The sequence below is a fragment of the Urocitellus parryii genome, chromosome 2 (genome assembly GCF_045843805.1).
Source record: "Urocitellus parryii isolate mUroPar1 chromosome 2, mUroPar1.hap1, whole genome shotgun sequence".
Lineage (NCBI taxonomy): Eukaryota > Metazoa > Chordata > Mammalia > Rodentia > Sciuridae > Urocitellus > Urocitellus parryii.
This window is the reverse complement of record NC_135532.1, coordinates 76,753,511-76,825,599: the sequence shown is the minus strand read 5'-3', so window position 1 is coordinate 76,825,599 and position 72,089 is coordinate 76,753,511. Positions and strand designations below refer to the sequence as shown.

General features: G+C 34.5%; 2 protein-coding genes and 1 pseudogene across 8 annotated transcripts; 2 read left to right on the top strand and 1 right to left on the bottom strand.

Moving 5' to 3' along the window:
- Window positions 1–22,024: 22,024 nt before the first annotated feature.
- LOC144250338 (chaperonin-containing T-complex member BBS12-like) lies at window positions 22,025–31,739 on the bottom strand. 7 transcript variants are annotated; one of them, XM_077792951.1, is made up of 5 exons: window positions 26,782–26,814; window positions 26,194–26,308; window positions 25,826–25,991; window positions 24,480–24,565; window positions 22,025–24,164 (listed from the first exon to the last, which is right to left on the bottom strand). In XM_077792951.1, the coding sequence occupies exon 5, from the start codon at window positions 24,149–24,151 to the stop codon at window positions 22,025–22,027; it is 2,127 nt and encodes a 708-aa protein (XP_077649077.1). In that variant the 5' UTR covers window positions 24,152–24,164; window positions 24,480–24,565; window positions 25,826–25,991; window positions 26,194–26,308; window positions 26,782–26,814. The 7 variants fall into 7 exon arrangements, 6 of the variants coding, with proteins under 6 accessions (XP_077649077.1, XP_077649075.1, XP_077649069.1 ...); XM_077792949.1 differs by lacking the exons at window positions 25,826–25,991; window positions 26,194–26,308; window positions 26,782–26,814 and adding exons at window positions 29,576–29,620; window positions 29,753–29,931; XM_077792943.1 differs by lacking the exon at window positions 24,480–24,565.
- An 8,909-nt stretch (window positions 31,740–40,648) lies between these two features.
- On the top strand, window positions 40,649–41,460 carry LOC113199682 (tubulin beta-2A chain pseudogene; annotated as a pseudogene).
- Window positions 41,461–68,262: 26,802 nt separating this feature from the next.
- Window positions 68,263–70,782, top strand: Slitrk6 (SLIT and NTRK like family member 6). Its single transcript, XM_026412725.2, has one exon. It carries the CDS (start codon window positions 68,263–68,265, stop codon window positions 70,780–70,782), a length of 2,520 nt encoding a protein of 839 aa, XP_026268510.1.
- The last annotated feature ends 1,307 nt before the right edge of the window (window positions 70,783–72,089 follow it).

The following is a 72,089-nucleotide window of genomic DNA, read 5'->3' as shown; positions in this document are numbered from 1 at the left end:
TTCTACCACCTCCTATTAGAACCACAATCTGGAGACCAATCCTTCAACACATGAACCTTTGGAAGACATTCTAGGTCCATACTATAATAGTAGATGTTCATATTTTATTGTTTTATAAAAATTGGGAAGAAAATAAGAATGTTCCAAAGTGGAGACAGTAACTAGAGTGAGCCATATCACTGACTCCATATAGGTATAAAAATACAAAGCACAAAGTTATGAAGATTAATTCCAGGATGGGTGTGGTGGTACAGGCCTATAATCCCAGTGACTTGAGACACTGAGGCAGGAGGATCAAAAAGTCAAAGTCAGCCTCAGCAACTTAGTAAGACCCTGTCTCAAAAAAAAATTAGAAATAAAAAGGACTGTAGATGTGGCTCAGTGTTTAAGCACCCCTAGGTTGAGTTGTTGAATCACATGTGCATCATACACACACACACACACACACACACACTTCAGCCAAGGTAACCTAACTTTATTTAGGGAAAATAGTTTCCTCCATTAGTCAGAGGCTGGCAATGCAGGTCACCCACCTCTCCTTGACTATCAGCTCACAATAGCCTCATGTGTGAGGGTTTCATTGTTCAACACTATTTCTCTTAATAATAATAAAATCATGGCTAAAATTCTCACTGAGACAGCTAAGACATTATTTGCTGTATTTTTGAAAACATCAGATAGGGAAAGAGCTGTCTATGAGGCTCCAAAAATTAGCCCTACCAGGTAAGTGCCTCCTTGCACTCCAATGCAGCTTGTTAGGTGGAGATCAGTCCAGTCACAAACAGTATATTTGTAACAATCACACTGCACCCCCAGGAACTGTTTTGAATGCTTGTTTGTTGCAGAATAGCAAGAGGTCACTGCCTCAGAATAGCCTGCCCTTTGGAGAAACACACTACAGAGGCACTGAGTTAAGCATTCTGCAAACTTGTATTTCATGAAATCCTGCTTTTGCCTTTTAACAGCTAGTTCTGAAAATGTATGACTCCACTACCATGAGGGGGAATGTACAGGAGCTCCATGCTGTCACAACACTCTCTGAGGCAAATAGGGTATTTGCTGCAAAGTAACCTAAAGTTAGGCTGAAGTCCTTGTCTTCAGGAATACATGCCTTACGAAAATGCATGACAGGTTGGATTTGCCTCATTCTAGGCGATTTCCCTCCTTCTATAAACTCTGAGTTTAGATAGGTTCCCCCTTCCCAGACTTCCAAGTCAGGGCATGGTAGATGCTGCCAATGTTTTAAACTAAACTGAAGGTTACCCTTCATACAGGTAGAGAACTTCCTTGTACAATAGAGCAGACATTATGCATATATAGGTACTTAAATTTAAATTAAAGTTAAATTAAGTTTTTCATCAGCATTAGCATATTTCAAAGATTCAGTAGAATATGTTTCTAGAGGCTATGTTGTAATAGCACAGATATAGAACATTTTTATGACTAAAGAAACTTCTACAGGCCAGTGTTGATAGACAAAGGTGATAATGGTAAAGCTATTAACAATTGTTAAGACTCCAGATGTATTCTGAAGATAAAACATGGGATGTGTTGGTTGTGGCATGAGACCAAAAGTGTGTTGAGCAACACTCAATATTTTGGTTTAAGGTGAAAGGAAAATGGAGCTTCAATAAACTGAAATTGTAAAGACTACAGAATGAACATATATGAGGATAGGGCATTACATCATAATGTTGGCTTTAGGCATATAAATATGCATTTCTAATGCATGAAATATGCATTAGATATCCAAAAAATACAGGTCAAATAGCTAGACAGATACAGCTCTGAATTTAGGAGTCATATCAAAACTCAACCTAAAGGCATATGGTATTAAATGGTCTGAGATATTAGAAGTAATTAGTATCCTGATGAAAAATCAAAGAGATAGGAGGACAATTAGAAAGTATAGGGTTCTGAAAAGTAACAAAAGAGGAGGAATTGGTGGACTGTAACAAATGCTGCAGAGAAGTTCACAGAAGTAACCACTGAGAAATGAACTTTTGAAATTCACTAACATTGGTGATGCTGCAGGAAGAGTTTTTGAATATTAATTTGATGCCATCTCACATACTGATTTTTGGTTATACCTTTTGAGGGGGAGGATAATTTTCAAGGACATAGGGGAATGAAATTTTACATATAAGACATTATAGAGCAAGACACAAAAAATGATACTAATGAGGTGACATCAAGTTGTGGAAGGATAGTATTTTAGGTGTAAAAGGTTGATATAAGGTGAAGAACTAGATTATTAATGAGAACAGGTCAATGAATTTAAAGACCTATCTGGAGACATGGTCAACTAGTGGCTACTGAAATAACCAGGAGACAATGGCCAAGTATTATGGGCCAGGCTATATGGGCAATGACCAAACAGACTAATTTTACCCTGAGACTTGACAACATGTAAGAAATGTTTCTTCCATGGTAAACCCCCACCTCCGTACCCATTAATAGTTACCTAGCAAAACATATTTGGGAAAGCAAAGTAGAAATTCTTATACAATATAAAATTGTTTCCTTTGGTTTCCATTTTTCTTGGGCAATGTACCTTGTCAGAGATTGATTACCTAGACATTAGTAACCATTCTCTAACTTGTACTGAACTAGGATCATTTTGACCCACTTACTTTCTGCTTGCTCGATGCTATGCCAACCTGGAAAATCCTATGGGAAATACAATGTACTCATTGCATTTTTTCGCAAACTGCCCAGTTCAGTTTCTGTACCTGCTTGCTTGCAGCTATGTCAACCCAGATGTGGTTTTTGCCTTTAAATATCCTAAAATGCTTAGGCTCAGGGATATTCCTTGCAGAGACAGTTATGGATCCTGTGGGGGGCAGTTGCCAGCTGACTGACTAAATAAAGACTCTTCAATTTGTACAGAACTGGGACTTGATGTGTTTTCTGAGCAAGCTGCCCCACAGCACAAGAACAGAAAATTATGTTTTCAAAATGAGTTGTGATATGTTTGCCAGCAGATGATTTTTACAAATGCACTCTTGGAAGGTAGAGTCTGAAGGTGTGAGATTCAAACATAGGGATTTTTATGAATGAGAAATTGAAGTTCATTTCACAGCAGCAGTCAGCAACGCGGAGGTTGCTTTTCCAGGCATGGGTGAGGGAAGCCTAGAAATTGGTGCGGAATTCTCCCTGGAGTATTTTCCTATTCTCTTAGTAGCCAATGCATGGGGGTAAAGTTCTTTAATCCATTCCAGAGAACAACTACTGAGATATAAGGACCAAAACAAGATCAGTGACCCTAGAACATCTTCAATCAGTGATTATGTGATTCTATCACTTTCAAAAATTATTTTAACATTTTTTTTCCAAATATATTTCCCATTCTCTTTTTATAATTCTAGTTACAAACATTTTAACACTTTTTTCCATTTGTGTGAGTAGTATGCTATCTTCTATACTTGAATATTGATTGATCTCTATTAAAAACCTAGCCATCTTATTGTCTCAGAGACTAATATTATAATAAGGCTTACACAAACATTCATTTGACAACACCAATATCTGGATTATCTTTCTTTGTATTTCAATGGCTACGGTCACTTTTAGCTATGTTGCTTATGATCTATTCCGAATTCCCCCTCCATTGATCATATAATCCTTTCTCCTGGCATGCAGATATATATTTGTTTTAATGCCAAAATTTAAATATGAGGAATTTGAGAACTAAGTTGAGCTTCTAGAAAATATGTGCTTTCTATTGGGCTATATAAATAAATAAAGCAGATCAATTAGTCCAGTCAGTAGTGATCTGATTTGAGACTGTTTTAGTATTTTGTGAGTGTATTGTATTTCTGAGTTACTATAACTATAGCATTTATTATAGCAGTTACTATAACTCCTAGCATTTATCTTGTCTGTAGTACTTACAGGAAACTGGTATCTTTACCAAGCCTTCTCCTTCTTACTGGCCCTGAGCTATAAATTTCTCCAAACTTTCAGACTAGTTTCTGGCATAGAATGTTTACATATATCCTCAAAGGTACAAAGCACATATATCCTTCCCAGAAGAGCAGGGTATAGCAATATTAACCTGCAAGAGGGTGTAAAGTGTTGAAGGCAATAGTCTACTGCCTGCACTACTAGCATTCTTGTGCACACAGAAATTATTTATGTTTAAATTCAATACCATTAAAAATTTACCACAGATACAAGCACACACAGTTGGACAAATCTGCACACTTCTATACCTTCATACACATATACAAACTGATAAGCTCTTCTGATTATCTTAGATATGAAATAATTCATCAACATATATTTTTAGAAATTAATAAGTAGATTCCATATTTGGAAAAAATGAAAACATTTATGGTTCTTCCTTTTTAGTTCTGTATAAAAATACACAGGCTCTGATCTCATGATTATCATTCACTTGTGTCACTGTTCAGAGATTTAACCATGCCAAGGCCCAATTTCCTCATTTCTATGAAGTGAATACCATACATCTAGAGTTTTACAGTTTAAGTCTATTCATACATATCTTATCATATTTTTTATTAACACTATTCTCATCTCATTCCCATATGCTTTCTACGTTTACAGGTTCAACAAAATTGCTTAGTATTAAATTTAGTGATTCTATATTCAAAAATCTAATAAAAAATTTATTTCAAGCCTCATTTTACCTGAAATTTCACTGGACAACTTCTCTTTTCTTAAATGTTTTTACAATCATAGCTTCCCTGAAATCTCAATCTTTAGACTTCTTAAAATGTGAAATTTCTCATTTTTTTCAGAGAATCACCTTTATCTATTTGAATAAAATATTGAAGTACTTAATGATTTTATCATTATCTTGTTTCTCATGATTTTTATAATTCTTTCTAGACAGTATTGTCTTTAACCTCTGTTTAAAAAAGAATTTTGTTCGGTATGTAATAATTACAAGTTTATGCAGTAAAATGCAATGTTTTGATTTGCATATACCATAAGTAATGATTGAATGAAGGTAATTATTACATTCGCCACCTTAAACTTCATCTTGTATCTTTATGGTGAGAACATTGAAAATCCTTTCACTGAGCTATTTTGAGATATGCAAGACATTACTGTTAATTATAATGACCCTTGTGCACCATAACACCAGAACTTCTTGCCTTACCTAATGGAAACATTCTACCCCTGAACCAATCTTCATTGCCTTCTATGTACCACAGACCACAAATTGTGTATATTCATGCCAGTGCAACATTCTATGCTTCACAGCCTTAAATATAGACTTTTCATATCTGTGTATTTCAAAGACAAATCAAATCGAATACTAATTTCTTGCCAGATGGTTAGGCTGGCTTGATGAGCTGGACACAAAGGAGCTGAATGCAGCAATAACTAAGAAAATGGCAAAGAAACCATGCAACACATGAAAATGGGTTTCTAAAGTTGAGGGTGGGACTACTCGTGACATTTCTCCATTTTTTACTTTATAAATTGCAATGGAGGGGTTATAATTTCCAGTCACTGGATTCTTAATCTGAGAACATCATGATCTACTATTATGACATAAAAAGAATTAGTAGAAAACATATCATTTTAATAACATACCATGTAGAATTTTTCAACATGTTTTGGGGAATTAAAGCCATTTAATTCTTGAAGTATTTGATCAACTAAAGAAATAGAATCCAAAAGATTGATTTTACCTTTTTGGACACCCTGGATATGGTGATGTGACTTCAAAAGATCCAGGTTATTATTATTGCTCTGCCAAATACCCATTAGAAAATTTTTAATATTTTCCCAGTATCATTGGGAAACATTGTATTTGACCATAGTAACACAGACATATTTATAATTAGCATGACATTTAAGCCTTTACTTAAACTTGAGAGCCTAAAGCTCATTTCCAACATTTATTACAGTGGCTTCTAGAGCATTGTACATAGTTTCAATCCTTTCATCAATATTCATGTAATTATGAGGGCTTTGGAAGTATTTGGAGCCAAATTATTAAGAAAATTCACAAGTTGTGAGTTTTAAGATATAGCTACAGAGGCTCTAATCATAGAAATAATGAACAAATGTAAAGTAGCCACTCCAAGGATCATGAGACCAAGAGCTTGCTTAGGTCTGGTTATCTAGGCATGCACCTGTTGCAAAGCATCAACACCAACTTCAGCGTACCATCATTCTGAAATGTGGGCTGATAACAGGATAAAAGAGGGTTGATGAAGGATCAATGCACTTTTCCTCTATTATAACTAGCAATGTAGTAAGTTAAATTGCATTCTTTACAGGTTACAAGATATTTATTATCCTTTCTGTTAATTCTCACATTTCCATAATTAGAGTATAAGCAGATTGAACACAGGCCCGCAGGTATAGCAGGAACCTTCTTTACAATGCCTGACTACAAAATCAGGCATAGGTCTGTCAGTAATGCAAAGATTTTGGGGGTAGTGATTAAGCATCAAACATCCTTCTGGATGCCACTCTTGCTAAGGGTTAGGGTATTACCAGTAAAACCTCCAGCTTTCTTGGCATCCTTGCATAATTGTCTTTGTCAATTCTAGGAGACCAGTCTAAAATATATTCAATATTTCTAGACACTTTATGTTAAAATATTGGCAGGACATATGCAAAATCCATCCATTTAGGAAAGGTATACCAAATTTTATTGCAGAATGATAGTACAATAATATATTGGTGGATATTCTATGTAAATAATTGGTCTGTATGGGAAAATCTTATTTCAGTAATCTTCTATTTTGACAACTGTTTGGATATATAAGTATAGTCTTAATTTCTAAGAACCAGCATGGTTGACTGGTTTATTTTCCTCATATGCTGTCTTTTCCCAAGATACCCTTAGAAGGCACTTTTATCATGGTATCAACATATAGGTAGCTGACCACTATAGCCAGTATAATTAACCTAGTCATGAATGGATTTTCCAGTCCACATTGTAAGATATGTTAAAAGTGGACTTGGGTAATGGGTCCACAGAAGTCTCTTCATAGGTTTTTCTTACCTGAAAGCTTGTGAAGCTTGCATGGCTATAAACTCCATAGTTGGAGATTTACCTTCCTGTGAAAGGTTTTTCAGCCATTTCCACAATGACAGGTTTAGATTCTATCCTTTGAAATTTGATTTAACTTACTGAACCATGTTCAGTAGCAGTAAGACTTTTAGTATCACAATTTAAGAAAACAAATTTTTGAAATATTTTGTAAGATTTAGTATGAGTATGTAGGGTCCTGTTTTCCCCCTTTTTATTTATTAAAATTGAATAAAAAGCTGGAATAAGTCATAGTATTATTAGTCTTAAGTTATAGACAATAATATAGTAAAAGTATTTAAATAATAAAAAGAGGTTTATTATCTTAAGTTGGCAAGTGTCACTTATTAGCTATGTTGAGGCCAACATTATTGAGTTGGAAAGGGACTATGGTAAATAGAAAATTAATTGTTACCAAATATATGATTTGATTTTGACTTTAAGAGAATTACAAAATGAAGAATATAATGAGTTGCATATAAAAATTTGTATTTTGAAATTAGCTCTAGATGAACTTAAATAATTATATTAATTTGGTATGAGGCAAGAGACAAAGTTTTCAACTTAGGAGAGGTGGCCTTTACCAGGGACATGAGAAATATATATAGATATCTTTCCAGAATGGGAAGCATATGTTGAATAATCATAGGAAAAATATTTTGTTTTCCACCATTAACAAAAATTAAAATAGAAAAATGAATAGCCCTTTACTTACAAATCTATGAAAAACTATATCATTAGTAAAAAACTTTATCATTAGTAAACTTAATGTTGATTTAAGTATGGGGAATCAGTACCTTAAACAGTGATGGGTAAAAATAAGTCAATAGTATTGTTTATATGATCTAATTTAGAATTTTATATGGCATTAACTTAATAATGACATCCTAAGGGACTTATGTCAAAACAATCTTTATGTATAAAGAAACAGTTGTATGGACATCTTTAATAACTTTACTTAACATAGTAAGATTAGCCCTAATAATTATGTATAAGTTATGATCTTATTAATTTTAAAAATATTAATATGTATTGAGGGCATTATGTTGTTTTTCATTAAAGTAGAGAACAGGCTTATCATGTTTAAGCTTTTTATTGAGATAAAGTATTGGCTGTTGAGCTGATTTGTTCATGGCTATCTGTTTAGTAAATTAAGGTTGATTATTTTTAGGGTTATTTCTGTCAGTGATAAACTGATGACAGAGGCTAGAGTAAGCCCTGTTTTAATGTTATAGAGGCTTTCAAAGCTTGTTTATAACTTAGAAAGGGAGTGACATTTCCATCCAGGAAGTTTATCTCTTCTGGAGCCAAGATTATTCTTCTAGTCTTTTTCTTTCTCTATGTTTTTTCTTTCTTTATTCAATCTCTATTTAAATTAACATCTAATGATTGATCAGGGCTATGTCAATTTCTGTCTAATGCCTGGGGTGACTGAATCATAAACTCATCATTTGAAAATGAGTGGCCCTCTGAAGATTCAGGATGCTGTGTATTGTCTCCTTGAGTCCTTCCATGAAATTAATAGGACATTCCTGAAGGTTTTCTAAAATTATTTTTTAGACATCCTGTTTATCTTTTGGATCCCAGTTTGTTATGGGGAATTGTCTGTGCTCCAGACAAACAAAGAAGTTTGTCCCTAGTCTGTGTTATTGGGACATGGTTAAGAGAGATTTTTTTCAAATTGTTTTTAGGGTGGTCATTCCTTTTGAAGTTTAGCTAAATATCTTTCTAGGTGAGGTCAGATATCTTTCCTAAGTTCTTAAACATTAAAATATATGCATTTGCTCTTATATGACATTTTGTATAACCCTGAGGATCGCCTTCCATTTCCATGCAATTTCCCTTCTCACTCCCTTTCCCTCCCACCTCTCATCCCTGTTTAATGTAAATATTCTTCTCAAGCTCTTCGTCCCTACCCTGTCCTTGTTTATACAAAATGTCATATAAGAGGAAAGGAGGGGTAAGACAAGATAATACAAATGGAAGAAATGATTTACAGTAGAAGGGGTAGAGAGAGAAAAGGGGAGGGGAGGGGAGGGGAGGGGAGGGGGGATAGTAGAGAATAGGACAGACAGCAGAATACATCAGACACTAGAAAGGCAATATGTCAATCAATGGAAGGGTAACTGATGTGATACAGCAATTTGTATACGGGGTAAAAGCGGGAGTTCATAATCCACTTGAATCAAACCGTGTAATATGATGTATTAAGAACTATGTAATGTTATGAACGACCAATTAAAAAAAAATATATATGCATTTGGACCTTTCAAATACTCCCTGAACTATTTTTGTCTGTATTAAGTTGGAGGGGTCACTTTGATCATTCTTTTATAGTTAGTTATTTTTTAAGGCCTTCTCTCATAATAGTGATTGAGGTTAGACCTAACAATATATTAAAATGAGACACTTTCTTCAATTATTGTAATTTCCCAGTATGTAGACCATCTGATCTATTTTGATGTTATATGCACAATTGGCAAATTAAGAGAAACTTAAATCCCTTCCTGAAAGAAGCTCTCAAAATATTCTTGTATCTCATAACAGTACCCTTTACATAAGTTAGTGTCTCTCAAGTATTTTTTAAAAATATGATCAAGCTTACTTTTCAGTGTAGGAAGCAACAAACAAGTCTTATGATATATCCTGTTGATAATAGGTCCAGTTATAGAACACTTAGTGACACAAATGAATTTCCAACAAAATTTGTAATTTTTATAGTTTAAAATTAACATATATCTTTAGTTTGGAGACCACCAGTTTTGATAAAATGTTCTCTCAAATTTCATATCCCAAAGACCCATATACTTAGTAAATCAATAGAATTAATATTTAAGAATTAGTAAAAATTATCATAATTATTGATGGTTTTGAATTAATCAAATTTAGTACTTAAAGAGAAGTACAAACTGGAACTCAAGGTGGTATTTGTAGATGTTTATTGTCTAATCAAGAATGTATAAATTTTAATTTACTAAAAATTAATCCTTGTTTAAACAGCAAGAATCATTAGGGATAATAATGACCTTATTGGAATAAAGAGAAACTTAATGTTCCAATAAGTTTTTTGTCCTCTCAGAATATTGACAAAATTCTTGGTTCATATCAGCAAATAATATCAGGGAAAATCCTGAAACATCCTAAAACTCATCATTTTATTTATTTATAGCTAATCAAGTTATACATAAATGTGCTTCTCAATTACATTAATTTTTATATCACATGTCTAAATAATCATTTAATTATTTTCTCTATTTACAAAATTTTCTTTCATAATTAAAGTCTTGAGTATAAAGACCTTTTCTTTTTACCCAGAGATGACTTCTTTCTTCCTTTACAATTTTGTATCCTTTCTGTAGAAGCATTTATTTCTCTCCTAGAATTCTTCCTTTTGGTTATAATCTGGAATAAACACTCTAATTCTTGGAATCTAAAAAAATTATTATACCTTGATAAAAAGAGATATCTTAGTAGAAATATAGCCACAACCTTTGGACAACTTTGTTCATAGAATTATATCTGTTTATCATTTTATAAAAATTTGAACAATAATTAGGAATTAAAGATTAATTGATGGTTGTATTTCAAACTTATAATTTAATACATATCTCTTGAAATAATATTTTATGGTAAAAGTACATTTGTCTTAAATATCTTTAACTACAAAAAGCAGAGTATCAAATAAATGCATGTATAAAAATATAAATTATGTGTTTTCCGTGGAGGAAAAAATGATTAGAGGTAAATAGACAAATATGTTAATTATTTTGTGAGTTAATGGTTGTAGAATAATACATAAGTAACTGGAAAATATGCATCAAGAATAAACATACAGCTCATAATTATATAATTACAGAATTTTAAATAAATCTTATTAAACCATGTGATTTTTAAAAGTATTTGGATCCATTTTAATTTGCTTTCAAGTAGGAATGCACTCATATATATCTATGTGACATCACGTAATGTAGTGAGAACATTCATTTTTTTTGTATTTACATAGTTAGAAATCAAAGGAATGAGGATTTTTGGCAGTCACGAGAGCATTATGAGAAAAACATCTCAGGTGGCCGGGGTTTTTGTTTTGTATGTCATCCTTAAAACATACAAAAATAGAAGTAAAATATATAAACAAGGGTATGCATGACATTTCTCATAAATGTAACATTATTGTTTACAATAATAACACAACCATAGGGAAAAGAGGATTCCTAAAGGTACCTGTCAAGGGATTAAAAAGTCAGATTATTTAACCTCAAAAATAAGTCAGGCTCAGGGCTGCAATGTTTGTTGTACCAGATTCTGTCTGAAAGAGAAATATTGTTTATTAATGGGAATGTATTAAAAACCATGAAGGAAAAGGTTTTTGACAGCTGGGCATTCTTAAGGAGACTGTAAAATGTAGATTCCATAGCTATGGCGGGAACCAGCATAAAACAGAAAGTACATGTTAGTGGCTGGGAAGGGGGGCTGGAAGCCCTGACTGAGAAGTGATAGGAAGGACTAAATAGAAGTCCCTGAAAGTGGGGGTCGTGGACTTACCCACTATGTTTTTCAGACTGCATGGCTGGAGGATTCTTCTGTGTTCTTTATGACCCAACGTTCTGCCTGAAATGGTGGGGTTTTCATCTGGTGCATTGCCTGGTCCTGAGTGTTTTATATGTCCAACTATCAGCAGTCTTGGTTCAATCCTGCTGCACCAAGCGCATGTGTCCATAGCTCTGTGTTGCTCCTTCTGTGCCCCCAGAAGGTTGGTTGTTATGGTTATCATGCAGCATGGAGCTAGTGCGGCCCAGTCAGTGCAATAATCAAGGGCCTGCTTAGCTGTTTGCGCCTTGTCTTTTTGCAGGCCACCTTTGTGTGGTGTGTTGGATCCCAGGGAGGAATCCTTGGTGCTGGGCTTGTCTGCTTGCATTTTTACACTTTCTATATCCCTGTGACCACATGATGTGGGCATTCCGCCATTGCCTCAGTTGCAGATGCCATGTTTAATCACTCGCCAGCTTGTCAGTCTCATTAGCAGCAAGCATTCCTAGAGCCCTTCCTAGTTAGCTGTAGCACTGAACTATCCGGGGCCAATTGAGGCTATTTTAGTGCCAGCGCAAGCAAGCAGCGGCAGTTGTGCTCCTGTTTCTGCAAGCCACCAGCAGCGTCAGCATTCCCAGCCCACTTGCCTGTATTCCCTGTTTGCAGTGCAAGTGTTCCTGCAGGCATCTAAAAAATCTTTCAACCCAAAAGTGGGCTCCAGTGGCAGATGCTGGTGTAGGCAGGAGTGCACATGGGCCATAGATTCCACAATAGTCTGGAGGGCTAGATCCTTGCATTTGTCTTAGAGTAGGAGCTGGGTTACAGCCTATTTTGATCTCAGTAGGGACAAGGATGAAGAGGTTCAGTATAAATTGTCTTGAGTATTTTCAAAAAACAGCAGAAAAATAAATTTTGCTTCTCTAGAAGTAGAGAATTCCTCGTATTAATGTCCTACTATGAAAAAACTCTTTCTCTTCTTACTCTCTAAACAATGATCCCCAGTACATAAATCTAAAAAAAAATTCATCTTAATATTTCAAAACACAAAAAATCCACAATAAGAATCCACAAAGATCCACAATAAGTGTGATTTTCCTAAGGGAGAAGGCTGAGCTCAATGTTAGCTGCAGGGCAGGCTGAATAAATGTTAGCTGCAGGGTGGGCTAACACTCAACCCCCACCCTTCTGGTTCCTTACCACTTGTTTGCCTCAAAACTAAACACTCAACCCCACTCAAGGCAGAACACTGAATCCCCACCCTCCTGGTGCAATGGAAGCCCACATGTGGCCCCTGCCCGGTCTGCCTGAAGGCAGAAGATGACACTCTTACTACTCTAAGATTTAATCACTGTATGCCAACAAGGCAGCTTGCAGACCCAGAGGCCCCACTAGATTTTGGCTATAAAAACTCTCCAACCTGAATATTTTCTCTCTCTGGATCTCTCTTTCTTGCTTTGCTCTCTCTCACTTTCTCTCTCTCTCTCTCTCTCTCTCTCTCTCTCTCTCTCTCTCTCTCCTCTCTCTCTCTCTCTCTCTTTACACACACTCTCTCTCTCACCTCACTTATCTCTCTCTCTCCTCTTCCTTCCCTGTCAATCAGACAGGGAAGATCTTTTGATTGCTCCAAATGTCATGGTCACTTTCCTTTCACTCAATATTTATTTCATCAATTACTTTAAAAATTCCAAGGAAGGCTTCCAATTGTTACCAGATCACTGGGCTGGTGAGATGAGGTGGGTTTAAAGGAGCTGGATACAGCAATAACCAAGAAATTGACAAAGAAACCACAAAAATGAGTTTCTAAGGTCGGGGCTGGGACTGCTCAATGACCAAGGGTCAGCTTCACGCTGGATAGTGCTGGAAAGAGCAAGAGAGAGGGCATACCTGGAACTCCCCTATTTATTGGGGAAAAGACATTTGATAGACTATTCCACCCAAATAAAGCAAGAGGTAGGGCTTCAAAGGGTGGAATCTTGCTTGGTGATGTCTTGTGGTCAGTAGATTGATTGACATCTTGGCAAATCATACACATCTCACGTGCTGTGTGAGATCACAGGAAGACTGAGAGGAAAGGCACACTTGTGTCACAAAACCCAATCAGTGTGCAATGCCAGACCAGTCCCCTCATACACTTAAATGTGCAGAGCTCACACACACAACCCATGGATGGCTCCTGACACTAATTCACTCTTTATTTATGATTTTCTCAAGAATTTATCTAAGTGTAAACCAGGAAAATTTATAGTTATTTCCTTACACAGTGACACCTGCATCCTTCCCATTACAAAGGCCAGTTAACTGTTATTACCTAATGTAATGTGCACGAAGAAATGGACTGTCTTATTCATTTACTCATTTACTCTCGTTACCATTTACTGAACTGATAAATAGTAAAATTTAGTGATTGCTTTTAGTTGACTATATTAATAATACAATAATTTTCTTAGTAATCCATATGCAATTAAATATTGTAATTAATTTTCATATTGTATATTTCTGATAACATTTCTACATATTTGTTGCCCTTTTTGATATACAAACAGGCATTATCTCTCACAACAAAAGTGCCCTAGCTTAAGACACCTACTCTGGCCTACTCCCAAATATTTTCCTTAACTATATACAGAATGGTCATTATAACATTCTGTTTCATAAAAATTCATAGATTTACTGACTCTCTCATTTCAACTAAAATGAGGACCAAAACTTCAATATGACTCAAAAATTCAGGAAAGGTCTAAAATCCCTCCAGAAACATCTTATACATTCCCTTGATCTCTGATCTCTGGCCCTATTGGATGAATTTCAGTTCCTTGAAAGAAACAAAGTATCACATTATGTCTCAAGAAAGATTATTTCAATGGCTTCCTCCACCCACTCAACTTAATGTAATAAATGGCCAAATTCCTAGAAAGTCTGACCATTAGTACAATATGATTATGAAAGTTACTGTATACTATCTATTAGCTAATATTTTCTCACAGTATTATACTTTTATCTTTAGGTTATAAAAATAACTAATGTGTCTCATTTAGGTATTATTGTGTTAGACAAATCAAATCCAACACTAATTCACTATTCATTTATAATTTTCTTACTGAATTCATCTAAATGTAAAATCTGGAAGATTCATATTTCTTTTCTTGCAGAGTGACACCTGCATTCTTCCCATTATAAAGGTAAGTTTTCATCACTGTGAACAAAATGCCTGAGAAAAACTACTTAAGAAGGAAAGATTTATTCTGCCTCCTGGTTTCAGAGGTTTCAATCTAAGTTAGTCAGCTCCATTGTTGTGGGCCTGAGGCAGGCGAACATCATGACAGAAGAAATTGGTGGAGCAAGACTGCTCAGTTCATGGTGGCGGGAGAGCTGAGGGAGACAGGATATTGTCCCCAAGGGTACTTTCTCTACTTATAGTTCCACCACCTCTTAAAGGTCCATTCAGATTATGAATTCAACAATGAATGGTTTGGATATTATAGATCCAAACCAAAACAATCGTCTTTCTATTAGACTCTATACTCTGTATGAGCAGAGACTTTATTCATTATTATTATATTTCCAATAATAGAATAGAAATAAATATTTAAAAGAATATCTAAAACATTGTGAATGAATAATTGTTGAATAATAAATATTCACTATGATATATAATATTAACTTAATCTTACATTATATTCTCTCAAATATATATTGATTCCAAATTATGAAAACTAACATTATTATTTTTGTTTCTTTCCTACCTTTTTGAACAGTGTGCCCTCAGTTGAATTGTAAAGTCTAAACTGCTGATTGAAATGCTTGCTCTTTTTTATTAGTAATAGTGCTACTACAAAATAGATGCCCTTTTACCTATGAGATGAATATATCCTTATTTTTGTTGGTGGGATTGAACCCAGGGATGCTTAAACACTGAGCCATATCCACAGCCCTTTTTATTTTTTGAGACAAGGTCTTGCTACATTGCTTAGGACCTTGCTGGCCTTGGACTTGAAATCCTCCTCGTTCAGCCTCCTGAGTCACTGGGATTATAGGTGTGCACCACCACCCCTGGCCTATATCTTAGATTTCAATGGTAGAGTATACTAGATCTAAAGAACAAAAATTCCTGGCAAGATGATAATATATACCCTGAATTTCACTTCTTGTTTTGTTAATCAAAGTTTATGTCATTTTATTCTACCATATAGATATGTTTTTCCTTTGAAATCAAAAAAAAAATGTTATCACTATGTTGCGAGACTCCAAAATGAGTAAAACTTGGAGACCATCTGCCTGGTAACAGATAATGCTAGCTTACCTTGGGGTGTTAGAGGCAAACATGGTAAAAAGTGGTATGATCCTGAATATCATTTGAAAGTAAAGTCAATTTACTGACATTTTGCAGTGGCTGATGTGTTGGATATGGAAATTGAGTGAAACACAGAAGTTTAGAATGACTGCAAAATTTTATATATGAACAATGAAAAGATGGCATTCTAATTAACCAATAGGTCATGATTAATTTCTGGAAAGGGGAGAAAAACAATTCCTCTGGATATTTTATATTTCCTTTCCATTCTATCACTCTTTTTGTTGGTGGTATTGAACCCAAGGATGCTTAACCACTGAGCCACATATCCAGCCCTTTCATTTTTAATTTTTTGTACTTCTAAGTAGAGTGTTGATTTTGCTGATCCACAAAGTGGATAATTTCTTGTACATTAATGGAAGATTTTAAGAAAATAATAATCTGCCTTTCACTGTGGACTCTGAGAAAAGAGGAACTTGGTTTTGTTTTGAAGACCATTTTACCTATAACCTGCTGCCCAATTGAAAACAGTTGCCAAATAAATGAATAAATTAATTGGGCAAAGATTACCTGGAATATCTGTGGTTCAGGCAGCTTTTTCATTGCTGTGACCAAAACATCTGACAGGAAAATCTTAGAAGAGGTAAAGTTTATTTGGGCTAAACAGTTTCAGAGGTTCATTGATGACTGACTCCATTTCTCTGGGCCCAAGGTGAGGTAGCACACCATAGGGGAAGAGCTCAGCTGAGAAAAATTACCTGACTCATGGTATCCTCAGGAAGCAGAGGATAAGTGGGGAATGCACCCAGGAATAATAGCCCTTCCAAGGCATTCCCTCAGTGATCCACCTCCTCTCCCCAAGCCCCACTCAACATGTTAGCAGTCAGTCCATTCCAACTAGGATGAACTGATAGGTTACAGCTCTCATAATCAAATAATTTCTCTTTTGAGTGTTTCTATATTAACAGGAACTTGGAAAAGAGGGCTTATAGCAAATCTATGTATTTTCCAAACTTGAATTATAACATTTTTCCTATTGTTGAATAATTCTATTGCAAATATCAAATATTATAAGATTACTGAAGATAAAATGTCAACCTTGTTTATTATAATCATTCTAAATATATATGCACATATATTTTCACTTATTTGATGGCATATATCTACTCTTACTACAGTTTCCTTCATAGAATAAAAAATCTGTTTGTGTATATATATATATATATATATACACATATATATATATACACACACACATATATATTTATGTCTCTTCTATCTATCTATATCTATCTATATATACGTGTGTGGGGGGGTATAGTAAATACATGCTTTTTCTGGTATATTTAAAATGAAAAAAATTCAACAAGTTCTGTCATTTTATTCTTTATGTTTAATTAAAATATCAGTAAAATTTTAATAGAAATATTTCTGAATTACTTACTCTTAAACTGAACACAGCATGGAAAGGATATAAAATTTTAAAAAGAGTAAGTACCACTTTGAAGCATGGTTTCAGACAGCCCAGGAGTTGTATCTGTAAGCATCCTGTTCCTGTGAAAGTAATGTCATTGTTTTCTAAATTGTAAAAAAGCAGAGATGCTATGGGGTTTAGCTTTTAGCTTTAGATCTATAGAGGCAGAATTCTTGTTACTCTGCAGACAAGAAATCAACCATTTTGTTACTTAGCAATATATATATATATATATATATATATATATATATATATATATACATATATATACATATATATATATAATTTACATATATGCATATATTCATACCCTCTTTATTTACAATTATACTTGCTCAAAGGCTAATTTTTTAGAAGAACTTTTAAGAACCAGACTCAAAGATATTAGACTGGAAAGGGAAATAAAGCTCACAAAAGTTATCCATAACACTTAGTTTTAAAAAATTATTCTGCCCAAACCAAGGAGGTCTACCAATCCTCTGAAATAGCAGTCTTAAGGGAAATATACCCATTAATTTTATCTGCAATATACCATGTAATGTGGATATTCAAAGAGTCTAGAGAGTATATAACATATGTAAAATAAAGTAAAAGTAGATTTCATCCACTTAAATTTTGCTTTCTGCCTTTTTAATGATACTTGTAATTCCCCACCCACAGAGTACATAACTTAGAATGAGTATACATATGACTTAGTTTTAAGAGTATATGTCTTAGAATGGCTTCAAAGCTTTTGTTAAAGAGAACATAAAGTTGAATATGAAAATAAAGATTGCTAAGTAAAGATTATGAACGTTTTTTAACAATGTTTATAAGATTTAGGTTCAGATTTCATAACAAAATACTTTAAATCATCTAGAAATAAGCATAATGGAAAAAGATAGGGTTGCATTCTTAACTAAACACATGACAACAAATTATGTATCTGAAGAACTGCATTTGCAGGTCCTGCTGGTAAAGAAACAGTAAAAAGTCAAATCAAGGTAGAATAATAAAATGACTCTTGGCTCTTGTTTTGACAAGTACAGGAGAAAAACAAAAGTAAATAAATAAAAATTTTAAAAAAGGTCATAGGTTTCTTAATATTTTATTCCAATATAAAAATTACAAAATTAGTATAATTATTCCATGAATGGGCATTTCAACTATTTTCATTAGAGAAACAATAAAACAAAGATTCTGACTTGAAATTTATTTAAAAATATTTTGTAGAAAGGTTTCACATTTCTTTAATGTGGTCACATAAAAGAAATAACTTTAAGCAGGTTATCTCTAATGTTTTTCTGTATTATTTTCCCCAGATTTATTATAGTATCTTTCTTGTAAAAATATGATCAATTAAGATACAACAATCCATCAAGTTTAGGAGTGTATGTGTGTGTGTAGCTGCTTAAATAGGATAGCAAAAAATCATAAGAGAGTAAGGTCCACATAGATTCACTGGGATCTGCTTATACTGGATTAATGACTCAGATGACCTTGGTAAGCAAGCCCATAATCTTCAGAGTATTTGACTGACACCAGATCAATATTTTATGATTTTCCTTACTGCCTTTGCCCTGAGAGCGTTCTTAGATGCCAACAGAAATTGACACTTAAACTCACTGTGATTTAAGATACAACTAGCATCTAACCTAGTCTAGGTGGAAGTCCTGTGGGGAACTCAGTATCTTCTTGAACACTGAAATTATTCTGACCAAAAAAACTCCTTTTTAATGTTTTCTTTTAAATAATAATTTGCTATATATGACAGCAGAATGCATTACAGTTCATATTATACATATAGGGCACAAATTTTCATATTTCTGTTGTACACAAAGTAGAGTTACACATTCATGTCTTCATACATTTACTTAGGGTAATGATGTCCATCTCATTCCTACCCCCATTAACCCTCTCTAGTCCCTCCCCTTTGCTCTATCTAGAGTTCTTCTAATCCTCACATGCTATCCCCCCAACCCCATTATGAATCAGCATCCTTATATCAGAGAAAACATTCAGGAGTTGATTTTTGGGGATTGACTTACTTCAGTTAGTATTATATTCTCCAACACCATCCATTTACCTGAAAATGCCATGATTGTATTCTATTTTAATGCTGAATAGTATTCCATTGTGTGTGTGTGTATATATGTGCATGTGTGTGTGTGTGTGTTGTGTGTGTGTATATATATATATATCACATTTTCTTTATTCATTCATCAACTGATGGGTATCTAGGTTTGTTCCACAGTTTAGCTATTGTGAATTGTGCTACTATAAACACTGATGTGGCTGTGTCCCTATAGTATGCTGTTTTTAAGTCCCTTGGGTATAGAGTAAGAAGTGAGATAGCTGGGTCAAATGGTGGTTCCATTCCCAGTTTTCCAAGGAATCTCCATAATGCTTTCCATATTGGCTGCAACAATTTGCAGTCCCATTAGCAATGTATGAGTATACCTTTTTCCCCACATCCTCACCAACACTTGTCATTGTTTTTATTCTTAATAGCTGCCATTCTGACTGGAGTGAGATGAAATCTTAGGGTAGTTTTGATTTGCATTTCTCTAATTGCTAGAGATGATGCATTTTTTCATATATTTGTTGGTTGATTGTATAGCATCTTCTAAGAGGTGTTTGTTCAGTTCCTTAGCCCATTTTTTGGATTGGGTTATTTGGGGTTTTTTGGTGTTAAGATTTTTGAGTTCTTTATATATCCTAGAGATTAGTGCTCTGATGTGCCTGTGGTAAAAATTTGCTCCCCAAATGTGGGCTCACTATTCACCTCACTGATCGTTTCTTTTGCCGAGAAGAAGCTTTTTAGTTTGAATTCATCCCAGTTATTGATTCTTGATTTTAATTCTTGCACTATAGGAGTCATATTAAGGAAGTCGGGGTCTAATCCAACATGATGGAGATTTGGGCCTACTTTTTTTTCTTATAGGTGGAGTGTCCCTGGTTTCATCCCTAGGTCCTTAATCCACTTTGACTTGAGTTTTGTGAATGGTCCAAGATAGGGGCTTAATTTCATTTTATTGCATATGGATTGCCAGTTTTCCTAGCACCATTTGTCGAAGAGGCTATCTTTTCAATATATATATTTTTGGCACTTTTGTCTAGTATGAGATAACTGTATTCATGTGGGGTTCTCTCTCTATTTTCTATTCTTTATCATTAGTCTACAAGTCTATTTAAGTGCCAGTACCATGCTGTTTTTGTTACTATTGCTCTGTAGTAATAGTTTAAGGTCTGGGAGAGTAATGCCACCTACTCCACTCTTCTTGCTAAAGATTACTTTAGCTATTCTGGGTCTCTTATGTTTCCAGATGAATTTCATGATTTCTTTTTCTATTTCTATGAGGATTGTCATTGGAATTTTGACAGGAATTGCATAGTGCTTTTGGTAGTATGGTCATTTTGACATTACTTCTGCCTATCCAAGAACAAGGTAGATCTTTCCATTTTCTAAGGTCTTCTTTAATTTCTTTCTTTATAGTGTTCTGTAATTTTCGTTGTAGACGTCTTTTACCTCTTTCACTAAGTTGATTCCCAACTAAGAAAATCACCCTTTTTTCATATTGAAATCCTAATTAATTATTTTTCCTGGTCCTGATGAAATACAAAGAGTACCATTCCAATAGAATCAGATAGTCACTTAAGATTACCATTTGCTCTGCCTTACTTGATTCAAAGTAAATGTCTAATCTTGTTGCCAAATAATTTGCAAAATGCATATTTCACTCTTAGCTTTGTGTGCAGAGATGATTGGAAAAAGATTTAGCTATTAATGATCTCCTTTAGAATATTTTTAGGAAAATAATAATAAATCCTCCCTTAATAATATATGCAGAATTCTTGTTGCAAGCATTCTCCATCATTCACTTCATCATATTTTTCCATTCAATTAAACTTTATTTTTACAAGTGAGTATTAACTGCTTCCTAAATGCCAGGAACCTGTATCACACAAGGTTTTAGATGTTATGTCTCACTTAGAAAAACTCTCACTGATTTTAAGATATGTTTCTAATTACTTTTAAATTGATCTTCTTAATAAATATGAATTTACTAAGTATTAAAATGCGGCAGAAATGTTACATCATTCTTATTTTCATTTTAAGGTTTTTGTTTTTACTTTCATTTTCATAAAACTAAACAGTTCTTTGAAACCCTTAAAGTACCCTATTATTTTACTGATGATAAGAAATGTAATTTTTATTCTTTGCTAAAGATGAGAAAGTGCTAAAAAACACAATTTTGGATATCAAAAAGATTCACTATTTTTATTCACTGATTTGCATATATTCATGCTTTTCTTTTAGGATAGTTGATTATTTTTATGTCTATTTAGTATTCATATACTCATATTCAGAATTTAGGATTATAGCAGTATATTTAATTCTTCACCCTCTCCTTCTTTTTATTATTTTCTCCTTTCTTTTTTTGCAATTTAATTTATCATTATAGTATATGTATGAACTCAACTCAGTTAACATTATCAACTTTTTACCAACCAATATTTACACTGAAATAAGGCCTTAATTTTGGATAGATTTGATATTTGTAAAAACTGGTGTCACTATTTCAGAAACACAATATGTTTAAAACCAACTAAAATATTTGTTGCTGTCCTTTAATATTGTTTTACTTATTTTTTTTTTTGATTATTAACAAATTTATTATTTGCACGGTATATTACAAAAGATTATTTTCCAAAGACTTATCCAATAACGCTATAAGAACAAAAGCCCCCCTACTTCCTGTGAGTTCATCTGTGCATGTCCAAGTCCAGTGATCACTTCACTGTCTGTCTTAAGTACCAACAATACCAAATCCAGGGCTCGGCGCCATGCCTCCATCTTTGGTGTGACAATGTCATAAACTCTTGGAACTTGCTCCAGTTTATCTGAAAAACCTGCATTAAAAATTCCACTATTTAGTTTACTATATTCATTTAAAATGTAAGCCAACGGCGAGCCAGAGGCTGTAGCATTTTGTACATGATGCTCGATGAACGTGCGGGCTGCAAGCTCTGATGGGCAAGTGGCTGAGTTACACATGAGTGCCGAGAGGTATCTGTGCCACCCGCCTGCCAGGCATTTAAGCACAGCTGGTCTGTATGCTGGCAGGGAGGAGGCCAGCCAGCAGGAAGTGTTAGGAAGCCACCCCAGACTGGGGTGGTCACCTTTGCTCAGAGACTGCTCAGCAAGAATCTGAAGATGACTCAGACACAAAAATTCAACTGCTCCACCTCCAAGGAAGACCTTTTCCTCTTCTAGAGCAGAATGCAAACGATATGCACAGGTCCAGAACCTGTCTTCTTTGGCTTGCATCTGTGCAGGGACGGAGTGAGTGAGCACCGCTGTGCTCAGATCAATTCCTTCTGCTTTTAACAAGATTGGCATTCCCCTGCTCCTGCCTACAACCTCCAAGGGAGTTCTCCAGAAGGTCACGGAGACGCCACTGCCCACACAGTCTGCATTCACTTGGGAAACGTAGGTCACTGGCACTGCTCCCACAGCCTCAGCGAAAGCCTGCATCACGCTGCTGCCCACAGATCCCACCACCAGCCGCTTACTGTGCCCGCACTTTTCAGTCAAGGATTCAGATACATTTCCCTGCACCAGGATGAGGTTCACCTTGAACTGGGTCAACACCTGTAATACATAATTCGTCCACAGTTCTTCTGAGCTGTCTCCTTGAAGTTCCATGCTATCTAGTACTGTTTTAACATTGGTGGACTCATTAAATCCCAGGTGGTGGTAACTCTCTACAAGGTCACCCTCAATGAGAACTACCCGGAGAGGCTGATTCTCTAATCCCTCGATCAGGGTTATACTAGCTATTGGTACAACAGTGACATACCCCGAACAAACACAAGACAAAGTTTCGGGCAAGCCTGGGAGACAGCAAGCGAAGACTCTAGAAACATCAAACATAAATGGCACTGTACAGTTGCCTTGTTGCACACATGCCTTCTGATACTGCAGTTCTACTGCTGCTTCTACCAACTTCATGGTGCCAAGATCCCCATGGCTCAAACCCTCTGCCAACTCTACCAAATCACAACATCTGTAGGTTTTGGGAGTCGCTGCGCTGTACTGTTCTAGAAACCCATCTTGTTTGCTTATCCAGAGACTATTATCGGTCCTGTTAAAATGCCTACTGTGGGTCAGTACTGACTTTCTAGAGCAGGTGTCTGTGTGCACACTGCTCTTCAGACCTTGTGATGCCTCTTTACCTGCTTCGACCTTTTCTGGAAGGTTGAAGAATTCTGGCAGTTTAACAGGTCTTCCAGAAAGACTGTAAACGGTCAATAGTTGAGAGGCAGCACGTTTGAAATCATGCTCTTTGGGTATCCCACCAGCACCTGAAGGGGCTTGCAGGAAAGGACAGGAACCAACATGAGGTGTTTCAAGTCCAGAAATGGTCCTTGAGTTGTGCACACGGTCAAATACGTTGTGGACTGGGACTTGAAGGAAAGCTACCTCTTCCCTGCAAGAGTCCAAGCCTTCTGACATCACTGCAGCAATTATGGGAACAGGAACACCCAGATGGAGGCACTCTTCAGCAGCCCTGCTCCACGCACCGACGAGAAACAAGAGAGTGCTGGTGCCAGTCCTATAGGTGTTGTTTTGTGCTTGAACTGCCTCATGGAGAAGCTGCCCCACTGTGCTGGTCAAATCCAAGCTTTCAAGGAGTCTTACTGTTGAGCTGATCAACACACTTTCATGACAGTCCCCACCTGTAACAAATTTGGATGATTTCACTGGGCCCAGGAACGTTCTTCCTGTTTCTGCAAATGAGGACAGTTGTTGAAGTCCCACATGTCGTCTATTGTTTATTACCCTGCAGGCCATCACAAGTCAACATCTGCAAATAAAATAAAAACTTGGAAACTTATTCAGTGTGATTCATCATTATGAATGAATACAGAAAAGAAAGATATGGTCCCTGCCTTTGAAGTACACATGGTTTCCATTAAATGTGGTCAGTGCAATGTGCAGTAAAATACTAATGACAAAGGTACAAAGACATGGCGGTGGCCACACCATTCAAGACGCAACACACGCTGTGTGCAGAAGGCAGCAATCCCCAGAGCGAGCCTTGAAGGACAACCTGAGCGAGTCAGCTAGGTGGAGGAGGAAGGAGGTGGGAGGTGGCAGTAGAGTACACACACAGACCAACCTGTGGTGCTGGGGTAAGACTGGTTATCGTGAGCCATGGTGCTGTGGGCGAAAACCGAGTACAGGGGACCACAGGAGACCAGCCTCCTGCAGAGGACAGAACCTGGATCAAGAAGGGCATAACATACTATGCCGAGAAGCCTAGCCTTACTCCTGCAGTGGAGGCCACTGAAGAGAGCTCCCAGCTCAGTGTGGCTCAGCAGTAGAGGTTGATAACAAGCATGAACCCCTGGGTTTAATCCCCAGTATCCCAACAGAAAGAAACAAGTAGACATAGTGTTTGAAAGTTTGTACTACTACTTATTTTACTTTCCTGAGTCAGGGTCTGGCTAAGTTGCCCAGGCTGGCCATAAACTTGTGATCCTGCTTCAGTCTCCGAGTCCTTGGGATTACAAGTGTGTACCACTGGCCTTCTCCTGAAAGCTTGTATATGTGTGTCTAGATCTCTGGGCTTGAACTCAGCTCACTGCTTACTAGCTGTGTGGCCTTCAGCAACTTAAACATTTAACTACTCTGGCCCTCAGTCTGCATATCTGAAAATGGAGCTAATCACAGCATCCACTCTGTGGGGTCATTAAGACAGTACAATGCTCCAGAGGTCTGGAGTCCTGTTCAAGGAGCCCTGACGGGGATGTTCCGGACATGTTAGCACTGTGGTAACAGATTCAGAGGACTGACTGGCTGCGTGTAGAGAGGAGGTGGAGAGGCCAATTAAGAATTTTCTGTAAGTACCTTGGTGAGAAATGTGGAAGAGAGATGGTGGGCGGATATGGATTTGATCAAAGATTACATTATAAAGGAAAATAAATGCTATTTAAATGGAGGCTCAAGAGCAAGCTCAGGAGGCTGAGGCAGGAGGATTGCCAGCCTCAGCAATTTAATTAGGTTCTAAGCAACATAGCAAGACCATCTCTATTTAAAATATTAAAGAGCTGGGGATGTGGCTCAGTGATTAGGTGTCCCTGGGTTTAATCCATAGCATGCATGCAAGCGCGCACACACACACACACACACAAAAGCAAGCAACTAACTCCACATAATACTTTGGAATCTGCACCCAAAATTAATAGGAAGTTACAAGGGAAGGACTTTAGTTCTATAAAATAGAACTCTTGGAGTGCCCCCTAACTGAAAAGCCATCTATAAAACTGCTGCCTTGGGAGGCATGATCCCTGGCGACTCGGCAGGGAAGCCAAGATCAGAGAAAATACGAACTTGCCCTTTGCTCTAAGAATCCATGATTTTTTTTGAATAATACTTCTTAATCACAATCTTTTAAATCTCAAACACTGAAAAGCATATAACTCAGACTTTTGTTTTTCCTCCCATGCTGTCTCTGAACCCCACCTGGCCCCGGCACTGCACCACCCCTGGAGAGTGCCCTGAGAGGGGCTCCAGGGCAGCAGGTGCTGAGCCCAGAAGCAGCTGGCGGCGTCCCAGGACACGGAGGGAAGCTGGAACAGCCTGACAGACTCTCTGAGTTCAGTTTCAAGGCTTCTGTGAATTTTCAGTTCTATATAACAAAAATTTATGATATGGTCAGCAATATTCCTAGATAGCACCATAATACGTGTCAGAGCAGCCCCAGGTTGAGGTTGATGGCTCCAGCCTCAACCCTCCCGAGACTCATGTTCTCCGACCCACAGTGTGGTGAGGTTCTGCTGCACCACATCCGCCTTTTACCTCCTACTCCGTAACATCAACTCTCTACTTGCCTGTTTTGAATTCTACTTGTCAATTATTACTGTTGCTCCCTTGTACAAATATCCTTAAATTCTGCTCATCTGGATGAAGTCCAGCCCCAGCCACTCCGTGCTTGGCCCAGTGCAGCTGAAACACACACACAACCACGCTCACTGGTGTCATTTGAGGTTCATGGCCCCAAACCTCAAGTGGCCTTAAAACCGCCTCACAATATATTTCCCTTGTCCATTTATCTTTTCTTCTTTTAATAATTATTACTTTCTCTTATCTATTTAAGAAAGGTTTTCTTTTCTCTCAGAAGAAAACTTATTTTTTTTTGTATTTCTTCTGAAAGCTTTATGGTTTTAAATTGATCTGAAATTCATTTAACATAAACTGAACCATTTTAAATTGTACCACTGGCATTTAAAGTGGCCTTCAGTACATTTGCAATGCTGTGTAACTATTAGTTTCATCATCCCTAAAGAAGCCCTAGAGCTATGAAGCAGTCTCTGCCCCATTCCCTCCCAGACCTGGCAGTCACCACTCTGCTTTCGGTCTTTCAGCACCATCATTCTTGATACCTTACATAAACAGCATCATAAAACACCGATTCTCACTTGGCCTGTTTCTGAGGCTCATCCACACTGCAGTATGGACCAGGGCTTCATTCCTCTTCCATGGCGGAGTGACCTTCCTGCGGGCAATCGCACTTAGCATATCCTCTTTTCCTTGGATGCACATTTGAGTTCCTTCCATCTGCTGGCCATTGTGAATTGTGCTGCTATGGACTTCCATGTACAGTGTGGACCTGAACAACTGTTTCCAATTCTTTACCCTAGGAGGGAACCTGGAGGTACTTTCTTTAAGGAACCACCACAGTGTTTTCCACAGCAGAACACTCACACCAGCCACGCACAGGGTATTGGTTTCCTAGGCTGCCCTACCAGATATCACAGAGCACCAGAGGCTCAAAACTACACACCCATGCTCTTCCGGTTCTGGAGACTAGAATCCAAAATCCAGGCACTGGCAGGGCAGTGAGTCTCTCACCCCCCAGGGAAGATTCTTTCCTTGCCTCTTCCAGCTTCTAGTTACTCCTGGTAACTTAATCTCTGTTTCAAATGGCCTTTCTACAATCGTGAACCAGTTGGTGGGCCTAGGGCCCACCCTAATCCAGTATAACCTCAGTCTCAGTGATCTCCCTCATTTCAAAAAACACCAGATTCTGAAATTCTGGAAGGACATGAAGTGTGTGTGTGTGTGTACTGTTCAATCAACAGGACACTCAACAATACTTTTTTTTTTTTTTTTTTTTTGTAAAATTAAAGACATCCCAGTGATGTGGAGTGATCTCACTGTGCTTCTGACCTGCACTTTCCTAATGACGATGGGCATCTTTTCATGTGCTTGTTGGCATTTGTACTGAGGATTGAACACAGGGGCACTCTACCATGGAGCATTTCTCCCAGTTCTTTTTAGTCTTTACCTTGAGACAGGATCTCATTAAGTTGCCCATGCTGGCCTTGAACTTGCCATCCTCCAGCCTCAGCCTCCTGAGAGCAGTGGAATTTCCAGGAGCGCAGCACTGCATCCAGCTTCCACTTGTAAATCTTAATGGAGAAATGTTTTTTCAAGTATTTCACCCATTTAAGAAGCGCTGCTGATTTTCTTGTGTTGAGCTGCAAGTGCACACTGGGTACTAGACCCTTATCAAACAACAGCAAGTGCCAATCAGGGTTCTGCACGCAGGGATCCAACTGTGGACACAAAAACGTGGGAAAAAAACCTGCACCTGCAGCTGACAAGTTCTTGTCACTTTCCTTCAAAATGCCTCATAACAACTGTTCATGTGGCATTTACATTTTATTAGGAAATAATAAGTAATCCCAGAGGAGAGTTAAAGTATATGGGAAGATGTAAAAGTAACTGGCACACCTGTGGACTTGGGTATTCACAGGGGAGTCCTGGAACCAGTCAACCAAGGACGTGAAAGACCACTGTATACAATTTGCAAATACACTCCCGTCTGCGGAAAACAAATGTAGTGATTTCTACATTGTTGAGGACATGCACAAGTGTTTAGTTTTGATGCAGTCCACTTTTTTTGTTTCTGTTGCTCATGTTCTTGGTGCCATATCTATCCACTGCCACATCCAAGATCATTCATATTTAACCAAACACCATCTTTAAAGAGTTTTATAAATTCATCCCTTAACAGTGTTGATCAATTTTGGGTTAATTTTTGTATATGGTATAAGCAGAGGTCCAATTTCGTTTTTTGTGTGGTACTGAGGATTGAGCTCAGGGGCACTTGACCACTGAGCCACCTCCCCAGCCCTAGTCTGCATTTTATTTAGAGACAGGGTCTCACTGAGTTGCTTAGTGCCTTGCTTTTGCTGAAGGTGCCTTTGAATTCGTGATCCCCCTGCCTCTGCCTCCCAAGCTGCCAGGATTACAAGCGTGCACCACCAAGCCCAGCCCAACTTCATGTTTTGCATGTAGATATCCAACTGTTCAGCACCATTGGTTGAAGAGAGTCTTCTCTCAACTGAGTGGCCTTTGCATCTTTGTCAAATACCAACTGGCCATAGGTACATGGGTTTATTTTTGGTTTCTCAATCAATTCCACTGCCCCTGTGTTCGCTTGGTGCCAGCACCATACTGTTGTGACAACACAGCTTTGCAGTACATTTTGATGTCAGGAATCCGGGCTGCAAACTTTCTCTTTACATTTATGTTTATAATTCATCTTAAACTGATTTTTGTAAATTACTGGAAACATTGGCTCCTTTTTCCTCATGAATATCCAGGTGCTTCAAAATAATCTGTTGAAAGGAATAGCTTAAAAAGACTGTTTTTGTTTGTTTGTTTTGCTTTTCATTTCTAACACATGTTGAGAGTTCACTGGGTGTGAGGCACTTACCAGGCCTATGTCACGCAGCCCTCACAGCAGCAGTGTGAGGTGGTATTGCCATCAGCCTCCTGGTGATGCGGAAAGGTGGCGTGATAATCAACACACACGACCTCGTGACTAGTAAGTAAAGGGCTATGGACTAGAACCCAGGTTTGTTCAAGCTACCAATTGCCTCACGATGCTGCCCTCGGGCTGCATTCTCTACCCAGGGTCTCCATTCCTCAGGCCTCTGCCTTCTTCCAAGCCTTGTTAACACTCTTATCAGGCATAGGCCCATGTCTTTTTAAGATGTCTGCTTACGGTCTCCTTTCTGTACTGTCTGAACCACAAGGGTATTAATGCACAAATGGAAAAATTCATGAGCTATTCCAAACTTAGTTGGTATGGAATTTATATGAAAAAAACCTTCCCAAAGAAGGCATACAATTAAAAAAAAAACTAGTCGACATGCAAAATATCACATAAAACTGCTATGAAAATAAATATTTACAAAAGACCTGTTTCAGCATCTTGAAGAACCTACTCCAACTTTGAGTAGTAATCTAAAAACAAAAACAAAACCAAATCAGTCTAAGGTTTCTAACTTTGGATGACCTTCTTAATTATTACTTTAAAGAAGCTGCAAGGGCCTACCATAAACACAAAAAAAGAGATTGAAAACAAGAATTCCTCACCTTCTAAGAGGCTGGGCATACAAAGGCAAAGACAGTGAAGGCGATGGGGGACAGGACCTCTGGCACCTTCCTTCCTCCTCCCTGAGTGACAGACCAGCAGAGTCGCCTCTGTTTACCCAGGATTTTGAAATCAGAAGGCATTTTCTTTTCACAAGGTCATGTCTAGTTTGGTTCGAGGTACTCAGCTCAACATTAAGATGCGTTTCTCAGAAGCAGCCTAGGGACAATCAGCCTTTCATCATCAAAATCCACAGTTTCCTCATCTCCAGTCTATTCCCAACACAGAGTCTAATCCTATCAACCCACTGTTTAAAAGCCTCTCAGAAAGTTGTTGACCTTTGTCTGACATAGGACTCCCTTCACTGATGGTGGGAATCTTGCAAAGCCTCCCCAGTTCACTGATGCCAGAGTCCCAGTGCTCACAAGCCCCAGGAACATGCAATTCTTCCCTTTCCCTTCTGACTCCACCTCACTCTGCTCTGGCCTCCATCCTGTTCCTGGAACATGCAAAGCCTGCTCTCTACCTTAGGGTTTCTGTTCTAGTTGTTCTCCCTTTCTGGAATACTCCTTCTCCAAGAACTCTACTGTTTCACCACCTTTAAATATTTTCTCAAATTTCCTTTTCAGTACAGCCCACCCTAAGCATCCTATTAATAACACAAACTCTTCTCCCTCTACACCCTGGATACTCTTAGTAGCATACAGTTTACTTATCATTTATGAACCCTGTTAGAATATAATTTCCAGAAGAGCAATTTAGTCATGGAAGTATCTCAAGTACCTACAGCATTGTTGTATACTTTACTGCAGGCACTCAAAAATTATTTGGTAAATGATTTTCACATTTGTTATCCCAAATTTGAGTACACACCTGAAACAAGAGAAAACAGATACCACTGTTTAGTATTCCTCCAACATGAATATAACTTTCAACTACCTTTGGAGTTGACTGATTCCTATTTGGCACTACCTTAGGTGGAACCCTTTAATTTCTTTTAAAGAGGCTTCATAATCATCCTGAAAAACTAAAAATAGAATTGGGTATTCCACTGCCTAGCACTATTTACCTTGGAAAATAAAGTCTTCTTAACATTGTGGTGTAAAGTCTACACTCAGACTTTTTAAGACCCATCTCCCACCCTTCCTTAAAGCACACCACGTACCTTACTTTGTACATACTACACTTTGATTTCAACAGCCTATCCTCTTTACTCCTCCTTGAATGCTCTATGGCTTTCGTGACCCAAGGCAAATGCCACATTTTGGATACAGCTTTCTCCAGTGCTTTCTGTGCTCCCAAGCACAGCCCCTGTGTTTATGTCTTGTCTATCTCAACCACTAATCTGGGGACCCTTGGTTTTATTCACCTTTTACACTCTACATGCAATTCCTTTCAAACTCTGTAGCTGACAGGATGACATGTAAAGCAATAAATCTGGTAGATGTATAAGATATAATAAATCTGGTAGACATAAGAAATCTAGTTATCACTAGGAATGTCTATAGTGCAACCGGATCAGTGGCAGCCCTTTTTCAAGACTGAGTACATTCTAATCAAGACCTAGAACTGCAATCTGAGCCCTACCATTTAAAAAAAAACAAAACATTTTAACTACACGGGGTCCGAAACAGAAGCGTAAATCGCAGAGTGATGCAAAAACAGGTCACCCACTGCTCAACCTTCTCCTAACCGTTAGATCACACCCGATGCAGCCGAGCCCGAAGCCGGGGTCAGGCTGAGGCCCCTGGACCACGTTCCTCCCTAGGTCTCAGAAGCCCCGCACTCGGCTCCAGCTGGGCGACCTGGGGTGGCTAAGCCGCAGCCTCGCCCCGGCCTCAGCTGGTTCTCCGCCGGGGCCGCAGAGGCCCTGCTGGGCGCGGGCCACCGTCGTTCTCTCACCCAGCCCTCGCGGCCAGCGGCCTGGGAAGGCGCAGGTTCTCCCCGCGCCCGACCTGGAGAGCCCCACAGACCTGGGATTCACGCCGGCCTTGTTTTACTTATTTTTAAAATAAATATGGAACAATTACTTTATCATCCAGTGTTATTCATTTGATAAAGTTATTTACATTTTAATGAGACAGTTCAACATTCTCTATTCAATTTTGCAAACATATTAGAAATAATGGTTCTGTTTATATATTTCATTTTTATATTTTTGGTTCTTTTTAGTTTTACATAACAGTAGAATATATTTTAATATAATTTTTAAATATGGAATATATCTTACTCTAATTCAGAACCTAATATTTCTCTTTCCTCTTCCCTTTCCCCTCCTCCTGCTCCCTTCCCCCAATGATCTTTCTGCCATTTACCCATAATTATTTTTAAATTAATTTATTGTGGAAGTACAAGATGGTGAGATTTACTGGGGTGTATTCATATATATTTTCAATATATTACACGCTCTTTAAACTTAGGGTTTAGCAATTTTTTTTCTTACATTGGCACATAAAATACTGTTTCCTCTAAGCACTCTATTTAAAATTTTTATTTGTTTATTTTTGCAATGCTAAGGATCCAACACAGGGTCTTACACATTCTAGGCAAGCACTTTACTATTGAGCTACATCATTAGCCTGTTTCTGAATATTTAATTTTTTTTTATTATTTGAACCACTTTTGGACTTTGGATGGCCTTCCATTTATGCATTTATGAATTGTTATTGTTCCAAGTATTAGCCTACTTTTTCCACTTTTCTCCAAATTATTTATAATTTTCTGTTTCTACCCTTGACTACTTACTGATTTGGGGCATCTGTGCCTGCATAGACAAGTATAGTAGCTCAAGAGAAATTGTCAGTGAATTAAAAAGACATACAATTTCAGTTCAAGTTTAAACATATGTGAAAGTTGCACATGTATATTTCATTCACATAACAAATAAAATAAAAAGACAAAGCAATCATGAGAATTATAGATTAATTACTCATCAGCACAGAACTTAAAGCTACATATGTCTGAGATTTTATTTCTCTATTAAATATAATAAGTTAAACAAAATGCTGAGAAATATAAAATTCTTATAGAATTACCCAAACCCTTAAAATAGAAAATGTGTAGGCTCTGAAATGTATAAAAATGATGAGAAATATAAAAAGACATTTAAATTTCATTTTTACTAACCACTTAGCCTTATGAATGCTTTTAGTTTTATATTTACAGTAATACTGCATATGTTTGATTTTATTAATTTTTTTAAAATGTGTATAGCACTTAAGAGAATCTGATTCAATTGATTTAAGATTCAATTAAAACTATAGAGGACTTTGCTAAATAGTTGTATAATCAATGCATAGTTATTTGGAAAAGATCACTACATGTAACAAACAATCTTGATTTAACATTTAGAAAAATTTGAAATCTTTTGCATTTAAATAACTGATAAGTTGACATTAATAAATCTGGTTAATGCAGCATTAAACAAAGCCCTAATAGCCTGATACTAGTGAGTGCTTTTATTTTTACATTAAAGTCTCTCTACATTAGCTAGTCTTAAAAAAAAATGCTTTTACTGTTTTAACACTTCTGGATGGTGGGCCACAAAGACCAGGGCTGATTTTGCATATTGCATTTCTTCCAAAAAATACAAATGTAGATGTCACTTCTTTTTCTAATTTATTTGCTATTTTCTATGTTTAACGGCAAAATCATGCCATAGAATTTAACATGATGAAAATACAGTAGATGAAATCTTCTCAAGACCAAGTCTCATAATATAGTCAACAATTGTGAACATATGTGGGAAAATAATTATTACTTTTTCTGCTTCATATAAGGTAGAAATTAGTATTAGATTTCCTAATGCTCACACATTTCTCAGTTTAAAGTAGAATAAGAAGAGAAATGTTATTAAATTATATCAAGAAAAAGAACTGAAAAAATATTTCAAATTCATGTTAATGTTTTCCAAATTTTGTTAGGTAGAAAAAATAGATCTCCTAACAATGTTTCCAAATCTAAATACAAAATCTTGAGGAATTCTATATTTAATAGAAATTACCAAATGCTAAGAAGGAAAACTAAGACAGCAATGCACAATCACATTTGATCATAAATCATTCTGTAACTGACCCCCACCCCGCTCTTATTTTGTACCCCAACTGAGCAGGGTGAGTAAAACATTTTAATATGTGAAGAAATTTGCTTAATCCTAGTAATTCTGTAAACATTCTGGGGACTTTTGCTTGTTGGTATTTTTTAGATTGATGGTGACTTACATAGCAAATTGCATTTTGCATTTATTCCAAAAAATACAAATGTAGCTGTCACCTTTTTTTTCTAATATATTTGCTATTTACTATGTTTAACAGCAAAATCATGCCATAGAATTTAATATGATGAAAATACAGTAGATGAAATCTCCTCAAGACTAAGTCTCATTATATAGTCAACGAATTGTGAACACGTGGGGAAAACAGTTAATACTTTTTCTGCTTCATATAAGGTAGAAGCACTCCAGAGAATCAGATTCACTTGATTTATAATTTAATTAAAGATATAGAGGAATTTGCTAAATAGTTGTATAATCAATGCATAGTTATTTGGTAAAGATCAGTACATATAATGAACAATCTTGATTTAATATTTAGAAAAATTTAAAATCTTTTTCATTTAAATACCTGATAATAATTTGAGATTCATAAATCTGGTTAATGCAGCATTAAAAAAGCCCTAATAGCCTGATAGTACTGGATGCTTTTATTTTTACATTTAAGTCTCTTCCTCCTAGAATAGCTGTTATGTGATGGCCATTTCCACTACCACACACACACACAAGTGAAGAATTCTATTGCCCAAACTTCTGAAAAAGCATGGCTCTAAGAAAGTAAATAAGATCTCTAGATATGATCTATAAGATATTATTGTTAAGGGAGGATTATCAGGGTATAAGCAAGCAAAATAATAATAATAATAATAATAATAATAAATGATAATAATAATAAATAATTTAGTAACCCCAGCTTGGTAGAGAACAACAGCAGGGGTCAGCAATCAGAAGAGACATAACTGTTTCTAGTGTTTCCTAAAAGGGACCTCATTCTACTGAAGATTAAGAATGATTTTACTATCAGAATTTGTAGGACTAAGACTGGATATTCACTTTTGAAAAATGTAAGACTGGATTAGATATCATCATAAAAGAAAGACAATTGTTAAATCTGGCACTATTTTTTGGCAATGATAATTCTGTGAAATATTTGAATCAGTAAATATGTGTACTAAAGAAAACAAATCTGATAACATCAGATGTGCTATAAATCAGGCTTAATGTCTAAATATAGTCATCGACCTAAAATCTTAAAATTATAAAGTATTATCTCACTAGCTAGGCATTATCCTTAGTGAGAACATATGACTGATAATTTAAAGTTCTCTTTTAGAATATTCCAGTGTTTTGTCACAATAAAAATATTGATAAAATCAAAATATTCTCTTAGAGGGGAATAAGTAGCAGATGACATCTTATTCAACCTTTTATTTAAAAAAAATATGTACATATCTCCACACTAAAAGAAAATACTTATTTTAACAATAGTTACAACATACTATTATCACATTCCAGGCTTTATGCTATAGCTTGTGTTTATTTTGCTTAAAAGTAAGCTCAATCAAACTTCCACAAACATTCAAGAAATAGGCTCTATATTTAGTACTCATTTTTACTACTGAGGCAGAATGATTAGAATTTCAAAGTTACATGAGTAGTCTCATCTGCTGAGCCAGGGTTCTGATGCTATTCCTGACTCTTAATTTTTAGCTATTGCACAATGCTACCTTACTAGGTACTTTAGAATTTTTTCAAATGCCCTTACACCATTGGCATGTTTGCTGTGACCCTCCAAGGGGAACAGTCTGGGTCTCAGGTAAATATGAATTGCTGTCTAATATGAAGACCTGGATTGATATCCAGACTCTTTTTATTTTTATTTAAATTGCCTTTGGGAAATAATTCTTGAAGCCTTAGTTTCTTCATGTTAAATTTATTACAAAAATTTTATGTAACATTTAGTTATCTGGGGGAAGAAATAAAATAAGTACATAAAATTTTATAGTTTCTGTCTCATAGTGCTGAAAAGATTTACTGAGGTTATGACAATAGGCATTTTAAAAATAAGGCACAGATATATTAGATGAAATATATATGATTGCATAGAAATTATCTTTTGAAAAAAAGAAAACATGTATCAATTGGTCCTGAATTCAGTTTGATTTTTAACTCAATGCTTTTGAAATAATTGATGAATATATCCTGATTTTCAAGTCTTGCAATGGTTTAGTCATTCTAGGCACATTTTATCCTAAAATATTTTGAACTGAAAATAATTCCCTTGTCCTTATTGACTGTATTACCAAAGAATACATAAAATGAGTTTATTCTTCTTATGTCAGAGTTGGCATGTTTGAGATCATTAGAAACATACCAAACATTATTAATTTTAAAATGCTAAGTATGCTTCTAGCAGTTAGAAAGTTACAATCTCATGAGCAGTCTCAAATTATTCTTGTGTTCAGTTCTTTATTCATGGTGTTAATATAATTTATTATTATTTTTTTATCTTAGCTGCCAAAATCAATGATGGGTCTTCATGATTAACATTAATGAGCTTCTCAATAGTTACTTAGAGACTTTTTCTATATATCCTTGAATCACAGAATATGAGCTAAATCACAATCCTTTGCACCTACCTTTCTGACTATGAAGTAGACTGAAGCGAGATGTGCTCAAAGATTTGGAAGATGAATTTATACAGAGGCCATATTCCAGCTGAAGTTTTTGATGTCAAATGATGTTGAGTCACCCAATCTCAGCATTTCTATGGCTGGTAATAAGAATCACAACTGTGGGTAAAAAGAATCAGGGATACAAATGTGGCACTTTGTCTTAATTCCATGCCTCAGTTATGTCCCATGATTGTCACTTTTTCAGTAAAGCCATTTAAGCCTCTATTTTCCATATAAAATCCTTTTCTTCTTTAAGTCGATCATTTTGTTGTTGTTGTTGTTGTTTTTTTCCCTGAGCATTCATACTCATACTTTCAGACAGTCTGTTCCCATAATCACCTAAAGACTTGCCCAGGCTTTCTAAAGGAGCATGCACCATTGGAAGTTTATCTTACCCATCTTTTTAGCCATGTTTATTGAGTGGATGGTTTTCAATCCTATTTGCACTTTTTCTCTGATCACTGACTTATTTCCCTGTAATATTTTTACATTCATCCAATTCATTTCTCTTATTCCATTTTCTCTAATTTTGAGGAATATGAAGTAATCAGAGGAACTCTACATATTCATCCTCTTTGCTTATCTTCAATGTGTGTTTTTCAATTGTAATGATATTTTATTAATAACAGCACATTATAATTCTTTGAAATGAGAAAACACAGTAGATTTAGAGCTATGAAGAATTATGAGTATAATGGCTCAACTGGACCTTTGCTTAAATTTTTACTGATTTCTAAAACAATGCTTAACTGTATGAGTAGCTATCTCTTCTGGGTTTTTTTATTCTACTTTATAGCCACCAATTATTTAATTTCTCATATATGCAGGCTAAAATATAACCTTAGTTTACAAATCCTCTTTCCTTCAACCCAGGCTCTCTAAATTTCCTGGAGTCTCCATGCTATTACAGCACAATTTTAATAAAATTTTAAATGCTTAGCATTTGAATGGATGAATCTAAACTTACTCAAGGTCCCCCAGAATAGAAAAAAAAAAAAACCTCATATTTCAAGTAATACCTCTCACCCTTTCCCTTTATCCAATCAATAATCATATACAACTTTTCCTCATATCAAGGCTGTTATTTACCATTATTCCATAAGGATAAAATCTTGTAGAATCTTTTATTAAAAAAGGTGTACCATATAATAATTAGTATAATGATCAAAATATTAAAATTATCTTAAGCATCCACCATCCATATTTACTAGTGTTACAAATTCTTTTGGGGATTTGCTTAGCTCATATTTGATTACTGATATATTGTTAGGGCTCATATAGCCATGAGGGCTTTAGTGGCATCTGTTCCTTAATTATAAAACCCCTCTAAAGTTTATTGGTGGCTAATCTCTAATATTTATTTTATTTAAATTTGTTTCAGCTATGTCAAATTGTAAGGTTTCTCAGTAAATGAGACAAGTTATAATCATCTTCTGTTTTCCAAACTGCTAATATGGATCTATAGTCTATTATACTAAACCTATAATTCATAATTTTGTGCTGACTTTACAGTTGCAATTACTCAAGCCACCTTAAATAGTGTTTCTTTGTCCCAGTAACTTATTAGGCACTTTTATCAATTGCTTCTAAATGATATTAGAACTTTGGATCCTATGCTAATATTTTAGATTTCCATTTTGAGATAAATATTGTGGATTTGGGTAACTTTTTACATATGTTTAATTTACTATTTTTATTCTATTGATTCTTTTTAGTTATATATGACAGTAGAATTCATTTTGATGTGATTATACAAGCATGGAATATATGTAATTCTAATTAGGACCCCAGTACCTCTCCTAACTTTTCCCCACCTCCTTCTCTATTGATCTTTCTGCCATTTACCTATAGTTATTTTTTTTTATCTTACTTCTTAAAATCAATTTCTTATGGGTGTACATGATGGTGAAATTCACTGTGGAGTATTCATATATGTAAATAGAAAGTAATATCAGGTTCATTCCACTGTCTTTCCTTTTTAATGTGCTATATTTTAATAATTTTAATAAGCAAGTTTCTCTCTCTAAGTTATTAATAAATTTCTACTCTGATAGGTAGTTTAACTGAAATACAATATAAACATTCACAAATTGAATCATTATTTAATAAATCATATATTCAATTTTAATTATAATGTTTATTTGATGTATTAATTAAATATTTTTGATTAAATCTCTTAGAATTAAATAATTACTCTTCTTTCAACTAAATAAAGAAAAGCAATAATTATTTTTCGCTGGTTACTTAAATCACTGCATTCTCTGATTTTTGCTATAACCACTTATTTTTTTAAAAAGAACTCAATGTTGCCATCTGGTGGAGAAGTATTATTGGCCTTTCCTTTTTCTTTTTCTTTTAATTTTTTTTTTTTTTTTTTTTTTTGACCTGGGGATTGAATCCAGGGTTTTTCCTTTGTTAGCCAAGCATTCTAACATTGAACTAAACCCACACCCTGTATTATTGGTTTTGTTATGGTTGCTGCTGTACTTTTTTTAAATTGACAAATGAAAATTACTTATATTGTGCACAGCATTTTTTCAAATATGTAGATGTGGCTAAATCAAGCTAATTAGATATTCATTATTTCACCTTTTATTTTTTTGTGGTAAGAATTTAAAGTTTACTCCCTTGCCAATATTTAAGAATATAATAATTGTTACTAACTACAGATCACTATTTTATAATAGATCCTATAAACTGACTCTTCCTAGCACACTGAAAAATGTTTTTTGTAGGGGTGGGGTACTGAGAATTGAACTCAGGGACACTTAACCACTGAGCCATATTCCCAGCTCTGTGCTTATTTTATTTAGAGACAGAGTATTACTGAGTTGCTACTGCCTTACTTTTGCTGAAGCTGGCTTTAAATTCCCAATCCTCCTGCCTCAGCAGCTGGGATTACAGACAAGTACAACCACACCCAGCCCCTAACACACTGATATTTTATACCCTTTGACCAACATCTCCTCACACCCACTCCTTCACTCCCTAAAGCCACTATTCTACTTTACTCGAACGAATTTAGCCTTCATAGAATCCACGTATAAGCAAGGTAATATGGTACTTGTCTTGCAATTTCTGGCTTACTATATGATTTTTAATTAGAATAACTTTTAAAGTATTATTTTAAATATTTAATATTTCAACACTTCAAAATAATAAAATTACTCATAATTTGTAGCATACACACATGAAATTCCATAATAATGACTTTAAAAAATTAAGAATAACAGTATAAGCCCATAGAACACTAGCACCATAAATTTTTATTTTTTTAGACAAGGTCTTTTATTGAAATTGTAAAGGACATACATTGCAAGGTATCTTCAGATAATAGGTTCCAAGACCCTTGTGTATATGAAAATTGACAGATTATAAATTCCCTTAATGGTGTAATAACTGTATAAACTATATGCACAGTCTTTGATATGCTTTAAATTATTTCTGGATTACTTATAATACTTAATGGTGTAAATGCTAGGTAAGTAGCTATGGTAATGCATTGGTTATGGAATTAAAATGAGTAAAAATGTCTATGCATGTTCAGCATGAACAAGTTTTTAAAATATATTCAATCTGTAGTTGGTTGAATCTGTGCATTCAGAACCAGTGGATACAGAGGGATTACTGCATGTATGTATTATATACATGAACTTTAAATATTGTAGGTAAACAAGATTTTTCAACTTGGAATACAACTTCAAAATAATATTTTCAATGACCTGAAGATAGTGAACCAAGTCCTCTGGCCTCCACCCTTTCCAAAGTCAGCATCACTGCAGGAAATCATGAACATTCTGGCAGGCCAGTGTGGCAACCAGAATGGCACTGTTTTGAGAAGTCATCAGCCATAAGCATGGAACTGACCCCTCACCAACAAATACCATGGCAATAGTGACTTACAGCTGGAAAGAATCAATGCAAACTATAATGAAGCAGCTGGCAATAAAAACATACCTCAGGTCATAGAACCAGGCACAACTGACTCAGTGAGATTAGGATCATTTGGCCAGATATTCAGGTCAGACAACTAACTGGGCAAAGGGCTACTATACAGCAGGGGCCCAGCTGGAGAACTCATCATGGATGTGATGAGGAAAGAGTCAGAAAGCTGCAACTGTGCCCAGGGTTTACGGCTGACCCACTAGCAGGGCAGTGGCACTGGTTTGGGTATGGGCACCCTTCTCATCAGCAAGATCTGGGAGAAGTACCAAGACTGCACCATGAACACCTTCAGCATCATGCCCTTGCAAAATGTGTCTGACACAATGATGGAGCCCTACAATGCCACCCTCTCTGGACACCAGCTGGTGGAAAACACAGATAAAATCTTCCACGCTGACAATGAGACTCTATATGACCCATTTCCGCATTCTGAGGCTGACCACCCCCACATATGGTGCTCTCCTGCTGGCGGCCACTATGAGCCATGACACCACCTTGTCTGAGCTTCCTGGGCCTGCTGAAGCAGATGTGCGCAACTTGTCCGTGAACAAGGTGTCTTTACCCCACGTGCACTTCTTCATGCTGCGCTTCTTGCCCCTGACCAGCAGGGGCAGCATGCTGGTACCTTGTTCTAACTGTACCCAAGCTCACCCAGGAGACGATCGACGCCAAGAACGATGGCCAAGTGATACCCCCTCATGGTCCCTACCTGGCAGTGGCTACCATTTTCTGAGGCCGCACGTCCAGGGAGGCAGTGGACGAGCAAATGCTCAGCATGCCGGAACAAGATCAGCAGCTACTTTGTGGAGTGGATACTCCACAGCATGAAGACTGCCATGTGAGACATTCCACCACCTTCCGAGGCAACAGCATGGCCATCCAGGAGCTGTTCAAGTGCATCTCTGAGCAGTTCACCGCCATGTTCTGGCTCAAGGCCTTCCTGCCCTGGTACAGTGGCAAGGGCGTGGACAAGATGGAGTTCACTAAGGCCCAGAAGAACAAGAATGTTCTGGTGTCCGAGTACCAGTGGTACCAATAGTACCCTGGCCAAGGACAGGGAAAGTTGGAGGGGAGGAAGGAGGAGACTTAAGAACTTCCCAACTAAGGCCTGCTTCCTTGGTGAACTTATATTGTCCTTCAGCATCATCTTTCTGCTTTGTATACTATGGTGCTCAGATTTGCCTGCCAGAAGTTCACTGATAATGTGAATCTGCTAAAAGCAACAATATTTTCTTTTTCAATTTAACCCAATGGGGCTTAACCACTGGACCACATCCCCAGCCGCCCCCCCATTTATTGATTGATTGATTGATTGATTGTGTGTGTGTGTGTGTGTGTGTGTATGCGCGCATTTCATTTAGAGACTGGGTCTCACTGAGTTGCTTAGTTTCACTGTGTTGACCTGCAGGGTGAGTGAACAGTTCTCCAAATGCAGGCGGGGGGTTGTATTAGGAAAATTAGAATTAAAAAATTGAAGACACGACTCAATTATAAGTGGAAGTGGGACATGGTGAGTGAACCAGCTTTGATGGAGTCTCCCTATCAACAGGAGCCATCTGCAACAGGGCAGTTCTCTCTGCATTTTCGCACAAAGATTCCCTGAAGCAGCTTCTCACTGTCCAGGGTTACTAGTTCAAAGCAAAGATTTAATCCGGACAGTTTAGGGCCTTGAGACTCTCCTGCCTCAGTCAAGCTGCTGGGATTACAGGTGTGCTCCCCTGGGACCAGCGACAATATTTTCTTAAAATCTGTAAAAATTCATGTGATCCTTATACTCTGATTTTTATTCTGTTTGTGAGTTATAAAGTTTCAAGGTTTACTCTTTCAGCAATAGGTTTTCTGCTTCAGTGCTTTTAGCAATATTCCTCTTCCTTTAGTAAAGAGATGAAAGTTCATGTTTCTTATCTTAACTTTCCCAAAATATTAAACCAGTGGATACAGAGGGATGACTGCAAAAAGAAAAACAAAAATAGTGACATCAAAACTTCAAAAGAAAAACAAAATTAGTGACATCACACATGCTCATTAAGACACTGCTTTTTGTCTTTGTGACTGATGAGAACAATTCAGAGGAGGAAAAGTTTATTTGACAATTATAAAGGTCTCACCTGGCTCCATTTCTCTGGGCACAAAGTGATTATATATTTTGGAAATTGTTTATCTCATATTTTCTCCAGCAACTCCCCACTTGCCTACAGTTACCACCCAGTAGTCCATTCAAATTATTATTCTATCAAATGGATTAATCCACTGATTTATTTGTATAGCTCTCATAATTAATTATTTAATCTCCTAAATGCACATAGGCGCCTTTGGGGGACACCTCATATCTAAGCCACAACCTACAGAGTAAGTCCACTTTAACTCTTAAGAAATCGCAGTGCAATTTTTTGAAGGTCATTAGAAACTGATACTTATTTCATAGAATTTATGGATAAATTGATATAATTTTCAATGAAATATGTAAAACATTTTAAAAATATTTTATCTCTTGATGACTTATTTACTGAATTTATAAAATTTAAAGTTTATTTGGAATGATTTTTCTTTTGAAAAGAGTGATTTAATGACTTTTTTAAAAAAATTCTTTTTAGTTACACACCAGGATATACCCTGTACGATGACATAATCACAAAAGCATGGAACACAACTAATTCAGTCCTCAACACTTTCCCCTGTCCTTCATCCTCTCCCTCCATTCCACTGATCCCCCTTCAATCCATTTACAGTTTACTTTTGTTTTTTTTGTCCTGTGTTTATACTCAGTTCTAGGACACAGCATACTCAAATAATATATTCCTTTTGTATGCTATGTCTATGATATTTTTTGTTCAGCAGATGGCAGCACATGCAATATTATAAAACTGTATAAGTACAATTTCTAAATGTTTGATTTTTTTCAAGATACTGAACTTATTTAAACAATCAATCTAAAATAATTAATTCTCTTAACATTGGTATTTTACCTGATGGATTCATAAAATTAATCTTCTTAAGCCCAATAAATAACATTTAACACATCTCACTGAAATACGTAAAATATCTCTTTGTGCCAAAAATACTAGTGAAAATCTATAAAATCTTCACTAATGTATTATAAAACAATATGTGGTTATGCTCACCAAACTTATAATAGTTTCTTTGGGGCTGGAGATGTGGCTCAAGCGGTAGCGCGCTCGCCTGGCATGTGTGCAGTCTGGGTTCGATCCTCAGCACCACATACAAACAAAGATGTTGTGTCCATTGAAAACTAAAAAAATAAATATTAAAATTTTTGCTCTCGCTCTCTTTCTAAAAAAAAGAATAGTTTCTGTATTTATAATTAAAAGAATCTATTGCCTATTTGTGTAGTTCCTTCAAAGAACTCTAGATAATGAGTTTAGATCATCCCAAAATCTTTTTGAAATCCTTTGGTGACTGGTATTTTAAAATTATAGCTCTTCAATTATTTTAAATGACATTATTTAACCATAAATAAGTACTATTTAATCATAACAGAATAAAATCTTCTACATCATTTTAGGAATAGTTCCAAATAAATAGATTTTCATATTAAATAAAATTCATCATGTTAAGACTCCACTTCTATATATTTTTGTATCTTTGTAAAGAATAAGGATCTATTTTAATGTGTATTTTCCTCTCCAAATTCGAATAATTCTTCAGAAAAGGCTTTAAAATTTGTTAGACAAGAGTGATATAATTAGATTGTTGAAACAAATACCAATATTTTGACCTTTTTAATAAATACACCAATTCCATAAGTAAAAAATGTTATAATCCCAAGATATACACCACTACTTAAATAAATCTAAATTTAACTTATTTAGGAAATGGTAGAAATCACCTAGTTTCCCTTATTCATATTACAGGCCATTGCAGTATCCATTAAGTGCCTGTTGGTTTATGGAATGTACTGTAACACTCATAAAATAGTCTGTTGCTACCCATTTAATCTGCATTTCCTCTCATTTTGTAGTTTTTCACTTTCAGTGCTATGGACATTACCTTGAGGAAACTTCACAGATGCTGAGTATCCTATTTATATTACAGGGCTGGGGGTCTGCAGTCCTTTATTCACTTTCTATCATTTGTCAAAAGTGGCCATATTTGTCATTCAGATTGAGAAATATGTATTTTCTTTGGGATATTTATAGTAATTCATAATAATCTGAAAAATAGTCTGCCAAATGTTTTATTACTTCACTATGGTGTCATAGCTTTCATTTCATTACTCTTCAGTCAGACAAACTATAAGTAGTTTATTACTCTCTTGTTCTTCCATGAATCTTCCTCTTTGTATATTCTTAGGTATTTATGTTTGTGCATATGTGAACACATACAGAAACAAAGTTTAAACTTACCATTGAATAAAATCTCAACTGCATTAAACCACAATAGAATTTTGTGAAGTTTCTGTTTGATACAAAAGATGGATATTGTAGGTTTCTCCTACTTTACCTGTTTCTAAGAAAGCATTTGTCTATAGAGGAGGAGGGTTATGTTATCTGTGGCAATGGGGAGAATAGGGTTTGGATACATCATCCAATTCCCATAGTTTTTATTATGTATTATTTCACCTATTTCTAGATTGGCTTTAATGAAATAGACCAATTTTACTTGGCCTGTTAAGAAACATGCAGGAATTCATCACTGCAGTGATACTTTTCTGTTGACACCAGTGTACTAACTGCATAACAGCTCCTTCAAAGTCCCCAGTGGAGTTGGAGGCTTTCTCATTAGAATCATCAAAATATCTGCCTGTCACTATGCATCATTGTTACTGCAACTCAGTGCTCTGCTGCAGACTATGAGGCAGAGCTTCTTGAGGAGCTCCAAATAGAGATGCAAAAAAAGCATCCCTGACTTTGGATTTTCAATAAAACTCTCTAATACACTCCTCCACATGACCCTGAAACTCTAGCAAATCAGGGCATCACTGCCAAGACACCTACTTCTCAGTCCTTTCTTTCCTTTTATCTTTGCCTCCCAGAATGTTTTGGTTTTCAATCTTTTTTGTTCACATTATATTTTGCATAATTATATTACCCTTGTTTCTGATGTAGAATTTTTTCTACCCCATATCCTAATGTTTAAAAGGCTACTAATGGATATCACAAGGAAACATTTAATTGATGAAAGAATGAAAATAGATTCAAATTGGTAGTATTCATTGGAATTCAGGTACAGAATATTGATTTAAAGTACTGATATGATATTACATTATTATTTCAATTTAAGATTGTAACACATTGTTAAAATGGAGATTAGTTCAAATGCTTTTAATTGAGTTATCAGAAGACCATGGTATATCTATATTTTAGTAAGTTTTTCCTCATGCAATATGATATGGGAAGTAATCTACTCAAGTTGTCTAAAATAGTGAATAAATTGTTTTGAGACCCAGGGTTATCATATGCCTCCAAGGTATAAATAAATTTGGAGCTATCGTGAAGGAAAAAATATTTTCTTTGGCAAATATTAGAATTCTGTGACATTTTCTTAATCTTCATGGGGAGAAGAGAAGTATGTATTTTCTCCTTGTTTTAGTGAAAGAAGCATTAAGGATTCCACTTAGGCTTACTCTGTGTCTCTTAAGTCTGAGGGGATACCTGGACTTAGGACCCGAACCTAGAAAAGCCACATATTGAAAACTGAAAGGTCGGTCTCTGAGAGAGCAAGGGTGGGGACCTCATGGAGAATATATGTCTATATTCTTTCAGGTCAGACAATAATCCAGTGTTGTCCCATCAATGAGATATGCCCTAAGAGCAAAATAGTAGGTAGGGAACCACGATAAAAAGATTTTTTTTTGTCTGTTTCAAAATGTCTTTTATTTTTCTCTGTTCTTCAGAGTTTATCTGGAAGAGTTCATGGCTTGATTCTTAATGTCTTTTATTTTTCTCTGTTCTTCAGAGTTTATCTGGAAGAGTTCATGGCTTGATTCATTATGTGTGTTTTCCTTTATTTCCTCTGGGGTGAGAGTGAAGAGGAAACAGTGGCTACATGCACCTGAACCTGTTATTCTAAGGAAATCTTACAGCTCAAAGACTTATGTTGGATTCCTTTCCAAATGTAGACTAGTGTGGATTGAACCTCCAGACTCACATTTTGTCTTCTCACAATGAGCACTCCCACTCTCCTGCAATCATAAACACACACATGTGCACACACATGCACAATCACACCATTTATGACTCATTTTTCTGGAAGTGTCAGCATGATGATCACTTCTACATGAAGTCTTGGTTAAATTTTTAAATTCAATTTACTCCCCATATTGCACACAAACATTCAGAATTGTAATTAGACAATTATACTATAGATATATTTTCTTACTGTTTGTAAAATCTACAGATTTTTAGGCAGGTGTGTGTGTGTGTGTGTGTGTGTGTGTGTGTGTGTGTGTTTGATCTAATAGTGAGTCAGTGAAGGGATATCACACACCAAATGACTGCGCCTGACTTTGAAACAGAACATCTTTTACTGTTATCAATTCTTAAATATTTGTCTAAATTCGATCGTCACTCATTTGCAATTGCAACATAAATTGAAGATGATTTCTCTTTGAAATCACATAGCTTGCCAAGGAAAAACTAATTGTTTTAAACATAGATTGAAATATTGTAGCATTAAAGATAAAATTTATTAAAGTAAAGAAATAAACCTCTAGGACAGAATTACTTAGAATTGTTCAGATTCATCTATCTGGGGGTTTGAGATAAAACTCTACATTAAGTGTAGGAACAGATGGACTGGTGCTGTTTTCTGACAACCTTTTTCTATTATAGAAGCTAAATCAACTGTTTTGCATTTTTTGGGATGAGTGCTTAGCGCTTCTTTTATCTTGTCCATTATTGCAAATACTGCTTTTCTGTGAGGCAGATATGTTCTTTAACAGAACATATCAAATGAGTTGGCATTTATCCAATGATTTTGATACTCTGATATTGTTTTAAAGACATATTATAGAGCCCATATACAAGATAATAACTCATTGATGAGAAGTTGAACACATGAAATTTAAATAATTTTGTTAATTATGATAATATATTTTAGTTCAAGTTTAACCTCAGAGGGATATAATTATGTTTTTGTACTTTCTTGTAAGCGTTTTAAATAGTCCACAAACTCAAGTTTGAGCTTAGTGTTATACCTAACAATACAGAACTTTAAATTAAATAAAGATGGGCTAGCCAGCCTCAGCAACTTAACCAGAACCTGTTTAAAAAAAAAAAGTGAGATATAGCTCAGTGGCTAAGCCCTTCTGAGTTCAATCCCTGACACACCCCACCAAAAAAATAAACAGAAAAATGTTATGAAAATAGAATTGTAAAAGTTTAGTAAATTAAACAGAAAACACATAAACTACACAAAAATCTTTCTATGATTATAGGAATAATCAGAAAAAGAACACTTAGAATATATATGAATACAAATGAATATAATTATAATGGTTTAATAAATAGTCTGGGGTGGGGGTACTGGGGATTGAACTCAGGGGCAGTCAGCCATTGACTCACATCCCAAGCCCTATTTTGTATTTTATTTAGAGACAGGATCTCACTGAATTGCTTAGTGCCTTATTTTGCTGAGGGTGCTTTGAACTCACGATCTTCCTGCCTCAGTCTCTGAGCACCTGGGATTATAGGCATGCACCACAGTGCTCAGTTTAATAAGTAATTTTTAAATGATGGGAATAAATGAAAACATAATGACAATTACCAAGACGGAAACACCAACTTAATGTAAGAATGTTTATATTTTAAAAATGAATTTAAAATATTTTTTATTACCAGCCTAAATACTAACTTGACAATTTGATTGAATTATCCATCTAGATAAGAAAAAAAATATTGTTGTTTAAGTTCAAGGACTGTCATAGTGGCGAGTTTCATTGTATGATAACACACATACAGCCTTCAGAATTTTAAAATTTGGCACTGAAAACTCAAGGTTACCTTTAAACATCTATGAATCAACTTCCCAGGAGAGCAGAAAACTAGCATATGTATCAAAAGCAACAGACAGTGTTCAGCGACACATGGTTATTCAGACTCATGTATTCATGAACCACAGCCACCTGTGCACCATCAACTCACTTCATGTTCCACCTAAGAATTCTCTAGAATATTTGTGATGTCTCCCAGATCACATCTGGAGAGCAGTGGTGCCTGTTGATCCAATGGTCTCATGATATTTGTACTTATTTTAAATTTACAATAACCCTCTTGAAGATTAAATGATGGGTGTTTTAGTCAGCTTTTTTTGCTGCTGTGACAAAATAACCCAACCAGCTCAATTGTAGAGAAGAAAAAGTTTATTTGAGGACTCAAGGGTTTAGAGGTCTCACTCCATAATTGGCTGACTCCATTCCTCAGGGCTCAAGGTGAGGCAAGACACATCATACTGGAAGAGTGTGACAGAGGGAAGCAGCTCACATGATAACCAGAGAGCAGACACAAAGAGAGGAATCTCCACTTGCCAGATACAAATATATACCCTAAAGCCACACTACCAATTCCTATCTCCTCCAGCCACACCCTACCACTTCAGTTACCACTCATTAATCCCTATCAGGGGTTTAATTCACTGATTAGTTTAAGACTCTCACCACCCAATCATTTCTCCTCTGAATTTTCTTGCATTGTCTCACATGTGAACTTTTGGGGCACTCCTCATATCCAAATCATAACAAATCACTTCTAGATATAGTGCTGAAATATTCTGACCATCTGTCAGGGTCGATTTCACATTTTCGGCATCTAGAAGAGGAAAAACTTACAGGCCCTGGAAGTTGAATAACAAAAGTGCAAAGAGGTCAAGACTGTTATTCAAGGCTTTAGAGTGGTTTAGAGTAGAATTATACAGTCTATTCCTTTTCATAAGCAATTGCTTCCCAGTCTGCACAATCAAAACATTAAGTTCTACTATGTGAAGAAAAGTGAATTATAAAAATTAATTATAATGTGTATAAGAGAGAAAGTGTGGAAATAAATACAAACAGGAGAAAGCGACTGAAGTTTAAACTTGTATTATATAAATTACTAAATATTATTTCTATAAATAATTTATTAATCTTAGAGCTAAATTAATTTGTTATATTAGTAAATTATTTATATTTTTCCTAATTTTATCTGAATTAATTTAACCTTCATTTTCTCTCTTACTTTTGATGAAAGTACCTAATTTTTTCATGTATTTTAAATTTAACTTTTAATTTTTTCTTAAATTGTCATAAATAGCAGAGAAGACTAAGTAGTATCACTGTACTACTATCTACCACAAATACAATTTTAATAAAGGAATTTGAAAACCAATAAATATTTTTAACAAATATAAAACAATATTTTTCTTTGAGTGTGCTATGTTTTCATCTTGGAAACAAAGTGTTGGTAAAAATATAATGTTTTATTTCTATTTTTATGATATGGCTTTTTATTTGTGGTTCTTACTTATAACTATGAAGTTGTCTTTAAAAATGTGTTTAGACTTATAGCTTTTTAAATGTAGCTATTGAAACATGTGCATTAGATGTAGTTTGTCCTGTCCTAGAAATCTATAAATCTGAAGGTATTTTTTTTCCTTAAAATTAAACTTTATAATGGAAAAAAGTTAGCACTCCAGTGCCAGATGATAGACTATGTAAATGTTTCTTATAGGGGTCAACACAGATAATGTTTTATGTATTTTAAAATGTATAATCATTGTTATGGAAATAAATATCGGGAATAGCTATATTTTGTAGACAGATTTCAGGAGAATAAATTCATCATAAAAACAATTTGTCTTGGGCTGGGGATGTGGCTCAAGCGGTAGCGCGCTCGCCTGGCATGTGTGCAGTCTGGGTTAGATCCTCAGCACCACATACCAACAAAGATGTTGTGTCTGCCGAGAACTAAAAAATAAAAATATTAAAAATTCTCTCTCTCTCTCTCTCTCTCTCTCTCTCTCCTCTCTCACTCTCTCTTTAAAAAAAAAATTTGTCTTGTATTCAGTGTTTAACAGTTATTACTTTTATATATTTCAATAAAATTAATTTCTGTCTTAGGTAAAATCAGATATACAATTCAAAAATACAGAGATAATGTGAAAGTTTGTATGTATTTATTATTTAAATGAATACATATATTCAATTATTTATGATCACACAAATGGTTTCATAAGTGTTTGCTAACAGCAGAGGGAGATATTGAACTACAAATTAAGATTTTTCAGTGCACATCTTTTGCAGAATGATTTGTGGTGTGATATCTGAATTCAAAGTTTATTTCCTTGAGAAAACACTTTATTTATAAATATTTCCTGGAGCTATCTTTGTCTTAAGATGTGTCTTACAATCAACATGGTGTTTTGTAAAAATCTGAAAATTAATGTATTTATATTATTCTAATATGCAATTTGATATTCAATTTAAATGTCTCACTTTTAAATGTCAAATAACTCAAAACTTATGTATTTTATATTTCATCAGAACTAACCGGTACAGTAAAGTATATAATTTTTACACACAGTAAGACCTGAATGACTGTCTTTAGTCTGTTATTTACTAGATGTGGGATCTTCAGCAAATTATTTTCCTTTTCTAATTTTTACTATCCTCACATGAAAAATAGGTATAATAATAAGATATTTTATAGGTTTGTTTTGAAGATACAAATTACAGAATACAGTGTACAACAAAGTAATTTCCCATTATAGATTGTCAATACACATTTATTATTGTTCATATTATTACCATTATTTCATTTAAATACCAAGAGATACTTATTAGTGACTGCATGGAAAATGCATAAAGAGCAATTATTAATCATATAAAATCTAAATCATATAAAATAATACTGATATTATATATTTATACATTGTAATACTTTGTGAATTAGAATAAAATACACCCGATACAGCTTACAATATTAAAATGTAATTACAGTTTTGCATCTAGTTTCATCCTCCCAGTCTTACTTGTAAAATAAAATTTCTTTTGTTTTTGTAGCTTTTATTATAAAAGACAATTATTTATTTAAAATCTTCAAGAAACATCATCAGTTATATAAATTTCTTCAAAAGGAAACCCAGTAGGTAAACAATGAGTGATAAGTTAACACTAATAACAAAAAGATAAAATCTTAGAAGAATGTTATTTAATGACTTCAGATGGAGATATGTGATTGGATTTAATTATATTGAAATTATAGGAAACAATGCTTTTCCTTTGGGTTCACACCATTCAAAAGATGGCTATTGTTTTAATTTAAACTCAGAATTATTTTATACAGCATCATTAAACCTAGTTCCTGTTAAATTACAGTACCTCATTTTCTAATTCCTTTAATTATATTGCTATATGAATAAAAGGGATGTTTCCATTACAGAACACGGTATTCACCATTAGCAGGTCCTGCAGCTGAGATTTCTACCATTTAATTTAATTTAATTGATGAATGTAGCTAAGAATCCCAGATTGTTCTTGGTAGAGGTTATATTTGAAATATATCTATGCATACAGATAAGATTTTAACAAGCAACAGATATTAAATATCCTAGGAAGGAGAAGCACCTTTAAAAAAGACACTTTGAGCAAAGGGGAAATGAAAAGTCAATCAAAGGATCAATTTTAAGTATATCTACTATTAGATTTTATTGGCATATGTAAGAATTTTACTAGAAGTCAAATTATGTAGAATTTTGGATTTCAGAGTAATTTGGAAAAGAATAGAAAATCTTAATGACTAGAATAGTCTAGAGTGCATTTGCCAAATATCAATGGATGAATCAGAGGTCATAAGGATAAATCAAAAACTAAGAGTAAAGCTATGGAGGTAGCTCAGTGGTAAAGCCTGTGCTTAGCAGGTAACACAGGTGGGGTTCAATCTGCAGAGGAAGCAAAAAAAAATGAAATTCAATGTCCTTTTATTACATATGCCATTTCATTATTTATTCTATTATTCACATTGAGTGACATTTTGACATTAGGTCCTAGGAAGGACCTCAGCACTTGAGGATGATATGGAGATATCTGAGTCAAGGAACCACCAGAGTGAAATTCTGACAGTGAAAGTTAATAGTGGTTAAAGATATATTCTGCAGACTTTGGAAGCCAGGGTAAAATGATAATGTTATCTTATTAAGATTATACATTTCATAGGTTTTTTATATGTAAAGATTATATCCAGAAGTCAAAGATTAAGATTTTAGAATCATATATAGAAAAAATTTAGGAAGTTGGGAGAGGTGGCACATGCCTATAATACCAGCAGCTGAGGAGGATGAGGCAGGAAGATTGCAAGTTCAAAGCCAGTCTCAGCAAAAGTGAGGTGCTAAGCAACTCAGTTAGACACTGTCTCTAAATAAAATACAAAATAGGGCTAGGGATGTGGCTCAGTGCCGATTGCCCCTGAGTTCAACCCCTGGTACCCTCTTCCCTCCAACAAAAAGAAAAATTTTAGGAAGATCTAGACAAGAAAAGTTTATGTTGGAACTTTCTGGCACACTTTATCAAAGTTTGCAATTTATAAAGTATGTACTTAGGCCGAATGCAAGGTTGATTCTGTCCTTTATCAGAGTTCAATTAATTATTTTTCTACATTTTCTTTAATAATTGTTCTCTTCTGTATTGTTATTCTCATTCACTTCGTGTTTAGATATCATGTTGTTTTCTGTGTCTTTATCTCCAGAACCTCAGTTTCTATTTGTCTGCGTGATATACCTTAGAACACACCTGAAATGGAGAATGATATACTGGGTTTCCTCCTAGATCTGCTTTGATAAGCATCCTTGTGATAGTAAAAGAATATATACCCTTTCATTGCTCATATACTTATTAGTATTTGGTGAAATTTTGACAATAGAAATGAGCATATTATCCCCAAGATAACATGTTTGGAATTCAAATAATTTTGTAAGATTTGGGTAGCTAGATGTTTAATGATATTTGCTTCCATGAATTTGTTTAAAAAAAGAAAATGTGTGCATATCTTCCTAGCAGATATTAAAGCACAGAGCCTATAATGGTGGCAGTGTGGTCCTAATACAAAAATACAGGCTACAGAAATAGAATATAGAGCCCAGAAAAAGAACTTATGAAGATTTAAAATATGAGAAGACTGGCATCTTAAATTATTGTGGCAAAGATGAGCTTTTAAATAAATGTTATTATTACAAAGAAATAGACTTTGGGGACAAAGATAATGTTAAATCCATACTTTGTAAGAGAGAGAGAGAGAGAGAGAGAGAGAGAGAGAGAGAGAGAGAGAGAGAGAGAATATCAGAAATCTAAATATTTTTAAAAATTCTCCAAAAGACTTAGAAGCAATATGAGTGTGTTTATTTTTAATATGGGTATAAAACCTTTTGAGTATGTCTCAGTGTTTGAGCATAATAAAAAAAAATTAAAGACTGAAAATAAAAAAATAAATAATTCAATTGTTCTTCCACTGGATATTTATGAGAGTAGAAAGATAGGCTCAAAAATAATAATAATCGTAGCAGTTTATGCCTCTGGCATATGCAAAGTAGAACCTACCTTCCTTTGTCTAATCCAACACAGGCCTTATTTGGCTACTATGTGCAATGAATATATGAGTTGCACTTACCTCTTAGTTGCTTTGACTTTTGGAAGCCTTTAGCAGAAGCAACTAAACAATATCTAGGATCTTTCTGATTCCATACTGGGTTACCCATGTTAGTGACTTGAGAATAACAGTAAATAATTAGAAACAAACTCGATGGTATTTTTTGTAGTGTCTGAAATTTGTCACAACTTTTTACTGGGCAAAATATTATAGTAAAAACCTAATTCCAGATCTCAACATACTTTCTAAGATGTTTGATATTCAACACCCTTTAATAAATAAGTCATGATAGAAGAAAGAATCCATGCTGCTTGTAACATTCTATAATTTTATTGAACAAAGTCGTGCATATCATGGTGTCCAGTACCTCTTCATTATTCACAGTAGTTAATGTTTTATAAAGTCCCAGTGAATCAGCAAATACTGAAACATTGCTCCAGGTGAAATATGAGACCAGATACCTACTAGCCTCAAGCCACCACAATTTCATAAGCTAATCAATTAATAACCTTGTTTTATATATTATTATATTTAAAAACACCTCATTTGATACATATTACTGACTTATTAACATCGAACTCATGGCCACCACCATTATAACTCATGTCTCAAAGAAATTCATCCAGCATATTATTTCTTAAAGTTCATCACAGTCATCGTTTTGCTTAGGAACATTTCATAATAGGTTAGCATTATATTCATGCAATATCTTAAACAGTGAAATCACCCCAAAATTGGCAAAATATGAAAAATAGTGTACTAATGTACTGTGGAAAATATTCTTATTTAAAGTCTGAGCACTGAGAGAAGTCAGAGTGTCATCACTGTCTTTGAACTCAGCTAAGAATGGACACATAGGGCAAATTAAATTTCTTGTACCTCTGTGTATCCACTGTTTATACTGATTTGAGACTAACAAGTAGATATTACTGAGTAGGAAAACTCATAAAGACAAAAATCTTGGAATAATGTGGGTTAGTATTTTTAACATTTATTGTTACATATTTGAAGTTGTTCTTATTCTATTTATCAACAAGCAGAAAACTATCAAAATCAGCCAAGACATAGCAACCAATGAGATATGCTCTGAATACCAGCCTTGAACATTTCTAAATGAAAAGTGATTGTATTCATGAAAAAAGTGGTGACAAGTCTGCTAATTTCACAATCTTCATAAGAAACTATCTTCAATTTATCTAATTATGACATATATTAATTATATATTATATATGTAACATGCATGTATGAACACATTGAAAAACAGAATGAACCACTCTGTGCAAGTGAAAATATTATTTTCACTTATTTAATGGTTCTCAAAAACACAAATGAGAATTCTGAAATTAAAGGTTCAAGTCAAACCTTATTCTGCTACTAAGCTGTGAGATAATTATGAGCAATTCATTACTTTTCCTGCATTTTAATTTATTCATACATAATGATAGAGTGAGATAAAAATCTTTAAAAAGCTTTATGTATAAATGAGAGTTTATATGAATTTTAATATTATAAGAGCTCTGAAAACTATATTCAGGTATTTGTGCATTTATGAAAATGTAGGCATTCTGAATTATAATACCATTGTAATAAATATGTCTATACGATTTGTAAATCTTAACACATTCCTACCTATGAAACTATTCATCTAGCAGAGGGACAAAAATAAGATATTCAACATTTTTCAAAAGACTCTAGTACAGGAATAACTAGAAATCACAACTTTAATAAACAAATGATTATACATATTATATGATTGAGAATTTATTTTCTAAAATTGTACATATATCTAACAAACTCGTGTGATTTTTAACAGTAAGAAATTCAGGTGGTGTAGCTATCACATTAGGGAAGAGTGAAATAGCCAATACTTATAACATTATTCCTAAGCTACCGAAAACAATATGACATTTTTTCTCTTCAGACATGAATAGAAGACAATAGAATCTAGAAAATTTTGAGAAATATTAAATTGTTACATTTGTTGTCTGAGAGAAGAACTGGGTTATCTGAAAGACACAGTGTGACAAGACAGTCCCTTGTCATGTCTGATTGTCACAGGCATTCATGTGTAATTCCTGCCTCTGTTTGTTCTCCAGGTAACATGGGGTGCTGGTGCATACCCTTCCCACTCTTACACATGCCCACCCCTTCGATTACTAATATATATATATATATATATATATATATATATATATATATATACACACACATACTACAGCTTATCAAGGGAATGGTGCAGTTGAAGAGAAGGATGCATCTTACAAAAGGAATATTACATATATGCTTGAGGGATCTGTTAGGTTTAGATATGAGGTGTCCCCCTAGAAGTTCATGTATGAGACAGTGCAATAATGTTCAGAGGTAAAACAATTAGATTATGAGAGCTGTAACATAATCAGCAAGATTAATCCACACATAAGGAAACTGGTGGTGACTGTAAGCAGGAAGGGTGGAGGAACTAGGTCACTAGAGGTGTGCCTTTGGGGTTTATAGTTTTTCTGCGGTGAGAGGAGCTCTCTCTTTCTGCTTCCTGTCTGCCATGTTCTGAGCAACTGTCCCCTCCCCTGTCCTTCTACCATGATGTTTTGCCTTATCTTGGGCCCAAAACAATGAATTTGGCTGACTGTGGACTGAACCTCTGAAACCATGAGCCAAAATAAACTTTTCCTCCTTTAACCAGCTCTTTTGGTCACAAAAGCTAACTAAGGGCTGGGGTTGTGGCTCAGTGGTAGAGTGCTTACCTAGCATGTTTGAGGTACTAGGTTCAACACTCAGCACCACATCAAAAAATTAATAAAGGTGGTGTATCCATCTATAACTAATAAAAATACTTTTTAAAAAGCTAACTGAAACAGACTTTTATGAAATATCTGAGGTTCAACCCACAACAAGAGACTGCAATGGTACTGTGATACAGCACACATCACATGAATAGAATCAAAAGGCTATGGTCTATGTAATTTATAAAAGGCTCTTCTCTTGGGTGTAACAAAAGTAAGCAGAGTAGTATCTCACATAAACTGATTTTCTATTGGTACATAATAATCATATAGAATAGTAAGATTGATTGTGGTTAATTCATACATGCACAAAACATTTGATAAATTTTATTCCCCATTAGCTCTTCTTTTCTCTTCTTCTACCACCCCTTGATTCTCTTTATCAACCCTATTTGTCTCCCTTATATTTTCATGAGATACTTTTTTCCCTTTTTAGTCTATAGCTTTCACATGTGAAAGAAAACATATGACCCTTGACTTTCTCAGTCTGGGTTATATTGCTTAACATGACACTCTTTTACTTCACCTATTTTCTTGCAAATGACTACTTTGTTCTTTATGTATGAATAAACTCCATTGTGTATATATGTTACATTTTCTTTATCCATTTATCTGTTGATAGACACCTAGGCTGATTTTATAACTTGGCTATTTCAAATCATGCTGATACAAAAATGGGTATGAAGGTACCAGGATAGTATGCTAATTTTCATTCTTTTGGATAAATACAAAGAGTGATAATAGCTGGATTATACAGTATTTCCATTCCTAGTTTTTTGAGGAATCTTGAAAATGAATTCTATAGTGAGTCTACTGATTTACATTCCTACCCAAAGTGTATATCTTTAGACACATTTTTACTGCATTCTCATCATTACTCACAAATATGCAATTGGTTTGAACTCCATTGATATGGGCCTGAGATGAGGCAAAACATCATGATGCCATTCTAACTGGAGTCAGATAAAATATTAGTGCAGTTTTGATATTTTTACAATAGCTATATTACCAAAAATGCAGATTCAATGCAGCCCTCCATCAAAATACCAATGCCATTCTTCACAGAACTAGGAAAAAAAGTTTCAAAATTCATATGGGAGAAAAAAAGACCCAGAACTGTCAAAGCAATTCTAAGCAAAAAGAGTAATAATGATAAAGATATAGCAATACCCTGTTTTAAATTATACTACAGAGTTATAGGGAAAAAACAGCATGGTATTGGCATAAAAAGAAATGAATATCAATGGAATAGAAGGAGCAGAAACAGATGCAAATGGATACAGTCATCTGATTCTTGACAAAGTTGCCCAAAACATACCTTTGAGAAACAGAGCCTTTAAAAAAAAAAAGGTGTTGGGAATACTGTTTATCCATATGTAGATGAATTTAACTCATTTTGAACTTTTCACCAAACATGAAAATCAACTGAAAGTACATCAAAGACAGAAATTAGGCCAGATGCAGTTGCACTGCATCTGCAACAAATACATGAAACACTACAACAAATATATGGAAACATGTTCAAAACCCTCAACAATCAGGGAATTGCATATCAAAACTATACTGAGTTCTCTATCTCATTTTGGTTAGAATGGCAATCTTCATGAATACAAATAACCAACTGTCAACAAGAATGTGGGGAAAAGAATATCATATATGCTGTTGGTGAGACTACAAGTTAGTATAACCACTTTGGAAAGCAATACAGAGATCCTTCAAAAGACTAGGAATAGAACCATCTTATGTCCTAACTATCCCTCTCATTGGTATTTATCTAAAAGAACTAAAATCAGTGTACTATAGTGATAGGTGCATTACAAATGTTTATAGCAAAATTCACAACAGCCAAGTTATAGAATCAACTTAGATGTCCATTAACAGATGAATGGATAAAGAAAACACAGTATATATACACAATGGATATTTACTCACCTTAACAAAAATGAAATTACTACATTTGTTGGTAAATGGTTGAAATTTGAAAACATGATGTTAAGAGGAATAAGTCTGACTCAGAAATTCAAGGGTCAAGTGTTGTCTCTCCTATATGGAAGTTAGAAGGGGAAAGCAATAAAAAAATGGATTTCATGAATATAGAAGGGAAACAAATAGAGCAGTAGATGGAGAACGAGACAGAAGGAAAAAGGAGGGTATGGAGACATATTGAGGAACAAAAATCTACCAAATTATGACATGTTCATTTTAAAAATATACCATAACAAATCCTGTTTTTTAAAAATCCTGTTTTAAAATATGTAATTATAATGCACTATTTTAAAATAATACTATTAATAAAAGGGACATCAGTTAAGTAGAACAAATGAATCAGGGGAAGGGAGGAATGGAGGGAAGTGGAAAGTACTGGGGAATGAGATTGATCAAATAATATTATGTGCATGTATAAATATGGCATAGTGAATCCCACTACCATGTATAATTAAAATTCACCAATAAGGAAATGATAACCAATTTTTCCAGTAAAGCATTTATGTTTCTTGAAAAGTAAAATATTTTTAAGTTAAAAAGACTATCGAAAATGGTGTTTAAAACATTTGTCCTTCATATACGTAGGACTAAAACCTCATCTTTCTATAAATTGTGTCCACAATTTAAAATGCTTATTCTGATTAGCAGTACCAGATATGAATGAGCAAATTCCAAAGTCAGAATAGACAGATGAAAATCTAGATTCTGTTTTTTACTAGTTCTTGATATTGGACATTACAATATCTCTTTATGGTCAAGTTTTTCCATTGTAAGAGTAGTAGCCTGGTAGGTTTTTTTCAAAGTTATGACTGTGTTACTAAGTACAGAGGACTTACAATGGGTATACACATTTGCAGCACTCTTGTTTACTTCTAATGATACTAAAAATCTAAGGTAAATAACCAAAATAATATACATCTAAGATAGTTTTATTCTAACGAATAACTGCAGCATGCTTTTTTAAAAAAAATTTGCAGTATCTTTATAACCCTTTGCAAAAAGATGCTGAGAATAAAAGAAACAGATTGCCAGTGATTCCTACAAAAATATTTTATAATACTTTGCTTCTAATGATACTAAAAGTTAATTATTTTAAAATACTATTTTAACATGTCATAATGATAATTTTGGTCTAACAATTACATACATGAACTCGATATTGATAATAAGACACTATTGTTTTACATTTGCTATTTTTTAAATAAAACTTTCCACCAGAGGGTGCTAAAAGAATGAAAATGATTTAAACCGAGCAGTGGTTAGGATTTACCTGATTCTCTTAACACTTATTAATATTATTACAAATATTAAAGGTTGAGTTTGATTGAAAATCCATATTTTCATAAATTTCTCCTCTTTCAAAATCAAAGATTATAAAAAAGTAATTTCTACTTACATCGAAGATTTTATTTTCTAAAATGCATGTGTCTTTATATAAAGGAAAGGTGAGCAAGTAAGGGGCATTTTTGAATTGATTCATTTTTTATAATAGAAAAGCTATGCTTCAAAAATCATTTTGTTGGCAATAATTGTTTAAACTGTGAAATTTCTAAATATCAGTGGCACCTAGTAGGTTATAACTACAGATGAAAATAAAGAACCACTTGTTAGAAATGCCTCTTTGGTTATTATTATTAGCCAGATCCAAAATGTTTCAAAAAGTATTTGTTTTTTACTGTAGTCAAGTGAGCTCAAACTAAATACTGTGGAGATGAACAAATTTAAAATCTTTCTCATTTCAAACAAAAGTATTAGGAGGAGAAAATTTTGCCTTTTTTATTGCCTAGGAAAATATGATATGATATATCCAAAAACTATTTGCTATTCATCCACAGAATATAACTAAATAATTTCCCACTCACTCCTCCCAAAATGCAAAAGGACTCTATCCATTAATACAAATATGACTTATTATAGTTATTTGATTATTAGTATATATTATTTTTCTTAAAATTTTATTAAAATTAATATTTTTAAGTTAGATATTATTTGTCACAGTGTCCTATGTTCTCTTTTAGTATATGGAAACATGAAAATTATATAAAATGCTATCTTTATTTTCTTAAATACAAAATATTTATGTGGTATACATATTTTGCAGTGTGTTCTACAGAAAACTCATTTGTTCTAAAAGAGACATAGGAGATTGATATAGCTATATATACATGACATATACATAGTATGATTATACATTAAATATATATGTATTAAAATTACCAAAGGTAGTTGCACTATACTAAGATTAACCACATATATCTTTATGTTCTAATTTTTCATAGGTGTACAAGTATGAAATGCATATTCATGTGTTGAATATAAATTGATTCTTAAAAAAATACCTCTGTCAGTATTTGAGTGGATATTTACAACCCAAAAATTCATTATCCAAATTACACAATACTTTAAAAATATTATACTACAAAATGCAATATATAACATTAAGTTTGAGCTATTAAAATAAGATTACATCCCTCAAAGACACAGCTGTGTGTGATGAGCAGAGGCTGTGACAAATGAATTGTTTTGGGCAATGGGAAGACATTTAGAATTTAAAATCTCCTGCAGGTGGTTTGCTACAGATTATCTATCATATGTGTTTGATTCAGTGGTAGCTATCATTATCATTATTATTAATCTTTTTGATATAAAGTAATATAGTCATATAGATTTGATAGAATAATTTTAAAACAGCCACATTTGGAAAAAATATAGGGGATCTATTTATGGTTACTAAAAAATAGGGGATCTATTTATGGTTACTACTTTTTAATCTTGAATTTTAGTATTAAATTTTTATTATATAGAAAAAAACAAATCTAAGTCCTGAAGAACAAGTAAAGGTACAATGATCCATAATAGTGATAATAAACAAAGAAATGATTTGACAGGTTTGCATGTGTTAACAGACTCTATAGTGATATGGAGGAAAACATAATATGAAGGAGATACAAGCCCTGCTTCAAACAGTCTCTTCCACTATCAAAACAACTTACAGTTTAGTACTATTCCAATACACCTTCTCTTACACGTTGCTCATTATTCATCATGGAAACGTTCATCAATATATTCGGGTTGTTTTTAGTTGTTTTATTTTTATGTCTGTTTAGTCATCTATTTGAAGCAGGGAGATTCATGAAATCCCCAGTATCCTTTATATGAAAACAGCTCATTGTTCATGCTTGTAAGAAAGGGTTTTGTTTTGCTTTGCATTGATTTGTTTTGTTTTACATTTTGCCAGTTTAAGCAATGATCTAGTGAAATCCTTTGTGTCAACAGACTTTAAATCACCAACAGGAAGTTTTGTTATAAAACTTCTCATAGAATATAATAATTTAATTATTAATTTTATCTGTTTGCATTCAGATCACTTATGCATGAAGGAAACTTAAGTTTTAAATAAATTAAGTTGTTTTTTTTTTAATTAAAGTTTTAGTACAAAATGGCCAGTTTTCCTACACCCATTTATATAGGACTGAGCAAAATATTACATCTTCCCTACACTTTCACTGAGAGAAACCATTGTACTTGATGAACATGTGCATATGTCTTTCTCACCTGTAGGCAAGAAAATCTTCTATTCTTCTTTATCCAAAAGTTACCTTAATTAAAATGTATATTAATATTAAAAATTCAGGCATAATAATAATTATACTACCACTCTAAGGGATCCAAATAAAGAAAGGATTGTAAAGTGTTTGAGGTCTCTGCCACGACAACATGAATGAAAACCCCAAGTTCAATATATGAAGAATAAATGCAATGATTTCTATATAATGTGGAATTATGAAAGATTAAAGGCAATAAATATTCCTTTGTTATTAGATTCTATGAAGAGTATTTATATAAACAGGTCAGATCATATATTTCAGGTAAACTTTAGTATATATTTTTAGAGCTCTTTTCTTAAGTTATTTATTTAATTTATTTTTGATACTGAGGATTGAACCCAGAGGTGTTATACCATTGAGCTACATATATAACATTTTATTATTTGTTATGAGAAACATTCTCAAAATAAAGTTAATGGCAGTTTTTACATATGTATATAATTTTCAAAATGTATATTCAACAGACATCTTTGAGATTTCTCTATGAGATTTCAGCTAAATTGCCCAGGCTGGCCTTGAACTTGCCATTCTATTGCTGAGTTGCTCAGATTATAGGCATGTACCACTAAGCCTAACCTCTTTAATTTTTAAAAGTTATTTTTGTATATACAATGGACAAATGGGAATGCAAAATAATAAACATCTGAGTTGTATTTAACCTATGGAGTTATTAACAATTTTATATTTTTAATTTATTTTTGATTCTTTTAAGTTTTATAACAAAACAAATATAATTTTTAGAGACATAAATTTAAAGTACATGTTTATTATAAAAGGAGCAATGTGAAATATGTCTTTATTAATGTTTATGAAATTAATGTATCAAAGACTCTGTGAACTTAAATTTTTATTTTAAATGTTTTGTTTTGGTAGAATTATCATAAATTACAGTAATCTCCTAACTCTCCAAACTTTCCTCAAAGATCTCTGTTGAATATATATTTTAAAACAATTATATAAATAGGTAGAAAGTGTCATTGATTTATTTTTGTTTTTAATTTTTTTCTTCAAAGAATAAAACTTGTTATGAATATTTAAAATGTACCTATAGTCATATCATCCCCAAAGGGTCACCAAGTATTATACTTTTACTGCCAGAGTATTTTAATGTGCCCCAGTCTATACCACAGATAGTTCAGAGTTCTGTCTCTGCAAGCCATTTAGATTCTGGAATTAAACTGCATCTGGCATATCTTCACTTTACCTCTTAAATATGACACTGAAAAAAGTGCACAGATGCTCTGAGGTGCAAGTGCTCCTATGCACAATGAATAAATCTCTTTCAATTTCTTCTTTTCAGTGTTCATTCTTGGTCTTTTCATTCTATGTGTCCCACATACATACATTATCAGACTGACAAATTTCCTAAAATATTCTTCTATCTAGTTTTTGTGGCCCATGGCTATTATGATGATTTCTACCCCATGCATGAAAGCAGGGAAGGCAAGGTATCCTAGTCCTAAGTGCTCTAGGTTGACTGAGATGGGTTTATTTCTTCTGACTGCTTGGTATTCTTAGTGTAAATGTAATTCTTACTGTTTGCATTTAGAGATGTCCACACAGAAAGGCAGAGATAATGTTAAAGGTCACAATAAACATAATCTATAAGTTGTCATTAATTGATTAGTTCATAGTTATCTTTTATATGGAGTCACTGGGGGCCTCTACTAACTTCATATTAGAAGGGAAAGTTAACAGAAATGTTTGTGAATACTTTTAGTGTCACCACTTTTTTTCTTGATTTTTAGTCTTGCTAATTTTCTTTATTGATATTTATTTGTTCTCTTTACTCATTCTGTTGTCTCCATTCTATCTTAAAACACATTGCTATTAAAACAGGTCAGGAACTCAATGAGTGGAAAATACAATATAAAGGAAAGTGGAAATATTAAAAATAATCATAAAACTTTATATTTTAAAATAATATTCTACACTAAGACTATGAAAAGTATATGGATCTTAGTGCATACCAACAAGTAATAATAATTAAATATTTCTATTTTTCTATTTTGATAATTGAAACAAGCTTAAACTCCCTTTTTTTGGAAATGAGACTTAATTTGTATTAAGTGGCCTCCGGAATCTTTAGTCAATAGTGAATCTAAACAGAATATTTTTAAAAAATGATAGTTTATACTATATTCATTTTGAATGCAAAAATGTTTACTTGAAATGTAGGTAAGGAGAAATTATTTTGTATAAGCAAAAATTTGGGGAAATAAAGAATCTGTTGAGAGTTTCTTTAAGGTCATTCAGAAAAATTTTTGAAGTGAAAGTTAAATAAAATCTTTTTGGGAAAAAATAGTTCTGACCTAATACTATAAAAATCAGGATATTGTCATTTGTACATATTTAATTTAACTTGCTGAATTTTATACATGAAGGTAGAATTTTATATCTTTATGAATGCTAAGCTGTGTTATATCAATGGCAATCATATTGTAAAACTTTGAAAATGTTTTAAAATTATAATAGTTTTACTCTAAATATTATTTTTAAATAACTGAATGAGACCTTATTTCTAGCTTCATTATTGAAAGAAATAATGAAATATAAAACACAGTCACTCACATTAAAAAATTTGAAATGGTAAATACATATAGACATATGTTGTAGGGAAGCAGTTTATGTTACCATTTTAAATTTTAATTAGTGCACAATTTCACCTCTGAACACCAACAAAAACAAAAGAAACTACAGGAAGCAGCTCTTCTACAGGCAGCATGCCTGTTGTTTTTCTGCACTTGTGTGTGCAGTACAGTACTGAGTTAGATAAGAATTTAACAGAATACATTATTTAATTTCCCATAAATAACACAATATATTATTAAACATTTTAAACAACAGGTAATTATTTCCATCAAAATCACTTGTTCCATATTTGGTATTAAAAGGAGGGGAAAGATCATTTTCAGAAAGAGGAGGAGTTGAGCAGTCCCAAGGTGGAGCTGTCTCTTGTGTTATATGACACGGGCGGATTAAAGTGCTCTGATGGGGAAGGGCTTAAAGGCTGAGTCAAAAGCCAAGAAGTCTCTTTATTTACGCCTCCCTCCCAGCCCTTGGCAATCTGACTAATAACAAACTGAGCTAACAAGAAAGACTAGAAAGGAAGGAAGGAGAGCACTGCTGCAGCTTGGATCTACAACCTAAGAAAGCAAGAGTGATCAGTCCCAGCTCTGTTAAACATCTTGTTTATTGGCTGCATTCAGCAGCTTGCAAATGGTTAACTATATGCAAAAAAGTCAGCATAGCTGTGAAGTATGCTGTGAATTTTAATTGGGGGAGAAAAGGACAACTGCTTCAGGATGCTCTAGTATGTACTCTGCTTGCAATATTTTCAATGAAATGCTCATAGCTTTGTCCTTCACCAGAGATTTTAACTTTCTAAAGCTATGGGACTTGTCAAAAAGTGATCTGAGAGAAGAAAGTACCTGACAGTTGGTGTTTTCTTTTTTAATACAAAACTGAATTACTTTGAACACCTCTTCCAGCTGTGCATTACAGATAACGTCAGGAAGAGTCTGCTTTACAGGTAAGATGAATGTTTCCAGGCTTTTCTTATCCTGATTTTTGCATTATCATAAATTGATTAAATTTATATGTTTGCCTCTTATTGAAACAAAATAACTTTGCCTTAAGTGATATTTGGTTTCATTTTGCTCAGTGGCCCAACTAATGCTGTAGCAGATGCCTGTTTCTCTGAGCAGCAGACATTTAGTCCAACAGCTGGCTGTGGAGAAGCACAAATATAATAATATGCCACTATTTCTTTTACAACATGTAGTTTGTTATTGGAAACTAAGTACGTGTACTTCCTGAAGGGAAGATCGCTTCCAAATGTCATTGCTGAATTTAAAATATAAGCAGACTATTCTACAAAAATTCTTTTAATTTTGTATATTACTTTTATTGTTTCTGACAGACACTTTCTGAAAAATATGTAAACAGGGAGTTATGGCCTCTTTCACATTGTATCAGATATGGTTACTGTAAAAACACTCTTAAAATTTCTGATAAGATTAGAAACTGTTCCACAGCACATTTTGAAGAGAATAAAAAGCATGTAAGATTAAAATAATGAGATGTTGTCAACTAGAAATTATTTACTATTTTCCCAAGATGCTGTACTTCATTTAATGAATTATATTCATTGTTTGTAATTTATGGAGAGGTACTTAGAGTGTTTTGGAAAGCTAATCCACAAGTTGAAGACTCCTACTACAAGCTCATTGACTCTAAGCACAGCACTCAGAGCTATGTAAAATCAAACTGTTTCCCTATAGAAATGTAAATTCTCTTAACTTTTTTTTATGTAGACTGTATTGTTTTGTTCCTTCAGTTGCTCAATTGCCAGTTGCCTTTCAGAAATTTCAGGCTACATGTATTTGCAATGAAATAATGTATTTTGGGGAAATAAAAATTACTTTCAGGATTAATGATTGGGTTCTAGGATATTTTATCTCATTGTGAACTTTAATTAGATCCACAGTTACTATTCACACTTGACCTAGGATAATGAAAGCATTTGGCATTTTCAAAAGCTCAGTAGTCGTAAGATGTGGTATTTAACTTTCTATTTGTTTTATGTAAATTTAGGAGCAATATTTAAAGGAAAGGAATAAAATTAGATACCTTTAGAGTTATATATGCTTACCTTACCATTGTTTTTATGTCTAAGTCAGAGTCTTTTAGAATTGCTGTTTCACATGCACATTTAGATTTTGAAGGGCTAGGAAAATGTGATGTTGTTAATATAAACTTGTTTTTTTTTTAACCAAATGAGACATATCTGGAAGTATTTTGAATTGTGCAGTTTGTTTCAGAGTTTCTTGTTTGAGACTTTAGGCCTTGTAATAAAGGCAATTGACTGCTCCATTACAGAATGACTTTGAGTGCCCTAAAGCCTATTTCAAGACCTCAATAGAAAGTCATTTGCTTAAAGTGAACATGAGGTGTTGTTTATTCTTCCACAATGGACTGAAATATGTGCTGCAGATCAGTCTCCTTCAGTTTTTGATAACTTCAAACTTGTCCATAACAGAATTAAAAAGTAGCCAGAAGTATTCTATATTTAGAAATACAAAATAAAGCGTGCTTTCAATGAAATTTGACTATAAAATCTTAAGCCTATACGTGTGATGCTACTATTATACACACTGACTCAGACAAAATAGTCAACGCAGAGTTCTTTTCACAATGCCTTGGCTTTTTAGCCATTGAGGACAGATTTTTCTTAAAGTTTTGAAATAAAAAAATCAAGTTAATAAGCATCTTGGTTTGAAATAAAAATAGGTTAAAATACAGACAGGGTTATAAATACATGAATATAATGCATACACTTGGAAATATTCTTACATACATACACACATGTGTATACATTCTTTCTATAACTTTTACATTTCCTGTAGTTCTCTAGGCTTTTGGCTAATACCTACATATTTTTTTTATATTATAATCCTCCAGTCTTAAATTCCTTTACTTTAGTGTTAAAAAATATTAAGGCATTCTCACATGTCTAATTTTACATCATATTGAAATGTTGGTGGTCCAGTTAGCCAGAAAGCACCTCTCTTATCTTTTATAAGGCTAGTTATTTGACAGATATGAACACAAATATGTTGACATAATATTACAAATTGTTGCTTTCCTAAATTTTATATTTTGACCATGGTGCATGTTAAAAGTAACCCAAAATATGTCTGTCCAAGTATTATGAGAAATTTAAAAAGAAAAAATGTATGTGCAAAGTATTTATATTTTCATAGTAACAAGTAATTTCCTCTTTAGTGGAAGACCTATCATTTTGAAAATGTCAAATTCATGTCCCTGCTCCCCCCAATAAAATCCCTTCTTATTGCATTTTATTTTACAGAATCAGATTTCATCACATGACAACATGAAGCTGTGGATTCATCTCTTATGTTCATCTCTCCTTGCCTGTATATCTTTACAGTCCCAATTGCCGATACCCTCAATCAGAGGTTCTTGTGATTCTCTTTGCAATTGTGAGGAAAAAGACGGGACAATGTTAATAAATTGTGAAGAAAAAGGTATCAAGAAGTTATCCCAAATAACTGTGCCACCATCACGACCTTTCCACCTAAGCTTATTGAATAATGGCTTGACAATGCTTCACACAAATGAATTTTCTGGGCTTACCAATGCTATCTCAATACACCTTGGATTTAACAATATTGCAGATATTGAGACTGGTGCATTTAATGGCCTTGGCCTCCTTAAGCAACTTCATATCAATCACAATTCTCTAGAAATTCTGAAAGAGGATACCTTTCATGGACTAGAAAACCTGGAATTCCTACAAGCTGATAACAATTTTATTACAGTGATTGAACCAAGTGCCTTTAGCAAGCTCAACAGACTTAAAGTGTTAATTTTAAATGATAATGCTATTGAGAGTCTGCCTCCAAACATATTCCGATTTGTTCCTTTAACCCATCTGGATCTTCGTGGAAATCAGTTGCAAACATTGCCTTATGTTGGCTTTTTAGAACACATTGGTCGAATATTGGATCTCCAGTTGGAGGACAATAAGTGGGCCTGCAATTGTGACTTATTACAGCTAAAAATTTGGTTGGAAAATATGCCACCACAGTCTGTAATTGGTGATGTTGTATGCAACAGTCCTCCAGTCTTCAAAGGAAGCATACTAAGTCGACTGAAAAAGGAATCAATTTGCCCTACTCCACCAGTGTATGAAGAACATGAAGATCCTTCAGGATCATTGCATCTGCCTGTGACATCTTCAATAAGTGATAGTCGCATGTCAACCAAGATCACACCCATTTTCAAACCACCTACCAAAGCACCAGGTTTGATACCTTATCTTACAAAGCCATCCACTCAACTTCCAGCACCCTACTGTCCTATTCCTTGTAACTGCAAAGTTCTATCCCCATCAGGACTTCTAATACACTGTCAAGAGCGTAATATTGAAAGCTTATCAGATTTAAAACCGCCTCCACAGAATCCTAGAAAGCTTATTCTAGCAGGGAATATTATTCATACTGTAATGAAGTCTGATCTAGTGGAATATTTTACTTTGGAAATGCTTCATTTGGGAAACAATCGTATTGAAGTTCTTGAAGAAGGATCATTTATGAATCTAACAAGACTACAAAAACTTTACCTAAATGGTAATCATCTGACCAAATTAAATAGAGGCATGTTTCTTGGTCTTGACAATCTTGAGTACTTATATCTTGAATACAATGCAGTCAAAGAAATATTACCTGGAACATTTAACCCAATGCCTAAACTCAAAGTCCTCTATTTAAACAACAACCTCCTACAAGTTTTGCCACTGCATATTTTTTCAGGAGTTCCCTTAACTAGGGTAAATCTTAAAGCAAATCAGTTCACCCATCTACCTGTGAGTAACATCTTGGATGATCTTGACTTACTGACCCAGATTGACCTTGAGGATAACCCCTGGGACTGCTCCTGTGACCTAGTTGGATTGCAGCAATGGATACAAAAATTAAGCAAGAACACAGTGACAGATGATATCCTCTGTACTTCCCCAGGGCACCTTGACAAAAAGGAATTAAAGGCCCTCAATAGTGAACTTCTTTGCCCAGGTTTAGTAAATAACCCAACTCAGACCAGTTATGTTATTGTTACTACTCCTACAACAACGACAAATACAGCTGGTACTATTTTAAGATCTCTTACTGATGCTGTACCACTCTCAGTTCTAATATTAGGACTCCTGATTGTGTTTATAACTATTGTGTTCTGTGCTGCAGGGATAGTGGTTCTTGTTCTCCACCGCAGAAGAAGATACAAAAAGAAACAAGTAGATGAGCAAATTAGAGACAACAGTCCTGTGCATCTTCAATACAGCATGTATGGCCATAAAACAACTCATCACACAACTGAAAGACCCTCTGCCTCTCTTTATGAGCAGCACATGGTGAGCCCCATGGTTCATGTTTATAGAAGTCCATCATTTGGTCCAAAGCATTTGGAAGAAGAAGAAGAAGAAAGGAATGAGAAAGAAGGAAGTGATGTAAAACATCTCCAAAGAAGTCTTTTAGAAAGGGAAAACCATTCGCCACTTACAGGGTCAAATATGAAATACAAAACTACAGACCAATCAACAGAATTTTTGTCCTTCCAGGATGCCAGTTCATTATACAGGAATATTTTAGAGAAAGAAAGAGAACTTCAGCAACTGGGAATCACAGAGTACCTAAGGAAAAATATTGCCCAGCTCCAGCCTGATTTGGAGGTACATTATCCTAGAGCCCATGAAGAGTTGAAATTAATGGAAACATTAATGTACTCACGGCCAAGAAAGGTATTAGTGGAACAGACTAAAAATGAGTATTTTGAGCTCAAAGCTAATTTACATGCCGAACCTGACTATTTAGAAGTCCTGGAGCAGCAAACATAGATGGAGAATTTGAGGACTTTCACAGAAATGCTGTGGTTCTGTCTTAAGTCCAAACTTTGGAAATAAGTGCCTTACATGAGTGTGTCATCAATCAGAACTTAAGCACAGCAGTAATCCTATGGGGGAGAAAAAAAGAAGAAAAAGAAACTCAGGGATCACTGGGAGAAGCCATGGCATTATCTTCAGGCAATTTAGTTTGTCCCAAATAACATAAATCCTTGCATGTAACTCATACAAGGATTACAGTAATATTTCTCCATATGCTTAAAAGTGTTTCATAGAAGTCCTCTTGCACATCTAAGATAGGGGTTGAACACTAAAATCACCCTTATCTTCTTGAATTAATTTACCCATGGATTAAATAAAATTGGATTTCATTATTTAAAAACTATACCTATACATGTAGTTATAATATGTAAGGAATATATTGTTTATAACCAGTATATACTTCAGAATGTGCATAGTCAAACACTTAATTTTCTTGCAATAAATGCAAAAGAAAATTGAACTTGAGATTTATAAAGAAAAAAGTGGAATGGTTGTAATTATTGGGACAATTTGGGTGGCCCAACAATTTGAACAATGGAGGGTTAATCAAATGCCACCCAAATGTTTTCTGAATTTACAAAACAAATATTATTAATAGTTCAGGTGGAATAAATAAGCAAATTTTTGGTTTTCTATACACTTTGTGTGGAGATTCTTAATGTCAATGCTGCTGTGAATTAAGGTATGTTGTCTGTGCTCAAAAGTTTAATGCTTCTTGGAATATTTTTAAAATGCTACTGAGATTCAATTGTAAATATGATTAGATCACCTAAGTTTGCTTTCATTCATAGTATTAATCCTTTGTATATCTGAATGAACATGACAGAAATACATTCCTTGTGGCAAGTAATTCAAAGGTATAAAACAAGTAGTAAAGATTGTTATTTTATTTTTATTGTTGTATACTGATAGATGCCATAAATTAGTAGAAAAGGCACTTCTAAAGGTAAGTGATTTAAGTTGCCTCAAGAAAGGCACAATGTAGCTTTATTTTACAAGAAGGTATAGCTAGATTTCTATGAACTATTTATTCTGTACAGTTTTGTATATTTTTGGTTCACAAAAGTAATTATTCTTGGGTGCCTTTCAAGAAAATTAAAGATATTGCTCATTACAATAAAGCTAAAATGAAAAGTCTATTTTCAAATGTGCTTTCTTCAAATAGTGTGTCAGTCAAGTCAGAAGTAATACGCAAATGCATACATAATGCACACACGCAAAAGAAGGGTTTCTGTTGGGCACAGAGAAGTATTTTGTTT

Bases quoted from the DNA above. Each gene is read 5' to 3' on its own strand.
- Slitrk6 (XM_026412725.2), top strand. From the start codon at position 68,263: ATGAAGCTGTGGATTCATCTCTTATGTTCATCTCTCCTTGCCTGTATA.
- LOC144250338 (XM_077792955.1), bottom strand. From the start codon at position 24,151: ATGGCCTGCAGGGTAATAAACAATAGACGACATGTGGGACTTCAACAA.